This window comes from Desmodus rotundus, chromosome 12 (assembly GCF_022682495.2).
Source record: "Desmodus rotundus isolate HL8 chromosome 12, HLdesRot8A.1, whole genome shotgun sequence".
Taxonomy (NCBI): domain Eukaryota; kingdom Metazoa; phylum Chordata; class Mammalia; order Chiroptera; family Phyllostomidae; genus Desmodus; species Desmodus rotundus.
This window is the reverse complement of record NC_071398.1, coordinates 74,776,564-74,848,652: the sequence shown is the minus strand read 5'-3', so window position 1 is coordinate 74,848,652 and position 72,089 is coordinate 74,776,564. Positions and strand designations below refer to the sequence as shown.

At 38.9% G+C, this 72,089-nt stretch overlaps 1 protein-coding gene and 2 pseudogenes across 1 annotated transcript; 1 reads left to right on the top strand and 2 right to left on the bottom strand.

Annotated features, from left to right (window-relative positions):
- Positions 1 to 7: 7 nt before the first annotated feature.
- LOC112317827 (TIP41-like protein) lies at positions 8 to 1,078 on the bottom strand (annotated as a pseudogene).
- A 7,179-nt stretch (positions 1,079 to 8,257) lies between these two features.
- Positions 8,258 to 9,530, top strand: LOC112317808 (selenide, water dikinase 1 pseudogene; annotated as a pseudogene).
- Positions 9,531 to 14,688: 5,158 nt separating this feature from the next.
- Positions 14,689 to 53,083, bottom strand: CD84 (CD84 molecule). The gene is made up of 8 exons (XM_045182110.3): positions 52,955 to 53,083; positions 34,421 to 34,771; positions 22,766 to 23,017; positions 22,312 to 22,431; positions 21,665 to 21,697; positions 20,258 to 20,355; positions 19,259 to 19,321; positions 14,689 to 17,701 (listed from the first exon to the last, which is right to left on the bottom strand). Exons 1-8 carry the CDS (start codon positions 53,013 to 53,015, stop codon positions 17,636 to 17,638), a joined length of 1,044 nt encoding a protein of 347 aa, XP_045038045.2. The 5' UTR covers positions 53,016 to 53,083; the 3' UTR covers positions 14,689 to 17,635.
- Between the last annotated feature and the right edge of the window lie 19,006 nt (positions 53,084 to 72,089).

Below are 72,089 nucleotides of genomic sequence, written 5' to 3'. Positions count from 1 at the left end.
TCACATTCTATTGCATAGGTATATTTTCTTTTGAGTCTGTGAAGTTTTGATCAATTCTTTCTGGAAATATTAGCTTCTCACAAACTGCCCCCTTGATTGGTAAATATTGTGCTACTTTATTGGGTTCTGTGAACATGTGTTAAATTAGCCATTTTGCTCTCTTGTGATATGTATTCTCATAACATGTAGGTCTTGTCAGCCTCATGGTAAAGTCTTGTGTCATTCATTCTGATAAGAATTCCATCAATTCTCAAAACAACAACAACAACAACAACAACAACAACAAAACCCAACAACAAACTTTAACAGTAGGAAAAACCTGGAAGACATTACTGTAATTTTCACACTTAGACTTGAAACTCCACAATCATGAAGTTCATCCTCAAACAGGAGAACTTTTTCAAAGGACTTAATCTGTTCTCTGGCTTTCAATTTCTCTGTATGTATATGATCTGTTGTGGGTACAACCTTTAACTTGAGTGATTCTCCAAATAATGTTCCCTTATAATCTGTTGCATAGATCCAATCATATGGTTTAATAACCTCCTTCACCCCCCATCCTGCTTTCCTGCCACTCTTCTGCACAGGCTACTTTGAGCTTTCCTTGGTAGTTGTTTACACATATTAAAGCATCTGTAGCATTGAACTTGATCCTAAAGCCAGAACAGTGCTGGATTCTTAAAACATCATTTCTGAAATGATGTCTCCAAACATAATTTCGGGAGGGATGATATATGCCAGGGGTGTCAAGCTCATTTTCAATGGGGGCCACATCAGCCTTGCAGTTGCCTTCAAAGGGCCAGATATAATTTTAGGACTGTATAAATGTAACTACTCCTTATCTAGGGGCAAGGAGCTCGGCGCTGCCACCAGATAGAAACGAAATGCCGGCCAATAAAACAAGGTGGAAGGCCGGATTTGGCCTGTGGGCCTTGTGTTTGCCACCTGTGGTATATGCTCTTCATCAGCTAATTTCTCCACATCTGCTGACTTCATGACGTGGGTCTTGTTAGCTGTCAGCTTCCAGGGCCCAAAAGGAGGAGTCCTGGTGGCTGATCTGGAAGCCATGGATCATCATGGCCAGGCAGGCCTGCATGGGCTGCAGTTGCAGTGATAGTGGACACTGGTTCCCCGACCTAAGTGCAGCCCAGCCCCCCACCCCCTCGATTTTAATCCACTCACTTCCTGCTGCACAGCCTGATTCTTAATAGGCCAAGGACAGGCGGACAGGGTGGAGGGAGGGGGTTTGTAGAGAATGAACTAGACTAGGGTAGTGTGGCTGACAGGTAAAATGCCGTAGTTTAGGTAAGAGATGATGATGGCTTAGATTACTGTAGCTACTGGTGGATGAAAGAAGAAAAGCTGGATAGATTATAAAACTATTCAGAAGGTGTGTTAGGGGTTTTCGAGATCATTTTCAGGTTCAATGATTTGCTGGGAGGACTTAAAGGATTCAGCATATAATCATATTCATGGCTGTGATTTATTACAGTGAATAGATCCAAAGTAAATTCAGTAAAAGGGACTGGTATATGGAATGGTGTCCAGAAGAAATTAGGTATAAACTTCCCAGAATCTTCTCCCAGTGGAGTCACACAGGATGTGCTTAATTCCTCTAGCAACATGTCATGACAAACCAAGTGAAATGTTGTCTACTGGGAGGCTTGCCTAAGCCTAGAACTCCAAGGTTTTTATTAATGGTCAATAATTTAGGTATTCTGTCCATCATGTACCAAAATTTCAGAACCTCAGAAGGAAAGCAAGTGTTCAGTATATACCAAATTTTTCTAAAAACATTTTAAGTTCAGTGAACTACTCTTATCAGGGAATGGTATAACTCTCCCAAAATCCAAATTTCCAGACACCAGCCAAGGCCAACCTTATAAGCACACCTTTCAAAGGATAGCAGTCTTAGACCTACAGTGTTAACTGTCTTCTGTGTTTTCTAACTCTTAATTATGTTTTCTCACAGGAAGTTAATATTTTTCTTTTTTAAAGTATATTTTATTGATTATGCTAATACAGTTGTCCCATTATTTTCTCCCCTTTATTCACCTCTGTCCTGCATCCCCCCTCCCACCAGCATTTCCCCCACTTAGTTCATGTCCACGGGTTATACATTTAAGTTCTTCGGCTTCTCCATTTCCTATACTATTCTTAACCCGCCCCCCCCCCCGCCCCCGCAGTTTATTTTGTAACTACTCCTTCTCCCCCTTGCCCCTCCCTGCTGGTAACCCTTCATGTGAGCTCCATTTCTGTGATTCTGTTCCTGTTCTAGTTGTTTGCTTAGTTTTTGTTTTTAGGTTCAGTTCTTGATTGTTGTGAATTTGCTGTCATTTTACTGTTCATAGTTTTTGATCTTCTTCTTTTTCTTAGATAAGTCCCTTTAACATTTCATATAATAATGGCTCAGTGATGATGAACTCCTTTAATTTGACCTTACCTGGCAAGCACTTTATCTGCCCTTCCATTCTAAATGATAACTTTGCTGGGGAGAGTATTCTTGGATGTAGGTCCTTGCTTTTCATGACTTGGAATACTTCTTTCCAGCCCCTTCTTGCCTGCAAGGTTTCTTTTGAGAAATCAGCTGATAGTCTGATGGGAACTCCTTTGTAGGTAACTGTCTCCTCTTCTCTTGCTGCTTTTTAGATTCTCTCTTCGTCTTTAATCTTGGGTAACTTAATGATGATGTGCCTTTGTGTGTTCCTCTTTGGGTCCAACTTCTTTGGGACTTTCTGGGCTTCCTGGATTTTCTGAAAGTCTAGTTTCATCACCAGATTAGGGAAGTTTTCCTTCATTATTTGTTCTAATAAGTTTTCAATTTCTTGCTGCTGTTCTTCTCCTTCTGGCACCCCTATAATTTGGATATTGGAATGTTTCAGGTTGTACCAGCAGTTTGTAAGACTCTCTTCACTTTTTTGAATTTTTGTTTCTTCATTTGTTCTGGTTGGATGTTTATTTCTTCCTTTTGTTCCAAATCATTGATTTGAATCCTGGTTTCCTTCCTGTCACTGTTGGTTCCCTGAATATTTTGCTTTATTTTATTTTGGGTATATTTCATTTGTTTTTTTCACATTTCGATTAAGCTCAATCAGTTCTGTGAGCATTTTGATTACCAGGGCTTTAAATTCTCCATCAGATAGTTTGGCTATATCCTCATCGCTTAGCTCTCTTTCTGAGGTTTTGCTCTGTTGTTTCATTTTGTCCCTATCTTTTGTTTAGGGCCCCTGTTAAGTTGTAAGGGGGCGGGGCCTTAGGTATTCACCAGGGCAGAGTGACCCTCCTTGCTGTGCTGTGGCATGCCTGTGGGGGAGGGGCCAGAGAGGAAACAATGAAGCTCACCTGCTCATCTCTAGCACACTTTTCAGCGAACTCTCGAGTGAGACTGGGAGTTTCTCCCACCGGGACAACTGCCATAGTCCACAGCCACCTCTGAGTCTCAGTTTTCCCTTAAGTCAGCCCCTCCTGCTCAGCCTGTCACCTCAATGTGGTATCTCTCCATCCACTGCCTTACCAGGCTGGTCCTTCTGTTTAACTGTTTCTTAATTCCCTGGTTGTCAGAGTTCCATACAGTTTGATTTTCTGGCACTTCTGGTTGTTTATTGATTTTTAGATTGATTGTTATCCTCCTTTTGGTTGTGCAAGGAAGTGAAGGGTTTATACCTATGCCTGCATCTTGGCTGGAACTCTCCCTTTCTCCTTCTGGCACTACCATGATTCAGATGTTGGAATGTTTAAAGTTGTCCTGGAGGTTCCTAAGCCTCTCCTCATCTTTTTGAATTCTTGTTTATTCATTTTGTTCTGATTGAATGTTTATTTCTTCCTTCTGTTCCAAATGGTTGATCTCAGTCCGTTTTCTTCCCATCACTGTTGGTTCCCTGTATATTTTCTTTTATTTCACTTTTCATAGCCTTCACTCTTTCTTCTATTTTGCAACCATACTCAACAATTTCTATGAGCATCCATATTAGCAGTGTTTTGAACTGTGCATCTGATAGGTTGGCTATCTCTTTGTCACTTAGTTGTTTTTCTGGAGTTTTAATCTGTTTTTTCATTTGGGCCATATTTCTTTGTCTTAGCTCACCTGTTATGTTGTAAGGGTCAGAGCCTTAGGTATTCACCAGGGTGGGGCAACCCATGTTGCTGCATTGTGACACTGTATGTGGGGGAGGGGTCAGAGAGGGAACAGTGCTACTTGCTCAGCTCTCACACCACTTTCAGTCACTTCCCCTGCTACCCACAAGCAAATTGGACCCTTCTGGTGCTGATTCCCTGGAGGATGGTGTTGTATATCTTCTAAGACCCTGTGGGTCTCCCACAAACTCTCCTGTGAGGCTGGGAGTTTCTCCCCCCACAGATTTTTACCATCACAGGTTTTGAGGCTTTAGTTTCCCCACACTGGAACCCTGGGTTTCGTGGTCTGTCTCACTCCCGAGTTGTCCCTCCCAGTTTATCTGCACACTAATGTGGGTCAGCCAGCTGCCACCTTGCCCACTGGGTCCTTAGCTGCTGCCTTGCTGCACATCATTTCTGCCCCAGCTGCCTGTCTCCACCCCTCCTACCAGTCTAGATGAATGTTTCTTCTTTAATTCTTTGGTTGTTGGACTTCCATACAGTTCTGTTTTCTAGCAGTTCTGGTTATTTTTTGTTTTTAAATTGGTTGTTGTCCTTCTTTTGGTTTTGCAAGGAAGCAAAGGGTACCTACCTAAGCTTCCATCTTGGCCAGAAGCCAAAGTTAATATTTTTCTTCTGCATTTTCATCCATTTGGAAACTTATTAAGTTAATATACTTAGGAGTAAATAGCTTTGTTACTGAGACATGTGCCACAGATTTTTGCATTTCAGGTAAGCCAGTTAAAGTCTTCACAAACTATTGCATCTTCATTAAATAATCAAAATACTAAACATTGAGGACTTCCTCTGTAACTTGCATAGGATAAGGCACTCTGGATGTAAAAAGTGAGCCAAAGCAGACATGATCTGTGTCTCGATGGAGTTCATGTCTAGAGGGTAGAGGCACTAATCAAATAATCGCAGAAAAAATATTTAAAGACAAAATTTGAAAACTTCTATGAAGGAAAGAGGTAGTACAATAAGAATAAAATATAGAAAGGACATTTGAGCTTCACCCTGAGGGATGAATGGGTATTAATGGATGAAGTTGTGTATTGGAGGTAGTGAGAGAAAGGAGAAGGAGGTAATGCATTTCAGGCAGAAGGAACCTTGGAGGGCACTAGAAAAACACAACCACAAATTGTTTTTATCTTCTCAAGTAGTTCCTGTATTTGCTTACAGAGGAGCTCTGAAATTATTCAGGGTAGTGGTTCAACTTCAGTTCAACAAGAAAAGGTTGAAGAGATGTAGCTGGGGAGCTGGGAGCCCGAGCACATCTGCAAAGAGTTGCTCAGAGTAGATCTGGGGCTTCTTTGATAGGCAATGAGTAAAGGAAGTGGTTTCAGATCTAGATGCTTTCGTTTGCTATCTTATGTACCACCTCTTGGCAAGTCACTTCTCCTTCAGGGTTTCACAAAATATCCTGAGGCCCTGCACCCTCAGATATGAGGGAACCACAGCCTCATTCTCCTCCTCAGAAAGCCAGGTCCTTTTATCCCTTTCCCCCAGGTGGCTCTGTGAATGACCCAGACTCTCTAGTTCTCTAGACCTGAACTCTTGAAAGTGATTTCCAAGACTCTTTTTCTTTTCCCTATGTCTGAGTGCCAATCCCAGTTTAGTTCAACAAATATTTATTGAGCTACCCAGGCATTGGCTTTTGTGATCTGGTGCTGTGAGTGAAAAGATGAATAAGACAAGCTTTGGTCTGGAGAGAGACGGACCCCAAAGCATGTGATTTAAAGGACCCCATTTTCCTATCTCTAGGATGATCAAGGCAGAACTCCCTGCCCTACTTTTTGTCATATTCTCGTACTGTCTCTAGTTTCTTATTGTTTCTGGTTGGCCCCTCTGTTTTCAGCTTTTCCATCCTTTCTCAGGGTTCTAGTAATTTCTCCCATGTCAGACTTCCTTTTCCTCATTCTCTGCCTTCTTACCATCAATCCCTTGGTCTCTGGGTGTCTACTCAGGGTTTGAGTTTTCAGACTGCACAGAGCCCTTATCATGTTGTTAATAGAGCCTTTGCTGTTTTAGCTACTTACTTTATCTCTCTTTTTTAAAAGACACAAAAAGAATATTATATTATCAAAAAATTTTTTGTTTACTTGCTGAAATGGAGCCTGTAGTCTCAATCACTCACAAGGTAAAATTTATAGACAACACTTTGTTAATGGAAATTTATAGATGCATGAAATAAAAGATGACATCTAGGGAAGATAAGATACCTGTTATAAACATGGCATCTACATTCTGAGATTGATTTAGTGGCATTTCCTACTAGTGAGCACAATCTTCATGTTAATAATAATTAACTAATCCAATGAACTTTTTTTTTGAGGATCTGAGGTTCATTTAGACACTGTGGATACAAAGAAGAGGAAGAAAGTTTTCTGACCCCAAACAATTGATTGGCCAGTTGGGGAGACCATTAAGAATTACCACAGCTATATAATTAATAGACTAGCAATTTTCAATGGTTGTGCCATGGCACTCTGGTGTGCCACAAGAATTTTTAAAACATGCAATACTATTTAATCAAGGGCACTGACCTCTTTTTCGTTAGATTGTCAAATTAAAAAATGACAATAGCCAACAGTACAACAATAGCCATTCCATGTGAATGAATCAAAATTATACTTATTTTTTTGTCAGATTGGCAAAAAATATATTTTTTGGTGTGTCACAGAATTTTAGTAATTATTTTACATGTGCCATGAGATGAAAAAGGATGAAAATCACTGCCATAGGCTATGATAAATGCTACTATTATGTACTATGTACTAAATGCTGCAGGAGTATAAATAGAGAGCTATATATTCACCTTCGAGTGGGAGGTTTTAGAAGGCTACACAAAGAAGAGTTAGCTGGTCTGATCCTTGATGTATGAAAGAACCAGAAATGGAAGGGAGAGAAAGGCATTCTAGGCAGAGGACCTGACATATTCAAAGGCAAGAGAGTGGGGAAGGATTTGGTGGGTTCATAGGCCCATGGTATTTTCATGTGGCTGGAGCCTAGAAAGCAGGCAACACGGGAGCCTTGAAGATGTGACAGATCAGATTGCTAAGGAGTCTGATCCCACAGGAAAAAAAATCAGTACAAAAATTAATTGATAAAATCTGTGTTCTAAAAAGATTGCTCTTCATGTGAAAGCAGTCCAGGTAACATATGATAAAGAAATGACCTGAGAGAGTGGGCATTGAAAATTAGACAGATTGAAGAGATGTAGTTGAGAGGAGCCATATAAAGGAATTGGAATTAACAGGACCTAATAATTGATTAGATGTAGTGGACAGCTGGGGCAACATGAAGAAAGAAGGAGTCAAAAGTAAGAGTTTTTTGTATTAGGTAGCTGCTGGTTGGTGCAGCAGTGAGAAAGAGCAGTTTAGCACAGAGCCCCTAGAGCTGGAAGGTCAGCAGTTGAATTGGTTTTACTATGTACTTGAATGAGTTACTTAGCTTTTCTATGACTCAGTTTCTTAACTTGTAAAATGAAGTATGATTGCATTTACTTCTTAGGGTAGATGAGTTTCAATATTTTCATGAGCTTTAAATGAGTTAGTACATGTAAAACATGTACTGGTAATGGTACAAAGGGAACGCCCAATAAATGTTAGCTATTATGATTACTATGGTCATTAATTAATGCAGGAGAAGCAGGAGGAAACAATTTGGGGGGTCAAGAAAAGACCTGAGTTAAATTTTGGGCACTTTGAATTTAAGGTGACTTCTGACATTCATGCAGAAGTGACCCATAAACATTTGAAAATATAGGTAATAAATAAAATGGTTGAGATTATGTGTATTTAAGAATTTATCCGACAGATAATGTATGTAATTATATCACCACAATGAGACCTCATTAGTGTCTGTTGATCCTGAGCCCTGCACATGGCAGAGAGAGGAGACTTGGCTTCCGCAGGAGCCTACTGAGGCCAGATGCTTCCCTCTTGGCACCCACCAAGTGGCATTTCTTATTCAGGAGATGCTTAGAGGAGCCTGGCTAGCCCGGTGCATTGTGGGAGTGGCAGTGGTCCTTTTTTTGAGAGGCAGTGCAGGGCACAAATGAACAGATGGATCTCTAAAGTAACCAGACATTTAGGAGAGGGTGGGGAGGACCTCAGCAGTGAGGTGCGTGGCCCCAAGAACCATGTCTAGGGGGGAGTCCTTTAACCCAGAAAGTTATGAATTGGACAAGAGCTTTTGGGTAACCAGATTCACTTCACTGAAATGAACAGCACTGGCTGCAAAGTGCTCCAAGATATCCTGCAGAAATTGTTGGAATCCTTAAAAGAGAACCACTTCTAAGAAGGTGAGCAGTTTCTGGGAGCAGTTATGCCAAGACTTGGCATTGGGATGGATACTGATGTCACTCATTTGAGACATGGAGGTCATTTCTTGGTGCAAACCACAGATTACATTTATCCTATCATTGATGACCCTTCAATGATGGTCAGAATAGCATGAGTCAATGTCCTCTCAGTTCCCTCTAAGCAATGGTGGGGGGCAGGGGCAGAGTCACAGAATGTGACAATATACTGATACTCCTTGGAATCAGTAATAAAATGACCACCAGAGAAAGGAATTGTGATGTCCTTAATAATACAGGATTTTAAAGACGCAGCAGAGGAGGCAGGACTGGCTATAATCGGATATTTGGCAGGAATGTCTGCCAAACAGTGTAACCCCCCTGGATCGTTTGGGAGGAGTGGCTACAACTGTCTGCCAGCCCACTGAATTCATCATGCCAGATAAGGCAGTGCCTGGGGATGTGGTTGTGCTAAGCAAGCCCCTGGGGATACAGATAGCTGTGGCTAGATATTCCTGAAAAATTGAATAAAGTTAGATTAGTAGTCCATGAAGAAGATGTGTAGTCGGCATACCAGGAGGTGATGATAAATATGGCAAGACTCAACAGAACAGCTGCAGGACCCATGTACATTTTCAAGGCCCACAGTACCATGGGTATGATGGACTTTGGAATTCTGGGCCATGAGTAGAATCTGGCAGGAACGAAATGATCTTTGTGATTCACAGCACCTTTGTCTTGGCAAAGAAGGCTTGTGTGAGCAACACCTGTGGAAACATGTTTGGACTCATGCATGGGACCAGCCCTGAGACATCAGGAAGTCTTCTAATCTTTTTACTGCCTGAGCAAGTGGTTTGGTTCTGTGCACAGATGAAGTCCCCCTAATATGGTGAAGTTCACCAAGCATGGATTACTGGGATCATAGAGAAGGGCAACCATATAGCCAGATTCATAGACAAACACCGAATTATGGATGTCACACTACAGGTAGCCACTCAAAATCACCAAGTGAGTCCCACACTTGGTGCCACCCCTTAATCTAGACAGAAATAGCTATTCGGTTTTGCTTTCAAATAGATCTTCCTCTATTATTATTCCAATTAAAGACTATGAACAACAAAAATCTTATTGTGTCTATACATCTGGTGACCTGAGGTCAATTTGTGAATGGATGTAATTAATAAAATAAACTCCATTGCCTTTTTTTCTGTTACATCCACTGAAGATGCACCTAATCTTGAGTTAGCTTCCAGGTTGAGAATTATGTTATCCAATACTGTTGATACATTTTGAATCTATAGACACGATCTCTTGCCACATACACTCTTTTCAAAGGTGCTTTCATGTAACTGTCAAATCGCAGCTTGTGTCTTTTATTTAATGTAAGAGGTCTGTCCAGAAGGTATCCAGCCATGTAATATGAATAGAGACATTTATTGAGGAAGATGCAAGATACAAGAAACATTGTACATAGGACAATTACGCCTCAGTCCCATTCAAAGTAGACATCTTGGGACCTAACACGATTCTCCCAATGGCCATCAGCTGCCTGTCATATTTTCCTGAATCTCATTGACAGTCTGAAATCTCTTCCCTTTCAAAGGTGATTTTAGTTTTGGGGAAAGCCAGAAGTCACAGGATGCCAAATCTGGGCTGTAGGGGGCTGAGTCACCTGGGTGATTTGATGTTTCACCAAAAAAACTCTGCACAAGATGTGATGCATAAATGGGTGCTTTGTCATGATGAAGCTGCCAATCACCAGTTGTCCATAGCTGTGGCCTTCTGAATCATTAGAATAGCTTCTACAGAGTAATGCAAAATTCGATGCACATTCATTGCTCTACTCAGTCATCTTGAATGTGATGGCCACACAGTACACATGCTCACTGAATGGTGTATACCACCCCCACTGACTAGTCCAGTGAAGTTGTCATTGTTCATGCATGTGCATTCCAGTCCATTCTCCTTGGCTGCCAGGTTAAAGCAATGTTGCACAAACCATTCTCATTATAGTAACAATGGCTGGAGTTTTCCCAATAAATATACAGACCTTGTGTATTTATCATCAGCCTGATTTTTTAAAGTGTCTTGAATGGTATTCTGGAAAGGTAGAATTGGTAAATGACTCAATGGTATCCCAATAAGGAGAGGGTTACATGATTTCTTAGAGTATTTAATTTGTAAAGCCCAATCTTCTAATTCAAGAGCATCTCTTTGATCCAGGATGTTTCCCAATAGTGCATTCAGTTAAACAAGGCAACTGCTTAATTCTGCATGGAAAGCACTTGGAAGACAAAACAGAAATTTTATTTCTTTGTAGCCTTCCTAATATTTACAGTAATATCATCAATTATTTATTGATAGCAAAAAAGGATACTTTTTGCAATATAGTTAGATGTTCTATAGTACAACATGGAATTGCCTTCTGTAAGGGGTTTCATGTATAATATTCATTTACAATTTAATATGTAATTAACTACACAAATTATTTTAAAGTGAAATTAATAATAAAGACTATCCTGTGGATGGTAGTGCTTAATACATGTTATATTTTGTATGGTGATTTCAAGCCATTTGTTTTCTTAAAATCAGCAGTATTTCTGAACACTATTTTGTCTTTTGCACCAGCACTATTTTGTGCATCCTTTTTGTGATGTATTAAGAATCTGCATTGACAAAACTAAAGCTTGAACTTCAACTTGTTGTTAAAATAAATATTAACTTTTATTCTTGTATAAACAAATATTTTATTTTACTTTAATTTTTTAGATAAATATTTTCAAAAATCCTGCCCCAAGGATATGTTTATTGTTTTTAGAGAGAGGAAGGGAGAGAGAAAAAAACATTAGTGTGAGAGAGAAACATCGATTAGTTGCCTCTTGTATATGCCACAGCCAGTATGGTGTATGGGTTGATGCTCCAACTAACTGAGCCACCCAGCCAGGGCTGTTCTTGTATAATTAGATGCCCCCTTTAGTGTTATTTTAGAAGCATTGGGAAGATTTTGGGTAAAGTACAATTTATTGGGGAAAACTAGATTTTAGTTTTATAAAACTTTTTAAGTCTTTCATGGGATCTATATTTCCTTGAATTAGCTTTTGAAGTTTTAGAACAAATAGATGATCTAAACAAGTGTTTTCTGTGTTACTTAGAAACAGAGACTTCCTTATAATTTAACCTACTAAGTGATTGAGAGATTAAGCACAAGTGCACTGACCCCTCAAGTGTCTGCATAACAGAAAAAGCACCACACACTGCAAATTTCCGAATGTTTCCTGATAACAGGCACCAAAGCCTTTTATGAACCAATCAACTTCTTGCCAAAGAAAAATGCCACTAGGGAGAGAAAGCCCCGGGAAGAGGTTTTACTGTAAATACTCCCCCTCTTTGGAGCCCAAGGGCAGCCTGTCTGGCATTTGTCACTGGAACTGAAGCCATAAAGAGAGTATGTGGTACCTGAGAGGCTGCTACAGAACTGAAATTAATTGGACATTTTATAGATATTTGTACAGATATTGGCCCTCAAAAGCTACAAACCAGTGGTCTGCAAAATAAAATGTGTTGGTAACCTCTGAGTAAAATGGAAAAAAAAAAGACTAAGAAAGTCTTCATTTCTCACCTGCAAAGATATGGCCATTTTTGGGCCCCAGAGATGATGCTGCTGAAACCCAGAGTCTTGCATGGGGCTGTTCAGAACTGTCAGGGCAATCAGCCAGCAAGAGTGAATAACAGTCATCCAAAGAGTGGATATTGATTCTCAAAATAAATTTCTCAGAGTCTGCAAGTCTCTAGAGAATATACTAATCATTACTTTGCTTCCTCATGTCAGAACTTAATGACTTTTTACTAATAGTCCTTTTCCAAAATGTATTACTGCTTTAACGTGATTTGAATAACCACCAAATGCTCTTCCTCCTTGGATGGGGTCTCATTCAAATCCACATGCATGGAGCTATTATATAACCACTAAATTATGTAGCACAACTCCCCATTCTTACTTCTTTTCCCATTATTCTTGTGATATTAATTGTGGAAATTTACACTGTGTTTCTCTCATTTTGTAACAGCTCATCAGAAATTCTGTGTGAAACTAGCTCTGCCTAAAATGCAGACAGAGAGCTCTACCTAAGCTTCTTCAATGGATGTTTTCAACAGGAAAATTGGGTGGTTATCCAGACAACATAGAATTAATATATGAATATATTTACTTTTGAGCTGCTTTTAGTGTCTTTTAGAATATTATATGTATACATTCATTCCACAAATATTTGTGGTCCACCTAATATGTGTCAAACAAATACCAGGTATGTGCTATACCTGAAACAAAGTGCCAGGTGTTGGGAATCCACACAGGTAAAGGGAGGCAGCGTGGTCATGTGCAAGTGTATGGTTCTTGATGATAAGAATCTTGAGTTCAAATCCTACCTTCCTGAATTTGCTAAGGTATTTGTTTCTTCAGCCTTAATGTGAACTTGAAGAATTAATATCTACTTTACAGGGTTGTTGTGAATATTGACAATACTATATAAGGCATCTCATGTTAGGAGTTGGTATACAAAGTAAGCCTTCAATTAATTATTTGCAGGCTCCCTGTCCTTGAGAGCTCTCCATTACTATTATTATTATTCAGACATAGCCACTGTTCTTTCAGTCTAGTTGGGGAGACAGGTATAGCAGATGGTTAGACTATAGTGTGGTAAGTGAAATAATTGAAGGAACAGACATTGAGTTCGGGGGACTGAGAGTTAAAAGTTTGATATGTAACATTAATTTAGCATACTATCCAATACGTTTCTGTTGTAAGAACCTTACTTCATAAATTTATTTTAGTATCTTATGAGGGTTTCAGGCCTATAAGAACAGCTATTTACTATACAATGATCCAGGGCTTTACTACATGCAGGCATGTAACAAAATAGAAACTATTATTATCCCTATTTAATCCTTACAAAATATTGCCCCTATTTTACAGGTGGGCAAACTGAGGCACAGAGAGGTTAAAATAACTTGCCTAAGGTCACATGGCTAAGAAACCAGGATTCAAACCAGGCCCTTTAGCATCAGAGCCTACATTTGTGACCCTCATTATACTTCCCTCTATCGTTTCCTCTTCAAGCTTCGTTTTACAGCTAGTAGAGACTGAAACTAATTATTCTTGAGAAAGTCATACAAATCAAGGGAAATTCATGGAAAAGTCAAACAGAAGAAAAGCATTGAATCTGGCAATAAATATAGCCCAGCCATTTCTTTTCTCCAGGCAGAACCTAAGGAGTATTCTTTTTTGACAAAGCCTGGAGCAGTCAGACTCATTTCCTTTGTCCAGTTTCCAGGGATGGCCCAACCAAGCTCTTCTTTTGTCAGCTGGATAGTTTAGAGTGTTCTATAGATTTTTTTTTAAAATCACATTTTACATCATTTTCACTTTCTTTTTCTGAGGAGTATGAACTGCAGTGTTTTTCATTTTCTAAATCCCCTGGTAAAGTTCATGCATTCACTTTCCGGGCTTACTGATGCTTTCCACTAGAGGACTCTGCCTCTGAGATTTCAAGTACATTTTACAAAACCGGCACATCTTTGTTCTGATACAACATCTTGTTCCATTGAAAGAATAGTTTGATTTTATAGACCTGTTGGTCACAAATCTAGATTGGAAAGCTGTAAAGGGGGAAATAAGATCAAACTCATTTTATTTATTTATTTATTTTAATTTTATTAAATTTATTGGGGTGACATTGGTTAATAAAATTATATGGGTTTCAAGTGTACAACTTTATAATATATCATCTGTCTATTGCATTGTGTGTTTACCACCCAAGATCAAGTCTCTGTCCCATATATTTGTACACTCATTTTACAGAAGGAGAATCTAAGAACTGAGCCCTGGGGAATGGGGTGAGTAGCTTATATTTTCATAAATCAGAAGATTCATAGGAAAGAAAGAGTAAGAAACAAGACCATGGCAATCCTGAGTCCCCAAGGCCACTTTCAGAATTCCTGTGTACTGATTCTACCTCAGGTTCGTTTTCCTGGAAGACCTACAAAAGTCTTGTCTTTGATTCTTTTTTCTTTTTCTCTCTCTTTTTCTTTCTTTCCCTTTCCTTTTTCCTTCCTTCCTTTCTCTCTCTCTCTCTTTCATTCCTTCCTTCCCCCCCTCCCTTGCTTCCTTCTTTCCTTTTCTTTCTTTCCTCCCTCCCTCCCTCCCTCCCACCCTTCCTTCCTTCCTTCCTTCCTTCCTTCCTTCCTTCCTTCCTTCTTTCCTCCCCCCCCCCTCTCTCTTTTCACTGGGGCATGAGGACAGTAGGAATTTGAATGAGTGAACACACCAAGGAGAGGCAGGGGCAGTATAGAGAATGAAGAGATTCAAGAGGGAATCTCAATTCATATGAAGATGAATTCTTTTATTTTAGGAGAAACAACCTATTCAGTTCAAAGGGGAATTTTTCCCCTTTATCACCAAATCTCTTTATTTCATCCTTCATGCCGCTACCTGGCGTGACTGCCTTTCACCTCACCACACCTGGTTCATTGCTTCAGTCAACCTTTTTTTGGTCTAACTCTGAAAGTCTTCTCCCTCCAAAATGCCCTTACACTGGAAATAGCCTCTGCCATCTGCATCCTGAAATTTAATGTTTGCCATAATTTGATTTTACTGTGCTTACTGACTTTTCTCTATCAATACCTCCAATATGTATCTTCTCTTCAACAGTATTTATTGCTCACAAGCAGCATACAAAGCACTATGTTGCTTGGCAGTGAATGTAGAGGTAAATAAAATTATCACATTTTGTTTTCACCTCTTGATGATCATGAAGTCATGGATCTTGTCTTTAAGTAATGCAAATTGTAGAGGGAAACAAGAAATTGTATATACTGTAAGGCAGAATGGAATGGGTTATAGTGACAAAAGGACCAAAGGAGAGGTGAAGGAGTGCAAAAAGAGCCATAATTAATTTGATTAATGATACCAGGAAAAACTTCATAGAGGAGGTGGCATTTGAGCTGGGCATTAAAAGATGTGTTCATAGATAAGGAGTGGGGCACACATTCTAGCCAAGGCTATGCCACACATAGGCAAGGGACTGTGAACATGCATGATATATCTGGGGAGGTGCCCAAAAATGTACCATGCAGATCCAGGGCCCCGTTTTTCTTTTTTAGTTATTTATGCTTTCTTCCTGTGGATGCACTCTATCTTCTTCATCCTCTGCCGAGTCCCATCCATCCTGCAAAGACCAGGTTCAGCCCACCTGCCCCATATGGTCTTTTCTGACTGTGCTAGATTTTGCCACCCCTGGTAGTATGTGGTTCAGGATTTAACTGCAGTGTCTGTACTGGATTGGTTTCTCAGCAAGCCCAGGGCAGACATTATGCTCATTTCATACTTTGGGGGCCTTGCAGTCCCAACACAGTGCTAAAGGTAGTCAGGGCTAGATGGTTCACTAGGGCTAAAACCTTCATTCTGCCTAAATGTAGTTTATTTCTGCTGCCCAGCCTAGGGTTGTTTGTAGGCATTTAGGATTTAGCTCGTTATGTCTGTTAACACATAAGGGAAGAAATTCTTTAACTGCTCATTTGAATGTTCCTGTCAGTCATGGCAGGGGAGCAGGAGGAACACCTCAACTCATCTTGAACTCCATGACTCTCTGGGCAGAGCCTTGGTAACTGGGGTGAACCCAGTTTTGTAATCTGTAACATTATCACCCAAATTCCCTCTGGAGAATGATTTTGCTTCTTTCAAGGTCTCTTGATAGTTGAGTTACACTTAGTTCCCCTAAAGTGCCAGAAATATAGTTTGTTGATTCTTTTTGAGGAATGAAATACTGGGTATGGTTTCTTTTTGTTGCTGTGGCTGCTTGGATTGTGTATTAGTTTGGTTCTGTAGAGAAACAGAACTAATAGGAAATAGATATAGTAGGGAATTGCCTCATGTATTTATGGAGATTGAAAAGTCCCAAGATCTGTAGTCAGCAAGCTGGAGAGGTAATGGTATGCAGTTTCAGTTAGAGTCCAATGGCCTGAGAACCAGGGGAGTTAATGGTGTAAGTTCCAGTCCAAGTCCAAGTCTGAAGGCAGGAGAAGACTGATGTCCCAGATCAAAAACAGTCAGAGGGACACAAACACACACACACACACACACACACACACAGAGAATAAATTCTCTCTTACTCCATCCTTTTGTTCTGTTCAAGCTTTTGGTGGGTTTGGTGATGCCCACCCAGGAGGAAGAGGATTAATCTACTTAATTTATTCTACAAATTTAAATGTTAATCTCATCCAGAAATACCCTCAGACACACTTTAAATAATGTTTAATCAAATATCTGTGCACTCCATGACCCCGTCAAATTGACACATAAAATTAACCATCACAGAGTGATATGGAAGGAAAGCTTGGCCAGAACAAAAATCTCATGAGGCTTTTGAAGTAGAGACTGAAGAAAAATGGCCCAGCAATCTAGTCCCTACAAAAAGAGCATTTTCCAACCACCATTTGGGGAGTGTGTCTGCACTGTTGAGAGTCACAACTCTGATGGTTTCCCATGCCATATAGTCATATATGGTTGCACTGGTCCAGCCAGTTGTACTATGAACAAAGATTCCTGGGCAAGGGTCTAGTGGAGGCTGAATTGCAGCCCACATTCTATTCACCAAACCATGCAATTTGGTGAGGGGCTGCGTCTGCCTCAGGGAAGGAGGTCTTTTTCTAATTTGCCCAAGGTACTGTGTGGACTGGTAGAAGCCATGCTCCAGAGTATACTGAGTGTAAGCAGAGCATCCTTGGTGGTGTGCCATGTCATATTACAAGTGTGCAAAATACTCTATGTATGGAGTTGCTGGGAAGGGTCACTGACCACAGTCACCAGAAGCCTCTAGCCACAGGCAGCCTCTGGACATGAGCATTCTTGATTCTTTACTTCATTGTGCCATGAAAATATTTTCTGCATGTGTTGTGATATACAGAAGATTGGGAATCACTGTACCAGGGGACTTGTCTTATCATTCATCCAGAAGGCAGCCACTTCAGAAAGGACACATGTCCATTTGTCTATCTAGGCACAAGCTATCCCAGCAGCAGAAGGTTTTCTTTTTGCTTACATGTTGGGATGTGGTGACTTGCAATCGTCATGTGAAATCTGGGTAGAGAAAGTCTGAATCCAGCGCATCTGCCATTATCTATGGTTGTAGTTTAATTTCCATGGAGAGAATGCTGTCTGGTGGCCTAGATCACAAATTCATAGCTTGAAGTCCCAGGAGGTTTGCTGTCCTGAGCGCTGGTTTTTCCCATCTGTACTCAAGAGGGAGATGGAGGACATGTTAACTGAAAGCTGCTGCTGGGGATTTCCAGGTTTCCAGTGCTGGGGAAATCTGGAGTAGCAGGCAGGTTCTTGCCCTTTCCTGTCTTTTACCTCTGCTTCAGTCATCCCATTTGGAAGCCCTTGAGCCATCAACTTCACCCAGAAAAAAGCAGGAGGAAATGGGGGTACTGCATTGATTTTGATTATTGGCTTGAGGTAACATTTAGGCTCAAGCTGCATACCTTCTTTGTTCTTAGTTGAGCCCTAGTTCCTTCTGTACCCCAATAACTGTACCTTTATCTATACACAGTGGCGAGTCACCTCTCCTAGTATCTCATGTGCTCTGTTTTAGAACACTGTGGACAACCTTCCCACTGGCTTGAGGAGTCTTTGGTTTTACATTACATACTGACCAATGAATAATTGTCATTCAACTTGTCTAGAGGATTTACTTTGAGATGTCTCAATTCAGGACTCCTTTTCTGTTTCCTCCCGCTCTCCTTCAGATCTGGCTTAAACATTTGAGCACCCTGCCCTTCACTTCTTGATTCTCCCTCCTTCCTCTTTCTTTTTCCTTTTCTTCATTCCTCTCTCTTCCCCTTCTTTTCCTTCTCCCTCTTTCCCTTTTGTGATCACTGAAGGAAAAAAGTTCCTTCTGTCTCTTTCTCAGGGACACTTGGCTTACCTTTACAATTAAACTGTCCTATGCATTAAGTTCCTTTACAACCTTCCTACTTGTCTAGCTCATAGATGCCTTATAGAATCAGCTCTTAATTCTTGTTTATGGATTTATTTATATTCTAAGTTCCCAATATATCCTTTCACTATTTATCTATTATCATTATTTTCCCATTTCTCTAGACTCCTAGGTTCAAATTTATCTTTCATGATTAGCTTCCTGTGTATTAGTTCAGCTATTAAACAGGAACATTTACAAAACACTTCACACACCAAGAGACCCCAAAACTTTCTGATTGTAATGTAAATGAGGACCTTCAGGCAGTGACAACCCCTCAACAGACCCCCCAAGCTGAAAGTCCTGTTAAAGGGCAGGGTTTACTGTTCCTCAGGGACTGTGAGTATCACTAGACCACTACAAATGGTTGTGCAGGTTGCATCCTGTGAAGGTCAGCTGAGGGAGAAAATGGGAACTGAAATTCAGTCTGTGTTCTACTTACCAGTCTGTACACCTGTGTGGTCCCATAGAGAGGCACCTTTTTTCTTATTTTCACACTGTGAGCTAACAGTGGCTCTGGGTATTGTAGAGGCTGGAGTTTCTACACTGTGTTCAGGGGCCTTGGGGATCCTGCACTTAAAGTGTGGGATCAGCACCCAAAGGAGGCCAGCCTGTGGATAGCCATTGACTTTGGAATTAGTGCTCTGTGCATGTGTGGGAGTACCTTAGACCAAAGCCCTCAGCCATTAGTCCTGAGAAGTCTAGAGACAAGTCCCAAGGAAACCAGCTGGCCCCTAGTTGGATGAACAGTGTATAGCAGGATGATTGGAATAGACAGGACAACAGCAATAAAAAGTCAGAAAGGTTTTACCTTATCAGAGTACTGCATTATGGAATAAATTGTGTTTACGGGCATCTCCTTGGTGGGGAGCACCTGTAAAACACCCATCATCCCCTTAGTAAGAAAACCCAGGTACAATGTGATGAGTCCATCTTCCTACTTCTACTGCCCATTACCCCATCCCTCATCACATTTTCACTAGGTCGACTTCCTTCAAGTTCTCAGCTCTGTTTCCATCCAGCTTTGGAGAGGATCATGGTCAGGTGAGTGTGCAACAGAAGGGTGGAATTTGGGCAAAAACCTCAAGAGGAGGGGCCTGCATGGTTGAGAATGAGTTTTGCTCAGTCAGGGCTTTAGCTTTATGGACCCAGCTGCCCTATCAGTACAAGCACAGTGCTAGATTCACCAGACAGACCTCAGTTTCCACCCTCACTCTTTGTAGACTTCAGGGGATCAAGGTGGTGGAGGCACAGAAGAAAGTGATACCATGTAGAGTCCTGATTCAGAGTGGAGGTGAGGAAGGGGCAAGCAGGTAAAAGGCAGGTGGGAGGAGAGAGTGTAGGACAAGGTAACTCTGAGCCTGAGGAAAGTAAGCTTATGCTGCAGCCATACCAGGTAGTCCAGTTTAAGGTCACCTCTCTCAGTTTTATGCCCTTGGAGCTCCATTAGCAATCTGCTCACATGTCATTGGCTACATAACAGCCCTCACTTCACACCAGGGGCTCTCTTATAGTTTGTCTCCTGTAGAGGATGCTTCACTCCTAATCATGACTCTCATCTAACCTGCACCATGCACCTTTATGGAAGCTTAGGGCCTTAACCCTGGAGGCTGCCATGGGGTGACAATTGACCACATTCCTGTTGGCATAGAAAGAATCATGGCATCATTTCCCTGATATGGTATTTCCTGGTTGGACCTCCAGATTCTTGGTTATGGCTTCTGTCTGGGCAGAAGTCAGCAGGGGTCTGCTGCCTATGACTCCCTGTTTTGGGGGCACTGGTGAGGACCCCTGAGTTGTGTCAGCTCACCTTGGATGGGGGAATTTCATCGTAGATTCTGGATTCTGCTGGCTGGGCATCTCTTGAAACCATGACATATGTGTATATTGTGTTCTTTGAGACAGCATCTGTACCACAAATAAAGATAGAAACACATTATGTGAAAAGTAGATGACTTTTTAGAGACGGTCTATTCTAATGTTTTCTTTTTAAGTTGGAGAAATGAAGCCCTAAGAGGTTAAATGGCTCCCATCCTCTTGATATGGATGTTTGGCTGCTTGGACTGTCTCTCCCTCTTCTAGGGGTTGCATGTTTATGGGAGGCACCCAGCTCAAGCCTCACCCAAAGCTTAGCAGGAATTCTTTCATATTCTAGAGTCCACATTAGGCTTAAGATATTCTCAATCTTTGTGTGGGTAATCAAAGTAGGTCTTCTACCCATGATCTTCTTAGTGTTTCTGGCACTTGGCTTTGACTGCCTTGCATTGCTAGTTGATTTTTAATGGAGGGTCTTGGTTTTTCAACTGGATTGAATATCTCTAGTTATACACTGTGTTGGGTTCTTCTGGTGCACACCACCTCAATGTTAAGCACATAGCAGGTGCTCCACAAACATTTGTGGCTTGTTTGGTTGACTCACGCAGTCAAACATTTATTAAGCTCCCTTTATGTGCCAGGTTTTGTGTAAGGCTACAGAGAAGTAAAAACAAGAGAAATATGTCCCTACTTTTCATAATTTATGGACTGATAGAAGCATTCATCCCAGTGTACTGCTTTTCTTTGCTCCTAACATGGAATATTTTAGGGTCAAGTTGAAAAGACACAGTCAGAAGTTAGGGTCTTCATGTTCCAAGGCACTACATATCCACACACAATAGATCTGAGCTGAGCAATATCAGACAGACCCAACATTTCAGAGCTTAGTCTTGTCTAGCCCCTGCCTCAGACTTGATGAGTGAGCTAGACCACGTGCTCTCTCTTGTCTCACTTGTAGATGGAAAAAGTAGCCCCTCTTCCTTCCTAAGGGGCCATATGGAGTTGAAGACAGATGTCTCTTTGAGGAAACCTAAAGATCACCTGTGACCTGAGCAGGCTATGTGACTTATCATCATGAGGTCAACCCTGGGGCTATCAATTATAAGTATGGTAACTTACATTTACTGAGTATTTACTATGTACCAGTCACCAGGCCAAGTATTTTATATGTATAACTCCATTTAACCCATTTAATTAATACACACAGCAACTCTTTATTATGCATATTTTATAATTGAGAAAACTAAGTGTTACAATGATAAAATAACTGATAACTGATAAGGGGTCAAGCTGAGACCTTCACCTCAGACTGTCTGCAAAGCATAAACTCAGTCTTAACCCCTCTGCTGTGAATTCATCTTTCCCAATAGTCATCCAAGGAAACTTGTGACCAAGAACTTACCAGGTTTCTTATTGAAGATCTTCAAGTAGGGACCTGAGGAGTTAGACAAAAGGAGAATCAAGAACGTGGAAGCAGAGGGAGAGCCTCTCTACATCCAGACTTGTTATGATAATTTGTGGAAAGGGAAGATTTTGGGTGGACGTGGGGTTAGGAGGAATAGGAGGGTTGTAATGATTTCTTAGGATGCTAAGATCAGGTTTTCTGAATTGACAATAGCGCAAATACAGAAGGACCCAAGGGACCTAGAAGAATCTAATGACAACCATTAGAAAATTAGTACATGTTCCTCGATGTCTCTTAAGGTAATAGTCAAAATATTATGGAATTGAAAGTGACCCTGGAGACCCTCTAATCCAAACCTTATTTCACATGTGAGAACACTGAGCCAGAGAGGTAAAGACCCATGTTTAATTAAGCACAGGTTGCCAATGGCAATGCTAAACTTGAACCCAAGCTCTGGTGTTCCCATGAGCAGATTCTAAAGATCATTCAGAGTGATATTATACAGTCAGGGCTATCAGTTTGGGAGATAGTGAGGTGGTAGGTGGGGCAAGAATTGTAGATATGTTGATTCCATGGAAGAAAGGACCTCTCCACACCACTTGGATAAGAAGGAAGGTGCATTTCCACATTGGGAAAAATCTTACCTTGTCTCCTCTTGCACAAAAGGAACAAAAGCACTGAAGGTAGAGTGAGTATAAACAGAGAGAGGACAGTCAACCCACTCAGCAATCCAGCATGGTGAGTATTGAAGCCCATTGCGACATCTAGAAATGGAAGATGCCATGAGACAACTTTCAGGAAATAGGTCAATGATGCTTATTGGGCAGGCTTGTCCACATTCAAAGAGCATTATCAAAATTGGGTGCCCACCAAGGGAGTACCAAAGCTTCGAGGGAAACTGTACCTTCTGCTAAATTGGAGTTGGAAACTGAATCAGGGGACATTTTTCAGAAGGCTTTGGACTCATTTCTAAGGCTTCCTGGGAGGATATGCTCCTGGGACCAGGCCCAGCATAAGGAAGTCATATTACTCCAGAGAATGAGGCCCATCTTCTGATTGATTTCTGAGACCCCAAGAGAGATGAACAGAGCTGGTTACCTGCACAGAGCTGCTGGGCAGAGATAGAGTCAGAATTGTTGCTGACAGGGTTCCGTGCTGTACATGTGTAGGTCAGCTCTTGGTTGTTAGGAGTCTGGGAGATTTGAAGGACACTGCCCTCTTCCCCCAGGGGACTCCAACTGTATATCACATTTTTTTCTTCTTTTTCCACAGAGCATGTTAGTGTGACATTACAGGTACTGTTCACAGATGTCATTAAACTCTGAGTAATTTTTGGCTTCCCAAGCCTATCTATGGGGAGAAAACACATTAGCCAGTGGTAAACTGGAGCTGGCCTATACGAGTTTATGAGAGCCAACTGTTATATTTTTTAAAAAATCTTAAAGGTTTATTAAACACACTCATAAAGTAAAAGTGATATATAAAAACTTTTATAATAAAATAAGTCATATTTAAAACAAGCCTAATAAATACTCAAAACTCATCACTTGCAATTTTTGGACAATTTACCATTATCTATGCTCTAAAAGTTAATTATATCCATACATGTGTCTTTTGTAATGATGTACAAAGTCTTTCCAGTTCTGCATGTCTTAAAGTCATCTGTGACAACATGGATGGATCTTGATGGTATAATGCTAATAAGTCAAATAAAAAAGTACAATGCTAGTAAGTCAGATGGAAAAGGACAAAAACCGTATGACTTTACTAATATGTGGAATATAAAACAAAAAGTAAGCAACAAGGTATCAAAACAAAACAAAAATAAACACAGACACAAGAATCTGAATGGAGGTTACCAAAGGGGAAGGGCAGTATGGGGAGAGTGAAGGGGGTTCAAATATATTATAGATATATTGTGAGCACACAATACTGTACACACATATTGTATTGTAAAGATGTACATTTGGAATTTATATAATGTTATTAACCAATGTCACCTCAATAAATTTAATTTGAAAACCAACCATGGTGGGAGTATTTATACCACAGGAATTGGCAAATGCTATAAACTGGGGCTTGATTTACTGCCTTGTTGATTGTTGCTCTAGATTTAAGGAAGCAATGGAAGAAAGGTTACCAAAGCAGGTTAAACTTAAAATTGTGTACTGTCTGTAGCCATTACACTGCAAATAGCAGCAAAACAAAACAAAACAAAAACAAATAAATAAAAACAGACTAGAAATAATCTTCCAGTATTTCAAAACCACTATTCAATTCAGCAAAGAAGTTGTTTATGTCATTGACAAACAAGTGAGGTCCAATATACATGTCTTTATTGAATCACTTTTTCATATTAGTTAACTTAAATGAAAATATCAACCAATATTCATGTTGGTTCATTCATTGACTGCAACCATAGGTTGAATAAGGATATAAATGTTTAGCAAAAATCAGTGAAAGCATTCTGTGAGAACAAATGGCTATATGGAATTTACAATAAAACTATTGTATATTTTATTATCATTTATGAAATTGTGTGCCACATATCCTTTATGTGAATAAATTTATTATATGTATATTATGTGTACATGTATACACATACCACTGACAACGAGTTGAGACTTCCAGCCAAGATGGAGGCGTAGGTAGATACACTGTGCCTCCTTCCTCAACCAAAAGGAGGATAACAGCAAATTTAAAACCAAAAAACAACCAGGACTTCTAGAAAATTGAACTGTATGGAAGTCTAACAACCAAAGAATTAAAGAAGCAACATTCACCCAGACTGGTAGGAGGGGCAGAGAGGATTCCAGCAAGGCAGCAGCTGGAGAACTGGGACAGGCAAGGTGGCAGCTGGCAGACAGAGCAAGGGGGTGGTGGTGGAGTGGGAGGTCCCATATTTGTGTGTGGATAAACTGGAAGGAACAACTGGGAGTCAGACAGACCATGAGGGGAAATAAAGCCTCAAAACTTCTGACTGAAAAATCCTGTGGGGTTGCAGTGGCAGGAGAGACCCCCAGACTCACAGGAGAGTTCGTTGGTGAGACCCACAGGGTCATAGGACATATACCACCCCCCCTCTCTGGTAATCAGCACTAGAAGGGCCCTATTTGCTTTTGGGTAGTAGAGGAAGTGATTGAAAGCCGGCAGAGAGCTGAGCAAGCAGCATTGTTCCCTCCTGGACCCCTCCTCCGCATATAGCACCACAAGGCAGCAACATGGGTTGCCCCGCACTGGCAAATACCTAAAACTCTACCCCTTACTATGTAACAGGAGCGCCAAGACAAAAAAAAAAAAAGGCCCAAATGAAAGAACAGATCAAAGCAGCAGAAAAATACAACAAAGCAACGAAGAGATAGCCAACCTATCGAATTTACAGTTCAAAACACTGGTAATCAGGGTGCTCATAGAAATGGTTGAGTATGGTTGCAAAAGAGAGGAAAAAGTGAAAGCTATGAAAAGTGAAATAAAGGCAAATGTACAGGGAATCTACAGTTACAGGAAGGAAACTGGAACTCAAATCAATGGTTTGGAGCAGAAGGAAGAAATATACAGTCAGCCAGAACATAATGAAGAAACAAGAATTCAAAAAAAATGAGGAGAGGCTAGGAACCTCTGGCACAACTTTGAATGTTCCAACACGTGAATCATAAGGGTGCCAGAAGGAGAAGAGGAAGAGCAAGAAATTGAAAACTTATTTGAAAGAATAATGAAGGAGAACTTCCCCAATCTGGGAAAGGAAATAGACTTCCAGGAAGTTCAGGAAGCTCAGAGAGTCCCAAAGAATTTGGACCCAAGGAGGAACACACCAAGGCACATAATAATTATATTACCCAAGATTAAAGGTAAGGAGAGTATCTTAAAAAGCAGCAAAAGAAAAGGAAACATTTACGTACAAAGGAGTTCCTATCAGACTATCAGCTGATTTCTCAAAAAAAACCTTGAAGGCAAGAAGAGGCTGGAAAGAAGTATTCAGATCAGGTGCACCAAGAAAAAGAAATATGGCCCAAATTAAAGAACAGAGGAAAACCTCAGAAAGAGAACTAAGCAAGGAGGAGATTGCCAACCTATCTGATGGAGAATTTAAAGCCCTGGTAACTAAAATGCTCAGAGATCTGATTAAACTTGGTTGAAAAATGAAAAAACAAATGAAGGATACCCAAAGCGAAATAAAGCAAAATATTCTGGGAACCAACAGTGACAAGAAGGAAACCAGGAGTCAAAGCAACAATTTGGAACAAAAAGAAAAAATAAACATCCAACTGGAACAAAATGAAGAAACAAGAATTCAAAAAAGTGAAGAAAATCTTACAAAACTCTGGGACAACCTGAAACGTTCCAATATCAGAATCATAGGGGTATAAGTTCCTTCTTTCTCTCTGCTGCATAGAATTCCACTGTGTAAATATACCGTAGTTTTTGGATCCAATCATTTGCTGATGGGCACTTGGGTTGCTTCCAGTACTTGGCTATTGTAAATTGTGCTGCTATGAACATTGGGGTGCATAGGTTCTTTTGGATTGGTGTTTCAGGGTTCTTAGGGTATAATCCCAGCAGTGGAATGGCTGGGTCAAAAGGCACTTCCATTTTTAGTTTTCTGTGGAAATTCCATGCTGTTTTCCAAGTGGCCTCACCAGTCTGCATTTCCACAAACAATGTACTAGGGTTCCCTTTTCTCCACATCTTCTCCAACATTTGTTTGTGGATTTGTTTATGTTACCCTTTGTGACAGCATGGATGGAACTGGAGAGCATTATGCTAAGTGAAATAAGCCAGATGGTGAGGGACAAATACTATTTGATCTCACCTTTAACTGGAACATAAGAAATAGAAGAAAAAAGCAAACAAAACATAACCAGAGACATTGCAATTAAGAACAATCTAACTATAGCCAGAGGGGAGTGGGGAGGGGATAGTGGGGAGAGGGGTTTACAGGAGCTACTATACAGGACACATGGACAAAATCAAGGGGGAGGGTGGAGGTGGTGGAGGGAGGTGGGTTCGGCTGGGGTGGAGTGGAGGGATGGGGAGAAAATGCCGACAACTGTAACTGAATAAAAATAAATAAATAAATTTAAAATACATTAAAAAAATTTTTTTAAAGAATCATAGGAGTGACAGAAGGGAAAGAAAAACATCAAGAAATTGAAAACTTATTTCAACAAATAATGAAGGAAAACTTCCCCAATTTGGCGAAGGAAATAGAATTCCAAGAAGTCCAGGAAGCCCAGAGAGTCCCAAAGAAGTTGGACCCAAAGAGGAACACACCAAGGCACATCATCATTAAGTTACCCATGATTAAAGATAAAGAGAGAATCCTAAAAGAACCAAGAGGAAAGGAGACAGTTACCTACAGAGCACCCATAAGGCTATCAGCTGATTTCTCAAAAAAAACCTTGCAGGCAAGAAGGGGCTGGAAAGAAGTATTCAAAGTCATGAAAGGCAAGGACCTACATCCAAGATTACTCTATCCAGCAAAGCTATCATTTAGAATGGAATGGCAGATAAAGTGCTTCCCAGATAAGGTCAAATTAAAGGAGTTCATCATCACCAAGCCATTATTTTATGAAATGTTAAAGGGACTTACCTAAGAAAAAGAAGATAAAAAATAGGAACATAAAATGACAAACTCACAACTATCAACAAATGAACCTAAAAGAAAAGAAAAACAACAAAAACTAAGCAAACAACCAGAACAGTAACAGAATCAGAGAAATGGGCATCACACGGAGGGATTTTTGTTGGGAGGGGGAAAGGAGGAATAGGAGGGGAAAGGTAGAGGGAAGAAGAAGCATAATTAGTAGCATAAAATTGATGGAGAGAGATAAAAAATGGTATAGGAAACAGAGGACTCAAAGAATTTATATGTGCAACCCATGGACATGAACTAAGGGGGGGTATGCTGGAGGGTTGGGGGGGCAGAGTGGAGGGGATTAAAGGGGGAAAAATTTGGAAAACTGTAATAGCATAATTAGTTAAAACATACTTAAAAAATTGAGATATAATTTACATACCATAAAGACACCCAAAATGTATACAGTTCAATGGTTTTTAGTATATTTATACAATTGTGCAAAAGTCACTAGTATACCCACCCATTAGCAGTCACTGTCCCCCCTCAGCCCTCAGAAAGAACCACTCTTTCCCCATGGATTTGCCTGTTCTGGACATTTCGTATAATTGGAATCTTAAAAACAAAACTATTCAAAGTTGTGAAAGGCAAAGACCTACATCCAAGATTACTCTACCCAGCAAAGCTATCATTTAGAATAGAAGGGCAGATAAAGTGCTTTCCAGATAAGGTAAAGTTAAAGGAATGCATCATTACCAAGCCCTTATTATAGGAAATGTTAAAGGGACTTACTAAGAAAAAAGAAGATCAAAACTATGAACAGTAATGACAACAAACTCACAACCATCAACAAGTGAATCTAAAAACAAAAACAAACTAAGCAAACAACCAGAACAGGAACAGAATCACAGACATGGAGATCACATGGAGGCTGATCAGCAAGGAAGGGGGGGATGGGGATAAGGGTATAGGGAATAAATAGCATAAATGGTAGCCACAAAATAGGGGTAGGTTAAGAATACTACAGGAAATGTAGAAGCCAAAGAACTTATATGTACAACCCATGAACATGAACTAAGGAGAAGGGAATACAGGTGGGAGGATGTGTGCAGGGAAGAGGGGATAAAGGAGGGAAAATGGGACAACTGTTAGCATAATCAATAAAATACATTAAAAAAAGAGAACCAGTTGAACATTTTCAGCATACCACTGTGTGAAATAATCTTGAAAATATTTTTGGCTTTGTTTTCTCATGTATGTGTGTTTTCTCTAAGTTTGTTCTTTTGCTTTGTTTTAAAGTGCTTATGATGAAAAGTGAAAACCTGTTTAAAAGTTTATTTACAGAGGGGATTACAGGAACTACTATAAAGGACACATGGACAAAATCAAGGGGGAGGGTGGAGGTGGGGGAGGGAGGTGGGTTCAGCTGGGGTGGGGTGGAGGGATGGGGAGAAAAGGCATACAACTGTAATTGAATAACAATAAATTTTTTTTTTAAATGTGAAAAAGAGCAAAAAAAAAGTTTATTTACAAGAATGTTTTCACTAAAGTAACCAAAAGGTGAACTGTAAAAGTAGAGTTCCCAAAGAACAGTGATATTTAGGTTGAGGTAATAGGTAGATATGAAGCTGGCAGAAGGGAAAGATCTTTTACCAGGAGATAAAAAATGACCTAATTCAGAGTTAATAAGTTTAGTTCATTCTTGTCAAAGCTCCTTTGTTGGGATTTCTTCCTTCCATTATAGCTGTTTGAAAAAGGAAATAGAAGAATCAGAAGGAATCAGCATGTAACTTTCTAATTAATGTGGAGTTTATAAGGGCAATACATTGAGCAGGGTAAATATGTGTAGGAACCATTTGTCTGTACTTGTAAAGAAGGAGAATATGAGAAGTAAGGATCCATAAATATTTTTTATTTCATCTTAACCAAAATTTCTGGTCCTAAGAGTCTCTTAGAGGGATCTATTCCAAATTGGAATTAGTGATGACTTGGCAAGAAAAAATTCTAATCAATTTAGAGTGAAGACCTTGATTAGCTATAACAGCAATAGATACAGATATGTATATAGTTCAAAATAAACCAAATTGTGTGTGTGTGTCTGTGTTTCTTTAGAAACTTGATTTACAAGAATGTTTAAGTCTCTGCTTGGTATTTGCTTATTTATTTTATTTTATTTTATTTTTATTTTCTTATTGTTCAAGTACAGTTGTCTCCATTTTCCCCCCACCATTCCCCCTCACCCCAGCCATCTCCACCTCCCACCCCTGATCCTACCTGCCCCCCTTGGTTTTGTCCATGTGTCTTTTATAGATGTTCCTGAAAATCCTTCCCCCTTTTCCCACCATTATCCCCTCCCACCTTCCCCATCTGGTTATTGCCAGTTTGTTCTTAATTTCAATGTCTCTGGGTATTTTTACAAATACTTTTTTTTGTGGATGTCAAGGTGAGGAATAGAATTGAAAAATGGGATCCCATCTCATTTTTTTCTTAGCAGCAACAGAGAACTTACATGCACAGAGGTGTTGGGCAGAAAAGGTCAGAGTTGTGGCAGGCAGGCCTTCATTCTCTCAAGCCAAAGAGTATTAAAGCAACTGGAGACCTGGTTCAGAATCCACACTCCACTACACTCTAATTGTAGAATGGTGGAGAAGGCATGCAGTTTCAGTGAGATTTAGTTCCCTCAATTATAACATGAGGATACCAAAGTTCTCTTGCCAGGCTTGTGAAGATTAAATGAGCTATTATACATAAAGACCACTCTAATATCTGTCTATTATCTAAATATCTTTCTATCTATCATCTATCTATATCTATATCTATCTATCTATCTATCTATCATCTATCTACCTATCATCTATCATCTATCACCCATGGAAGAGACAAAATCAACTGGCAAAAGTGACTACCTCCGAGAAGGGAGAGTTGCATTTCACTGTAATATCTTTTGCTATGTTTGTGCATATATTGCCTAAATATGTATAATATTTATATATTTTAAAAAGTTGGGTGGTAGAATGCCAGGCACATAGTGCTCAATAAATGCCAATTTTCTTCTCTTTATCTTCTCAGCTAACTAACCATAAGGTACACATTTTGTTGTATGGACAGTACAGCTTTCTCTAAGACTTCCCTAATAGTAGTCTTCCCTAATTACAAATCATTACAACACCCCCCAGAGATTTAGTGGGTAAAACTAAATGTATAAAGGGGTGAAAACAAACATATTAAAATTGAATATCCTCTTTATTTTCTCCACAAAAATTCTTTAATGAGTCAAATATTTTCTAAGGTATACACATTTGGGTATGGTTCTTTGACTATGTCATTCATGCCCAATTCAGAGCCTTCTTCATCTAGGAAGTCCTTTATAAATACAATTTAAGAGGGACCTAAGGATTAAAAAATTAATAGTGACTACTAGTTATTGAGCATCTACTTTAAGAGCATGCACTGTACTAGGAGCTTAACTAACACTATCTCCTTTAACCCTACCTATTATAATCTACATTAAATAGATGCAGACATTAAGGCCCATAGAAGGTAAACAACTTGCTCAAGGTCACACAGCTGGCAAGAGGTCTAATTTCAACATTAATGTTCTTTCTACTATGGGCCTTCCATTCAGGTACAACCTGCTATATTAATAGAGCACTTAAACAATTTCCAGGTACTGTTTAGGACTTGGGACTATTATGATTCATTCATTCTTTCATTCAACAAATACTCCTGGAATACCTACTATGTGCTTGACAGTGTTTGTGTTGGGGATATAGTGATGAACTTCATATAAAGGGCCCTGCCTTTATGGAACTTGAATTTTAGTGGACTAACTATGTGCCTGAATTGTATCTATTGCCATATGGTTTTCTGAAGTTCTTCCACTGAGGCAGATGGATGGTAAAATCCTTGAGACATGGCTCAAATATATCTCTATGCTAAAAATTGGTGCTGCCCAATAGAAATAAAATATGAGTCACTTATATAAATTTTTTAAACTTATTATGTTTTTTGAGTCACATATAATTTAAAATTTTTCTCTTTTTATCATTCAAATTTTTCCTTATAGCTACATTAAAATAGTAAAAGTAGAGGTGATATTAATTTTAATAATGTATTTTATTTATCTGAATGTATCCAAAATGTTATTACTTTAATCTATAGCCAATATAAAATTATTAATGAGGTATTTTATAGAATTTTTTGGTGCTAAGTCTTTAAACTCTGATGTGTATTTTACACTTAAAGTACACCTCAATTTAAACACACTACATTTCAAATACTCAAGAGCCATATGTGTCTAGTGCCTACCATATTAGACTATGAAGTTTTAGATTACTGCTTCTCAAACTTTAGCACACATAGGAATAGTTCAGAAATTGTTAACACACAGATTGCTGGGCTTCGCCATCAAAGGTAAGTGGTGGTGCCTGAGAATTTGCATTTCCAACAAGTTCCCATGTGATGCTGATGCAGCCAGTGCACAGATCACAGTTTGAATAGCATTGCATAACACACCATGCACATCTCCCATGGAAGTGTAGAAGTTTTAATGAGGATGATGGTTTTAATATTTTACCTTTTACAAGCACTTTGTCATAGCCATTAGCAAAATTCAAATTAAAACCAAAATGAGATATTGCCACACTCCCATCAGAGTAACCAAAATAAAAAATAGTGATAACATTGAATGCTTCTGAGGATGTGAAGAAACTGGATTACTCATACATTGCTGGTGGGAATGTAAAATAGCTTGGCATTTCTTTAAAAACAAAAAATGATTCTTGTAAGTTCTGAGATCTGGAGAGAGCTATAAAACCATGAAAAGACATGGAGGTAACTTAAATGCATATTACTAAGTGGAAGAAGCCACGTTGAAAGGGCTATACCCTGTATGATTCCAACTACATGACATTCTAGAAAAGACAAAAACGGTGGAGACAGTGAAAGATCAGTGGTTTCCAGGGGTTAGGGGGAGGGAGGGGTACATAATCAGAGCACAGAGGATTTTTAGGGCAGTGAAACTTTACTGCATGATACTATAATGCTGAATACATATCATTATATATTTGCCAAAACCGATAGAATATACAACAACATCAAGAGTGAACCTAATGTAAATTATGGACTTTGAATGATAATGATGCATCAATGTACATTATCCATTGTAACATATGTATGACTCTGGTGGGGATGTTGACAATGCAGGAGGCTGTGAGTGAATGGAGGCAGGGTACATATGGGAACTCCTTGTACTTTCTACTCTCAATTTTTCTAAGAACCTTAAACTTCTCTATAAGATAGAATCTACTTAAAAGGGGGGAAAAGGTTCTAAGATGAATAGCAGTGATCATTATGCAACAAAGTGAATGTACTTAATACCACTAAACCGTACACTTAAAATGGTTAAAATATTAAATGTTATGCCATGTGTATTTTATTATAATAAATTTTTCAAAGAAAAATGGTTTTATCATATAATTTCATTCTTGGACATTTGTCTTAGAGAAACAAAAATTTATTTCAGGCAGAAACTTGTATACAAATATTCGTGGCAGCTTTTGACCTGGCTATTCCACTGGTGGGATTATACCTTAAGAATCCTGTAACATCAGTTCAAAAGAACCTATGCACCCCAATGTTCAGAGCAGCACAATTAACAATAGCCAAGTGCTGGCAGCAACCTAAGTGCCCATAAGTAAATGAATGGATCAAGAAACTGTGCTACATTTATGCAATGGAATACTACACAGCGGAAAGAAAGAAGGAGCTCCTACCTTTTGTGACAGCACAGATGGATCTGGAGAGCATTATGCTAAGTGAGATAAGCCAGGTGGCGAAAGACAAATACCATATGATCTCACCTATAGGTGAAATGTAATCAACAAAAAAACAAGCAAGGAAAATATAACCAGAGACATTGAAATAAAGAACAAACTGACATTAACCAGAGGGGAGTGGGGAGGCAATAACAGGGGAAGGAGAAAGGGAAGGTTTGTCAAGGAGCATGTATAAAGGACACATGAACAAAGTCAAAGTGGGGGCAAGATGGAGGGTGGGAGGTGGGGATGCATGGGGTGGGGGGAAGTGGTGGGGGGTAAATGGAGACAACTGTACTTGAATAACAAAAAAACCTCCTCCCCCAAATATTCATGGCAGCTTATTTGCAATAGCCCCAAACTGGAAACAACTGAAATATTTCTCAATAGGTGAATGGTTAAAGAAACTAGTACATCAATACCATGAAATGCTATCCTGCAATAAAAGATATAAACCACTGATACTTGAAATAATTAGGACTCTCACAGAAATTGCACTGAATGAGAAAAGCTATTGTCAAAAGCATGCAAACTGTCTGATTCCATCTATGTAAATGCTTGGGAAATAACATAATTATAAATGTGCACAATGGTTTAAGGAGTTTGAGAGGGGAAAGGGGGCAGTAATGGAGGACTATAGGGGATGAGGAACTCCTGGCTCTGGTACAGTTAAGTATCTTGATTGTGGTAGTAGTTAAATGAAGCTACATATGTGAATAAATTGCACAGAGTGACAGGCACATATACTCACACATAAATGAGTGCCTGTAAAACAGGTGAAATATAAGTAAGCTCTATTTGTTTTATTGATGTGAATTTCATGGTTTTGAAATTGTACTATAGTTATGTAAGATGTTATTGTTGGGAGAGACTGAGAGCAATGGGCACAGAAACTCCCTGTACATGTCTTTATACCTTTTTATGCACATGTAATTATTTCAAAATAAAAAGGTAAAAAAATACCTTGCATACTCTATCTCATTTGATTCTTACAATAACTATAGAAAGTGAGTGGTATGATGATTGACATTTTATAGAAAAGAAAAATAAGGCCACGGGACAAACTGCTAATGGAAAATTATGTAGCTAAAAGCAAGCAAAGCCACACCCCACTTGAAAAGTATTAATATAGTTATATAAGTATTTATAAGTACAACTAATGTAGTGAACCCAATAGTCAGAAATACAGCTGTTCTTTAATAGCAAGTTTGCAAAGTAAAAATAAAAGCAAGCCCTCCATTGTGTAAATATACCATAGTTTTTGGATCCACTCATTTGCTGATGGGCACTTAGGTTGCTTCCAGTACTTGGCTATTGTAAATTGTGCTGCTATGAGCATTCCTCTATCTTCCCACAACTTACGATAGACTTGAAGGCTGTAGCTCCTGGTGATGGTGCTCCTCATTTTAGAGGTCTTTATATTTATGTCAGCCTTGTAGATCCCTGCATCTTCCATCCTCAGATTGCTGATCTCCAGGTTGTAGCTCTGATGTGAAACATTTATTCGTTCATAATAATTTTCATGGGTCACAGTAACTTGAGGTGCTGCTCCTGAGTCTGATACTACTATGAGAGCAACAGAAGTTTTGGAATTCATCCAAGCAATGTTAGTAACTTGCTGTAATTCTTGAATACATAAAGGGAAAGTAACTGGTTCCCCCAGAGTCCCATTCACTGTGATGATGTCTGTGTTGCTTTCAACTGCTTCCAGACCTGAGGACATAAATAGAAAATTGTAGCCATTAGCTGTTGCATCTTTTAGAGTTCCCCATCTCCCTAGGCTTGTGTCTCCTTTAGGAGCTCTCATGAATGCAGATCATCCAGTTTCTGGAGGATGCCTTTTTTTTTGGCATTTTATTCTAGATATATTTAATATGTTATGATGGCTAAATTTTCTAAAGGATTCTCATTCAAAACTAAATTTTCTAGTGAATTTCCATGGACCAATTTCATTAAAAACACGTTTAATCTAGACTTACAAACTGAGATCTAGGAGGGACCTGAGAGATGAGGACCATAAGCTTCCACGAGTTCTCAGATATTAAATGTCTTTCTTCCCCAAAATCATATTGCCAAGTGGTGGAACAGCTAGGGCAAGAGACTGGGATGGCTACTCTGATCTTTGCACACTGTAAGTTACATTTATGCTTCTATTTCTGGAAGATACAGTGCTTTAAAATCTCTGGAGTCAATACTCCCAAGTCGATGACTTTGGGTGTTTTTTTATTTTAAGATTTTATTTATTTATGGGGTGGAGGGATGGGAGAAAAGGCATACAACTGTAATTGAATAACAATAAAAATTTTTGAAAAAGATTTTATTTATTTAGTTTTTAGAGAGGGGAAGGAAGGGAGAAAGAGAGGGAGTGAAATATTAATGTGTGGTTGCCTCTTGCATGCCCCCTACTCGAGATCTGGCCTGCAACCCAGGTATGTGCCCTCTACTGGGAATTGAACCAGTGACCCTTTGATTTGCAGTCTGGCACTCAACCACTGAGCCACACCAACCAGGGCATATGTATATATATTCTTTTTTGTTCACTGCTATATCTCCAGTCTCTGGAAGAGTACCTGACACATAGTGGGTGGTTAGTAAATATTTCTGGGATAAATTAATAAATAGATTTCACTTCTGCTTTGCTTAGAATCTCTTGGAACAACTTCTGAAGTAAAGTTCACTTATTCATTCATATATTTATGAATAAATTCACATATTTATTCAAGGTCAGATTTGTTCCAGATATTATGGCAGGTATTAAGTAACATAATCTATAATGCAAATGTTTGTTGAGCAGACTACCCTTTTAAGCATTAGAAAAGAAAAACAAGGCCAAGAGACAAATTGCTAATGGTAGATTACATAGCTAATGTAATCTTTTAAACATTGTGGAAGAGATTGGTGACACAATGCTAAATAAAAACAGATATAGTTTCTGCTTACAGAACATAATAGTTAAAGAAAGAGATCAATGTGGATCAGATACCACAAACGATTAGATACAAAATATATATTATGGTGATAGAGAGAGAATAGTGAGGGGGACTTGATCTATTCTGGCAATCCAGGAACACTTTATGGTAAAAGCTGGAAGAAGAATGTATTTAAAAATCTAAAATGAGAAAAAGAAATGAAAGTTTTATTTTCTTTCCTTTCATCATCTAAGGATGATACAATGATATAATACAAAATTTGTAAAATGAAAGACATTATAAGACGTTATCTTCTAATCTTCTTTCATTACTTTGTTATTCTCATTGAGCCCAATTTAGTGAGAAATAGTGTTTTTAGCCACCAGACAATATTCAAAATGTTTAATAACCAACAGACACAGGTACTGACCCATCAGTAAATGTATTGTACATAAACAATACAGGGGTATTCTGATGAGTACTGGCTACATGAAGCCCCAAAGAGCAGGACATAAGTTTTTCACATAAGTGGGTTCAGGCTGACCCTAACATTTATCCAGGGCTTGGCATAAAGAGAACAAGAATAGGGTCAGTCATTTAAAATACACATCATTTTGAAGTGTCAGAAAAGCAAAGGGATATTTTTAACCTGATGGTGCAAACTAAGGCTACTTTTGGCCTCCCACCCAGTAGTTCTTGAATGAGACCAGGGGCTGTAAATATAAACCTCTTTCATTTTGGATCAACCAAGATTTTCCCTGAGGAGCACTATTCCAGGGAAGGCCTGATGACTTAGTTGGGGTCTGATATGTAACAAGGACCTGGGGGGAGAAAAAGACTAAAGACCTTCCTCTACAAACATTTATTAAGTGCTAACTATGTGCCAGATGCTTATTAGGGACTCAAGGTTGAATAGGACATGGCTGCAGTCCTGGGGAAGACAGACATGTGCAAAAGTGAAAAATAATGCAATGTGATGCGTGGTAAGAGCACAAGGAACCCACCATTGGGGGACAGAGGAGAAACGAAGGTTGTCTTCAGTGGCAGGAGTCTAGTTTACCAAAGTCTGTTCTTTTGAACATTAATTCTCTCCAGGTACATTGTTCCACTGAGCTGATGAGGGGCATGTGAAGTGTCCTGGCCTGAATCCCTGAATGTCTCAGATATGGGTATGTGACTTGTGTAGTTGCACAGAGCCGTGAGCTTTGGAGACCCTGAACTTGATGTGATGATGCTGTGCCACCTTGAAATTTTTCATAATATTTGAACAAGAAGCCCCACATTTTAATGTGGTCCTAGGTTCTGCAAATTATACAGGTAGGTCCTGGTGCCAGATCTTCTAGATTTTCCATGAATGTTTAAGGCTTTTTTTTTTTTTGAAGTCAGGCCCCTAGTACCTGATTTCCATTCTGCTCTTTGTATTAACATCAGGTGTGAGCAGATGGGTGAGGTGTGCATGCCATACTCATAATTTTAGTGGGTTGTCTCATCAAACCCCAGGAAGTGTGTAGGCAGTTTGCTAAGGCGGTAACCTTCTTACTATTAGTGCAGTTGTACAACCACAAAATAGTTGTAGATGTGTGGTGTTGTTTTTCAAATTATGTCTTATCTTCCATAGCCAGTCATTCAGGAAGTGATGCTGGGTGTCAAAGAATAATGAGGCAGTGTAGGTGGCAGGCAGAAGAAGCTGGGGGAATCCTGCTGCTATTTGTGCTGCTGGTGTTGATGAGAATTCTGGGCTTGCTGAGAAATGGTACAGGGTTTGTACAGACATAGATAAAGATTCTGCCACCTTCAGATATTCTACCTGTGATGTGAGAGAGGCAGCTGCAATACTATAGCAGGTAGTGGAAAGATAGGAAGGCTAAAGGCGTGGGTGCTGGTACTCCTACTTATGAGCTGGGCAACCTTAATAAAATCACAAAACCTTTCTGAGTCTCAATTACTTCATTTATAGAATGAAAATAATAGCTATAAAATTTGCCCTGCCTAATTAGTGGTCAGCAAATCATATAATATGAGTGGAAAGGCTTCATTAACCATCAAGGCAAAAATACATGTTAATTATTTTTGAGACAGTAATTGCAGTAGGAATTCAAAGAAGGAAAAGATAACTTTGAACTATAGAAGTTAGAGAAAACTTATTGAAGAAAATAGAATTTGAGGGGGACCTTGAAGAGTAAGTACAATTTTACTGTATAGAAAGGGGAAAAACTGGGTGTTTCAGATCCTTGGGTTCTGAATAAAAGTTTAGAAGCAGAATGTGTAATGTAGTTTAAATGAATACAGATTGGAATAACAGTAGAGAGAAATAAGACTGTAGATATAAAGAGATATGGTTTAGATTTGGGAGAGCTTTGATTTTGATGTCTACACCACAAACATAGGGCAGCTATTAAAGTTTTTGAGGATGAAGATAAAAATGATGGTTTAGGATCATAATAATATAGTAATGTTGTATAGAAAAAATAAGAAAGAGAAGTGGGCTTGAGAGACCATTTCAGAGACTACTGTAACCATCTGAGCATTAACCAGGAGATGATAATGGGAATGGAAAGGAAGGGCTACATTTGCAAGATACCACAAAGAAAGGCAAGGAATAATGACATCTAATAGCATTCAATTGTTCAGCAATATATTTTGAGTGTCTACTTTATGTCAGTAGAAAACCAATTTGGTTTATTTGGGAAGGAAGTCAAAGGTAGAAGACAAGTTTATTGTTAGAAATATTGAATTTGTGGTGGACCATCTAAGTAAGAAGTTGGAAGAATGAAAATTAAGGAGAGAGAATTGTCTTAAAGTATTGTTTGGGAGGTGGCTGTGGTAGCCTCTTCTAGTTGTTTTCCAATATTTTTTTTCTCAGAGCTTCTTTTGTAGTAACAGAAGCCCTAATTTATAGCAGAGCATAGAGTCACTCAGTGATTATATTTCCCAGCTTTCTGCTAGCTAAGTTTGGTCATATGACTAAGTTCAGATCAATACAATGAAAGCGGTGGTGTTGTACATGACTTCTATGTCCAGAAGAAGGGGACCTTTGTTTTCTTTATCTCTCTCTTGCTTTCTGCAGGCTGAATACCATGGCAAATGGTTCTTAGACCTTTTGGATCAAGAAGAGGAAGGCAAGTACAGAGAATGGTGGAGCAGGAAGATTAAAAAAGTATGGGTTCCTCATGAATTTGTGTAGTCTACCAATGGAACTGCTGAATCTGGATTTTTTTTCTACATGAATGTGAATGAAGTAAACTTCTTTCATCTTTGTGCTATTTTCATTTTTGAGTCTCTGTCACTTGCTATCAAATTAAAATCCAAGTGGTTTAGGAATCTTCCACAGAGAGGAGGTGATTGAAGGAGAGGTGGGTCATTTAGGAAGAGTATGGCTGAAGTTCTAGGCAGAGCCTCATGAACAGTGTTCGCATATATATATATATATATATATATATATATATATATATATATATATCACACATATATATTTATACATAAATATATATATTTATTTATAAACTATATATAAAATATATACATACACACACACAGTCCAAGTGGCAAGAGAGGCACCAATAGTGGAGAGTAGTTGTAGCATGGAACCCAAGAGCAGAAAGAGTCTCAGAATGGGGTTGTTACTGATTTCTAAAGATTCAGAGTGTTTGGATTTGGAAGATGGCGGCAACATAGGTGGGAGCGGAAACCACTTCCACTCAGCGCCAGGGAAATACCTAGCTGATCTGAGGAGCAGAGCGAACAGCCAACAGTACTCCAGCATATACGAAGATTAGAGACCAAAGATAGAGGACATTGAAAGATCTGACGGTGCGACAACAAAACCTGGAGTGCTGAAAAGACTAGAGTTAGACCGTGTTAAACACATAAACGTCAGCTCAAGACCAGTGAGCACAGGAGAGTAAGGAGACAGCACCACCGAATCCCATTGGCATTCTACCATAGAAGTTCATATCATAAACCCAGGGATTCAGAACAAAGCAATTTAAGAAGCAGAGGCCAACAAGAAGAGCCTCACAAACAATGGGAAGACAAAGAAACAATTCCCAAATGAAAGGAAAGGAGGAAGTCTCAGAAAGAATGCTAACCGAAAAAGAGGCAAGTCAACTATCAGATACTGAGTTCAAAGCAATGGTCATCAGGAAGCTCACTGAGCTCTCTGAGCTCAAAGAGAACTACCAGAAACTACAAGGAAACTACAATGAACTCACTGCAAACTATATCAACATGAAAAAGGAAATAGAAAATATCAACAAGAGCCAAGAGGAAATGAAGAATACAATTTCTGAATTGAAGAACACAGTAGAAGGAATTAAAAGCAGACTTGATGAAGCAGAGGATCGGATCAGCGAGCTGGAGGATAAAGTAGAAAAAAACATCCAGAAGGAGCAAGAAAAGGAAAAGAGGCTCAGAAAGAATGAAGAGGCAATAAGGGAAGTGCAGGACAACATGAAACGTAACAATATCCGTATAATAGGAATACCAGAAGGAGAAGAAGAAGAGCAAGGGATAGAAAACCTGTTTGAAAAAGTAATGATGGAAAATTTCCCTAATCTGAGGAGAGAAAAAGTCACCCAAATCCAGGAATCACAGAGAGTCCCAAACAAGAGGAACCCAAAGAGACCCACTGCAAGACACATCATAATTAAAATGGCAAATTTCCAAGACAAAGAGAGGATCTTAAAGGCAGCAAGGGAGAAAAAGGAAGTAACATACAAGGGAGCCCCAATAAGGTTAGCAACTGACTTCTCAATGGAAACGCTCCAAGCCAGAAGAGAATGGCAAAAAATATTCCAAGTAATGAGAACCAGAGGCCTCCAACCAAGACTACTTTACCCAGCAAGGCTCTCAATCAAGATAGAAGACCAAATAAAGAGCTTCCCAGACAAAAGAAGTCTAAAAGAATACAGCTCCACCAAACCAGCTCTGCAAGAGATGCTAAAGGGACTGCTTTAAGGAAAGGAAGGAAAAGAGAAAGACAGAGGAACACAGGTAGGAAATAATGGCAATGAATAACTACCTATCGATAATAACCTTAAATGTAAATGGATTAAATGCTCCAATCAAAAGACATAGAACAGCTGAATGGATAAGAAAACATGACCCACACATATGCTGCCTACAAGAAACCCATCTCAGGACAAAAGACTTACACAGACTGAAAGTGAAGGGCTGGAAACAAATTTTCCAAGCAAACGGACAGGAAAAAAAAGCAGGGGTAGCAATACTCATATCAGACAAAATAGACTTCCAAAGAAGGGCCATAAAGAGAGACCCAGAAGGTCACTTCATAATACTCAAAGGAAGAATCCACCAAGAAGACATAAACATTATAAATATATATGCACCCAACATAGGAGCACCCAAATACATAAAGAAAATCTTGGAGGATTTCAAGAAAGATATTGACAGCAACACAATTATAGTAGGGGATTTTAACACCCCACTATCAAAAATGGACAGGTCTTCCAAACAAAAGATTAACAAAGATATTGTGTCACTTAACAATACCCTAGAGGAAATGGACTTAACTGATATATACAGAGCTTTTCATCCCAAAGAAGCAAAATACACATTCTTTTCAAGTGTCCATGGATCTTTTTCAAAGATAGACCACATGATAGGACACAAAGCAACCCTCAACAAATTCAAGAAAATTGAAATCATATCAAGCATCTTCTCTGACCACAAGGGTCTGAAACTAGAAACCAACCCCAAGGGTAAAAACCCAAAACACTCAAAATCATGGAGACTGAATAGCATGCTATTAAACAATGAATGGGTCAAGAACGAGATTAGGGAAGAAATCAAAAACTTCCTGGAAACAAATGAAAACGAACTCACAACAACCCAAAACCTATGGGACACAGCTAAGGCAGTCCTGAGAGGGAAGTTCATAGCAATACAGGCCTACCTTAAGAAGTTAGAAACAGTTCACACAAACAACCTAACCCTACGCCTACAAGAACTGGAGGAACAACAACAAAGACAGCCCAGAGCAAGCAGAAGGAAGGAAATAACCAAGATCAGAGCAGAACTAAATGACATAGAGACTAAAAGCACAATTGTAAGGATCAATGAATCCAGAAGCTGGTTCTTTGAAAAGATAAACAAAATCGACAAGCCTTTAAGTAGGCTTATCAAGAAGAAAAGAGAGAGGATCCAAATAAACAGAATTAGAAATGAAAGAGGAGAGATTACAACTGATACCACAGAAATACAAAGGATCGTAAGAAATTACTATGAAGACCTATATGCTAAGAAATTTGAAAACCTAGATGAAATGGACACATTTCTAGAAAAATATAATCTTCCAAAACTGACTGAAGAAGAAGCAGAAAACCTGAACAGACCAATATCAGCAAAGGAAATTGAAGCAGTCATCAAGAAACTCCCATCACACAAAAGCCCTGGACCAGATGGTTTCACAGGAGATTTCTACAAAGCATTTAAGGAAGAACTAACCCCTATCCTTCACAGACTATTCGAAAAAATCCAAACTGATGGAAGACTCCCAAACTCTTTTTATGAAGCCAACATCATCCTAATCCCAAAACCAGATAAAGACACAACGAAGAAAGAAAACTTCAGGCCAATATCGCTGATGAACATAGACGCTAAAATTCTCAACAAAATATTAGCAAACCGCATCCAGCAATATATTAAAAAGATCATCCACCATGACCAAGTGGGATTCATCCCAGGGATGCAAGGATGGTACAATATTCGCAAATCAATAAACATAATACATCACATCAACAACAGCAAAGACAAAAATCACATGATCATATCAATAGATGCGGAAAAAGCATTCGATAAGATACAGCACCCATTTCTGATAAAAACACTCAGCCAAGTGGGAATAAAGGGAGCAGTCCTCAACATAATTAAGGCCATATATGAGAGACCTACAGCCAGCATCACATTCAATGGACAAAAACTTAGAGCTTTCCCACTAAGATCAGGAACAAGACAAGGATGCCCTCTCTCACCACTCCTATTCAACATAGTATTGGAAGTCCTAGCCACAGCAATCAGACAAGAAAAAGCAATAAAAGGCATCCAAATTGGAAAGGAGGAAATGAAACTGTCACTGTTTGCAGACGACATGATAGTGTACATGGAAAACCCTATAGACTCCACTCAAAAACTACTCGACCTAATAAATGAATTTGGCAAAATAGCTGGATACAGAGTCAATACCCAGAAATCAAAGGCATTCCTGTACACCAACAACGAAACTGCAGAAACACAAATCAGGAAAAAAATCCCATTCGATATAGCAACAAGAAAAATAAAGTACCTAGGAATAAACCTAACCAAGGAGGTAAAAGACCTGTACTCAGAAAACTACACAACACTGAAGAAAGAAATTAAGGAAGATACAAACAAATGGAAGCATGTACCATGTTCATGGATTGGAAGAATTAACATCATCAAAATGGCCATACTACCCAAAGCAATTTATAGATTCAATGCAATCCCTATTAGAGTACCCATGACATATTTCACAGATATAGAACAAACATTGCAGAAATTCATATGGAACCATAAACGACCTCGAATAGCAGCAGCAATTTTGAGAAAGAAGGACAAAGCAGGAGGTATCACAATACCTGATATCAAACTGTATTACAAGGCAACGGTAATCAAAACAGCCTGGTACTGGCATAAAAACAGGCTCATAGACCAATGGAACAGAATAGAGAGCCCAGAAATAAACTCAAATCTATACGATCAATTAATATTTGACAAAGGAGGCAGGAGCATAAAATGGAGCAAAAACAGTCTCTTCAACAGATGGTGTTGGGAGATCTGGACAGCTACGTGCAAAAAAATGAAACTCGATCACCAACTTACGCCATACACGAAAATAAACTCAAGATGGATAAAAGACTTAAATATAAGCCGTAACACCATAAAAGTCCTTGAGGAAAACATTGGCAGGAAAATCTCAGACATTCCACGCAGCAACATCCTCACAGACACATCCCCTAAAGCAAGGGACATAAAGGAAAGAATAAACAAATGGGACCTCATCAAAATAAAAAGCTTCTGCATGGCTAAAGAAAACAGCACCAAATTACAAAGAGAACCAACAATATGGGAAAGCATATTTGCCAATGATACCTCAGACAAGGGCCTGATCTCCAAAATATATAAAGAACTCACAGGACTCCACTCCACTCCAGGAAGACAAACAACCCAATTAAAAAATGGGCAAAGGACTTGAACAGACACTTCTCCAAGGAAGACATACAGAAGGCCCAGAGACATATGAAAAGATGCTCAGCATCACTAGCCATCAGAGAGATGCAAATTAAAACCACAATGAGGTATCATCTCACACCAGTCAGAATGGCCAACATAAACAAATCCACAAACAAATGTTGGAGAGGATGCGGAGAAAAGGGAACCCTAGTGCACTGTTGGTGGGAATGCAGACTGGTGAGGCCACTGTGGAAAACAATATGGAATTTCCTCAGAAAACTAAAAATGGAACTGCCCTTTGACCCAGTAATTCCACTGCTGGGATTATACCCTAAGAACACTGAAACACCAATCCAAAAGAATCTGTGCACCCCAATGTTCATAGCAGCACAATTTACAATAGCCAAATACTGGAAGCAACCGAAGTGCCCATCAGCAAACGAGTGGATCCAAAAACTATGGTATATTTACACAATGGAATTCTACGCAGCAGAGAGAAAGAAGGAGCTTATACCCTTTGCAACAGCATGGATGAAACTGGAGAGCATTATGCTAAGTGAAATAAGCCAGGAAGTGAGGGACAAATACCATATGATCTCACCTTTAACTGGAACATAAGCAATAGAAGGAAAAAGCAAACAAAATATAACCAGAGACATTGAAGTTAAGAACAATGTAACAATAGCAAGGGCGGGGGTGGGGGGTGGGGGCGGGGACAGTGGGTAGAGGGGATTACAGGAACTACTATAAAGGACACATGAACAAATCCAAGGGGGAGGGTGGAGAGGGGGGAGGGAAGTGGGTTCACCTGGGGTGGGGTGAAGGGATGGGGGAAAAGGCATACAACTGTAATTAAATAACAATAAATAAATTTAAAAAAAAAAAAAAAAAAATCAGAATCCAGAAACAAGATTACTAGCAGAAAAGACAAAAAAAAAAAAAAAAAGATTCAGAGTGTTTAATTGAAATAAAGACTGAAAATTGCCCCTAGATTTGTTCCTTAGGAGATTATTGATGGGCTTTGAGGATAAAGTGCAAGTAAGATGATTCAACTGAAGGCCAGTGTATAAAGGAATGAGGAAACAATAGGTGGTAAAGTAGTGAAGAAGCTTGACAATGAAGAAAAGTTATAAAATAGAACAGTAGCAAGAAAGTAAAGTAAAATGAATTTAATGTGATTTTGTTTTAAAATAGAAGAGATTGGTGGGGAAGTGTTGGTAGGAAGGGAGAGCAGATAGAGATTTCCCTGGAGGGAGAGATTTGCTCTAGGTTAGTTGCTCTGACTCATTGGCTTTCCAAAGCTCTATGTTTCTCTCTCATAGTACTTGCCAAATTGTGTGGTAGTCATAAATCTGTGTATGTTTATAGGCACTGTGAGTGAGTCAAGTGCAGGGACCTTGTTTTCAAATCCCCTGTCCCAGCACAGTGCATGATACAAAGACCACTAATGCTTGTCATGGACCTAAAGATGGAAGGGATATGGTTTTCAATCAAAGGATGATCATGTCTTCATCTGACGTGGAAATGAAAGGATAGGGGTATTTTGAGGTGTTATTGGGGGTGGAGATGGAAAAACTGTCTCTTGGTAGGGTGAAGGGAACACAATTTTGAGCCAGGTTGAGTATCTGACATTTACTGAGTCTCTCATCTTACTTTACTAAAAGATAGGATATAATTATGCCTGTCTCATGGATTGTTGTGAGTGCATATAGAAGGCACTTAATATACAGTAAACATTTTGGAGTAGAGTGGGTACAATAGAAGACAGTCATGCTTGACAACCATCTCTTCAGTAATGTAGGAGGTGAGACTATTGGGTAAGAGTGAAGAGGCAAGGATAGGACTAATTAGGAAGTTAAAATATTAGGGGCACAGGCTTTGAATCTTGGCATATTTGAACCTAGCTGTGTATCCTGAAAAAAATATTGAAATTATCTGATCCTCAGGTTTCTTACCTCTAAAATGTGGATAATTATCAAATGTAATTGTGAAGGTAAGGCACTTAGCATAATACTTGTCACATACAAATGTTAGTTGCATTATTATTTTTATGAATGTAAAGTTTTTGAAAAAATGCTACTGTAAGGAACACCCTGGGGAGTCTATCCAAAATTTATTAAGGGGATGAAAAGACTGCTGAGCATTCTTGGAAATCCAGTGAAGAGGTCACCCACGTTTACAACATCTCCCAGTAAGTGTGGCTTTCTGACTGTCATATGCCAGACCACAGAAGGGAAGTGTAGGAGATAGACAGTACATCTCTAAGAAAAGCAAAGGCAAGCAAAGGCTGGAACCCTGGAGCATGGGCTTAAATGGAAAAATACATTCATTTTGAAGGGAGAATGACACCAGCTTGGACAGAGAATACTATAGACAGGCTATTCATTGGAGGTGGTCTTCCCTCCCTAGAAGGAAAGCTGGGCACCTTTACCAGCCCCATAAACACTTTTGTGTTTTTAGTAATTAAGTCCTGTTTCCCTGGATGAACCCATGTGTATGGGTGGATTTTAAAAATATCCAGCTTATGATAAAGTAACTGTCAAAAACCACTGGCTGGCAGAAGACCACAGAGATTATGAGAAAAAGAAAGGTATTTGAAAACAATTAGAAACTTATTCTGTGTTAGAAATATTGATGGGGTAAGGGGACTTTAATTGGCTAGAGGGAAATTCTTTAGAGTTGATTAAGAGAAACTTAAGAAGTGTGGGATGGAATCCAAAGAGATTTTGAAACACAAAATATTTATGACAATGAAGAGGGCATTTAGACCTAAAACTTCACAGTTTGCCTTAGATTCTATTAAAAACGAAGATGATGTACACTTGTGGGCATAGAGGACTCCCCAGTATATCATACTCTGTCAATATCTCCTAAGTCCTATTTGTTCTGGCCACTCCCTCTTCCACCTCAGCCCCTACTTTTCTTTCCTACCCTCACTCGAACCATACTGGCTTCCTCTTTCTTCAAAAAGGCCATGCACAGTTGCTGTTGCCTGAGAGATTTTGTACTTGCTGACCTCCTTTTCTACAACAACACTCTTTGTAGCACTCCATTACTGTGAAACTGCTCTGATGTCATCTTATCAGAGAGCTTTCCCGATTACCATGTTTAAAGCAGCAATTCCCTCCAATCACTGTCTACTACTTTGCCTCACTTTATTTTTCTTCATAGCAGTTATCACTATAAAAGTATTGTATGTGTATATCTATTGTCTTCCCTAGCCCCCACCTCCACTAGAATGTAATTACCATGAATGCAGAGTCTTTATCTGTTTTGGTCACTATTATTTCCCTAGCACTTAGTGGGTGATCATTAAATGTTTGTTAAGAGAATGAATAATTTTTGGCTACTGACCCAATTCCCCCTTTTCCAGCAATAAAAAACAGGGTAGAAAGACTCAGAACAAGAGAAAGAGTGAGGGCAAAAGAGAACTCTTGACTGGTTCCTGTGTTCTGGAGTGGAAGGTTCAGGGTATAAACTGATAAATAAGAAGGAGCAGTTGGCTAACTATAAGTTCTTTCCACCACAATACTCTCATGCTGTTTGCAAAAATTTTTTTTTTGCACAGATCCACAGGATGTGGCTTCAAAGAGTGGTTAGTAAAAGTGTCCTGAATGAGGCAACAAGATATATGTTCTAGTTAAGGCTCTGTTGCTGACTAGCTAAATGATACAAATAAGTCACTTACATACTAAGTTTCAAAATTCTAGTTGGTAAATGAAGTAAAAAATATATGCCCTACCACTTGAAGAGTTAGGATTAAATGAAATGAACATACTCTCAAATGTGTATACCAAGGGAGAAGAATCTAGAGACACCCAAAAGGGTATTGCCATGAGAAGCACCCTCTGTCTACTCCCATGTGAAGCACTATGACTTAGTAAGAAAGAGCCAGGCTGCCCAGAGTTTGAATCTTGGCTCTGTCAGGTACTAGCAATAAGACCTTGTGAAAGTTAGCTACTTCTCTGTGCCTCAGTTTTATCAGCTTTAATATGAAGCTAATAGAAGCACTTACCTCATAGAAATGTTGTGAAAGTTAAATGAGTTAATATTTGTAAACCTGTTAGAAAAGTGCCTGGAATATACTAGGCACTTTATATATTTGTTATAGGAAGTAAAAAGCACATTGTTACAGAGATTAAAATAATACTCCCAGGCAACTCTTAAGGGACAAAGAAGAGTTATGTTGGGAAGATGTTAGAGAAGGTAAACATGTAGCTGTTAATGAGAGTAGAAATGAGGAAGAGCATAATGTTGCTTAATAGTTACTTACCCCGCCCCCTTCCTTTTTAAAAGGATCCTTCAAGTAAGCATTTCTTGTTTTCTCTCTCTCTCTCTCTCTCTCTCTCTCTTTTGGCAGTAGCTAACCTCTCCTTCCTTTTCTCTCATCTACTATCTCCTAGATTAATGAATGATGGTGGAACCACCATAAACATTGCAGGTCTGGAAGGGCAATTTACCCTGATAGTTAGTTGTACCCTGTGGCACTCAAAAGAGAGTTGGTTATAACTGGCCATACCGAGTGAAGGGAAGTAGAGGAAAGAGGAAGCAACGGGTTGAGCAGCTAGTTTTGTGTCATTCTCCATGAGGCTGGAAAGTCCTTGGTTATGAGATTTTAAAAGTATTAAACTACCACTCCCATACAATAGTGTATTCTTCTGTATTTTACACTTTATATCATTTAAATTAAGATTTAGGTTGGCTTAAACCCACTGCTTCAAAACAAACATACCAACACACAACTTCTCAAAACAGAGATAAGTTCTTGGCCAACCATTGTTTTGTCCATTCCCCTCTCTTACCATATAATAAAAAATTGAGTATAGCAAAGAAAATATGGATACAAGCTCTACCAACATCAGTCACTCAACTGATTGCTTGTACCTCTTTCTTTTCCAGATTCCACATAGATGAACATAGTTACCCTCAAACTTGGAGATTCACACTTTTCTGAGGTTCAAGACAAGAAAAGTTTGACCCAGGAAATACTTGAGTAGCTGAAGTGGCCAGGGATGACTTTTGTGCTTCTATTGTGAACTCACTCCACCTGCTTTGTCAGTCACCATATTGATCTCCAGGGCTGTTTCAGCCCATCAGGCTGATGCAGTGGGTCTCTACCCACTCCTACTGAAGTCCTCTGTTATCACAAGGATGCAGCTTCCCAGTCTCTATTTGGAAACAGGATTTTTGATATTTAGCTTTCCCCATGCGGAATATATTTTTCCATTTCTATAACTGGGCTTCTGCCTCTGAGCCCTTCCTTAGTGTTTGTGGTAGCAGTCTGCTCAAATCTCTGTCTAGAACAGAGTCTTTATCGTCATCCTGAAGGACTTTGGACTAGTAGCAAATGGCTCTTACCAGGACTCTTCTCCAGGCACAAAAACTATCTTTAACCCCCCCAGGATGATGGTTGGTGCCAAGTTATCCATGGACAGATATCCAGATGGGCCCACTCACCTCTGCTGGAATGTTCCATGACTGTTCTTTCCATTTAACAAGACATCAAGACTTTGTTGATATTGAACCTTTGTTTGTTGTTAAGAAACAAAGTCAAGCCAACCCAAATCATATTGACGTGAATGATAGATGAACCATATCTAGATATGGTCATTTCCTTGGATATTCTGCCTTGTTGGCCTGCCTAAACTTTTGTTATTGGCAAAGGCCTGTCTATTAACCCCCACCCTCTCTATAGATGGATGTAGAAACGGGCTCAGTCTCTCACTGAATAATCCTGTCTTGCTGGGAATAAATCACCACTCTTTATTAACAAAATGTGAAAACAATCAATAGTAGGGACAATATTTTATTATTCACTTCAGCATCAAAGTGGGTAAAGTCAGTATTGCTCAGTGGTTAAGTCTAAAGACATTGGAGGTCAAATCCTGCTTCCTCCACTTTTTGGCTTAATGACTGCCAGAACTCTGTGCCTCAATGTTTTCACCTGTAAACTTCAATATTAATAGTACTCATCTAATAGGGTATTGTGAGATTTAAATAAAATAATAAATGTAGACTACTTAGAGTAACGTCAGACATGTAGTATTATTGATGTGGGAGGGGTTTAAAAAACTGAAACAAAAAAGGTGTAGAGAAAAAGAAGAATTAAAATTTCGTGAAAGAAAACACATAGAGAAAATGGACATGGAGCAACAGTGGTGGACTTGCCCGTCTTCTCCCTTTGAGGGTGGGTGGTTGGCTAGTAGGATACTTGAAGAGACAGTCAGAGTCACAGGGTTCACAAGTCATGACTAGTGAGTTGAGATTAGAACACAAGCCTGTGAGTCTTGGGTCTTAGAGAAAAAATTTCCAACATGGAAGAGTCATGAGTTTACACATTTAGACTTCTCTTATTTCAGTGATTTCAAGAGAAAATGGAAACTTCTAACTTCCTTTTCCATTGCTTCTCAGCTGCTTCAACTGCCCTGAGTTCCAAGAAAGAGCATAAAATCAGTTGATTCACAGTCCAGTGCTAAACATTTGCCAGAAACAGTAGCAGGAAGGATTCAGGTATAATTTTGTACTCAGGAATGTTTGTGGAATAACTTTTTTAAAAGTTTTTACAATAATTTATTTTTATTTTTTATTTTGATATGTATTTTTATATTAATTTTTTAAAAATAAATCATTTTGTGGACTCTGAGTTCTAGTTATTTGCCAAATTAAGCCAGCCAATATTTATTTCCATAACATTTACTTAATAATAGTCCTTGCACATAGTCAGATATTACCTCTGTTATAAGTAACCAAGAGTACATTTTTAGATGTGTCCTCTATTAATTCAATCAATCATTCAATAATCATTTTGTAACTTTTAAACAGCAAACAGATCCATTTAGCAAAGGCTAATGGTATGTGAAAATAATTCTGGTTCTACTTTTGTAAAAATAAGCCCCAGGCCTTGATTTCATGGGTTCCTGACAAAATGAATATCTTACTCTTGTTTTCTCCAGAACCCCAAACTCTACACCTGAGCTCACAACTGCCACCACTTTTTCTTCTGTTTATGCTTGGATCATCTCAAACGAGAAGTCTTGCCAAGGATCTCTGTACAATAAAGCCCTGGCTCTTCCTAATACTATATGAAAGCAAGTATGAAAAACAACAGCATTAGCTAATATTTGTTAAGCTCTTACTATATTCAGGTCCTGTGGCAAATTTTATACATGAATTACCATTTTGATTCTCAAAACAATTCTCTTGTACTAAGTATCAACTACTGGAATAAAAACGTTTCCCTATTTTGAAGTCAAAATAAGAGGTTGAGCTTATACAACTTTCCCAAAGTCACAAAACTAATGGATGAATGATTCACTGCTAGCTGATTTGACAATTTGATTTCAGGTTCATGAGATGAAGCAAGTGTATCATACAACTGCCTCTTATCTTACCATGTGTTAGCCCTTTGAAGAGCATCAAGGATTTAAAAACTTAATGAGTGAGGAGATCAGAAAGAGTATGGAGCCAAAAGAGCTATGTAGACTTGGGATTAGCGGAAACAGTCTATTTTCACCACTACCAGTTCTAGGTTGTGAAACTTCAGGTGAACTGTTTAAGCTGAGTCTTAATTTATACTTTTTTGCATAATAATATCTATCTTTCTTATTTCAATGGTTTTAGTAAAATTACATGTGAATTGTAGAACGCTTTGCAAATTAAGTGGTATACCAATGAGATTAGGGACATAACTAGATTTCTACTTAGTTTCTCTCCAACTCTTTCCCGCATCTACTTGCATTTTATACCTGCTGTGTAAAGGGTGACTAGCATAGGCTCCAAAAACTTGGCTTGCCTACTGGTTGCAATCTCCATAAAGCTCAAATTGAAAAAGCCACAATTTAAAATGGTCAAAGACACCAAAGAGACCGTAGTGTATTTATTCTACCTTTTAAAGGAAATCCTAGCTCACTAGATTCTCTATAGTCTAACTCATGTCAGGAATTTGATAGTGCAGTTTTAGAGCTGGTAAGGGATAATATAAGTAGATTTAAAATGACAAAAAGAGTCAGTTTTGATATAAACAAGGCAATTGTTTAGATTTAATTAAATAATATATGCAATACCAAAACCCACCTAGAGCTGTATTAGTGTTACATTGGATTTTTTTGTTTTTTGGTTTTTTTGGTGCAGAAACAATATTCATCTGTCCTTTATAGTTTACTGTTAAGCATAAGTAAGAAGAACAGAATTTTTAGTTCAAGTTCTTCATTTTTTTAATGTAACATATTTGTAAAATAGAAATAACCTCTTATTTAATTTAGAGAGTTTTTGGAAGATAGAAGCAGAATAATAGCTCTGAATGTGCTTTGAAAATAAAGGTAGTATCTAAAGTTTTTATAATGATAATTATAGTTATGCACCACTCCAATTTGATAAAGGAATGAAATTAAATTGGAAAGGGCATATCTCTGTCAAAAACTATATAACACATTATAATTTCAAAAAATTGCTTTTAAGTTATTCAAGATTTTGGATTATTTACTCTTTTTCTGATCAGGTCTGCCAATTACTGACTCGCCTGAGCAGAAGGGTTTTTCTCAGCTCTTTGGAGACTGGACACCGACAAAAGTTAGAAATTCAATTTCTAAAGCTGAGAAATATTTAGGTTTGGATCTTAAGTCTCTCCTCAGACAGTTGCATTCCTTTTGAGTCCCAGGGTGTTTATGTTAAAAGACATCAAAAGGGCATTACAATGTCTTCCTTAAGGGCAACTTCAAAAAGTTAAAAGGAAACTCCCAGGAAACTGGGAGGCCGATGAGCAAAGGTCAAAACTCACAGGTCTGCAGGCAAAGGAGAAAGATCCATAAGCAGTGCTGAGCCATCTTCTTCCAGGGCATAAACGCTGTGCCAAGAATGGCACTCTTCTAGCAGACAGTCAGTTGCACTTGAAAATTCTTGCTTTTTATAGCTGCATTTAAAAAAGGAAGTATGAGATAACTGATTTAGGAAACAATGGTATATGTAGTCTAAGCATTATGATGCTATTTTTCTTTATTATGGAATGTAAAATGCTTACCATTAATTAATTAATTAATTAATTAATTAATTAATATTTACTGAAGGCCTACTATGTGTCAGGGACTATTCTGGTCACTGGCAATATAAAGAGCAACAAAACAAATGATCTCTCCCCTTTTTGGAAAGACCAACAATTAAACAGGCAATTCCAATATAGTGTAATAAATGTTTCAATACCGAAAATATGGAGAATGGGGAGGGCGTCTAAACCAGGCTAGGAAAGTGTGGGGAAGGCTTTCTGAAGGAATTGACAACCAAGCTGAGAGAGATATGAAGAGTAAGTTAGCATTGTTAGGAAAAAGGTGGTGGGGATAGAGAATACAAAGAATGTGTTGATGTAATAGGAGCTTAATAAATGGTAATAACTGATATTATATAATTATAGTTATATTATGCTATATAATAAATAAAATTAAGGGCTTCTGGCCAAGATGGAGGTGTAGGTAAACAAACTGTGCCTCCTTGCACAACCAAAAGAAGGACAACAACAAGTTAAAAACAAAAAACAACCAGAACTGACAGAAAATTGAACTGTATGGAAGTCTGACAACCAAGTAGATAAAGAAGAAACATTCATCCACACCAGTAGAATGGGCAGAGACGGGCAGCCGGGGTGGAGAGGACTTGCAGCAAGGCGGCAGCTGGCAGACCCAGAGAGGTGGCAGATTGCAGAACAGGGCAGGCCAGGCTGCAGCTAGCAGACCCCACGGCCCCACATTCACGCATAGATAAACCAGGAGGAATGGCAGGGGAGAGAAGCAGACTGCACAACCCAGGGCTCCAGCACAGGAAAATAAAGCCTCAAACCTTTGATTGAAAACACCTGTGGGGGTTGGGGCGGCAGCAGGAGAGACTCCCAGCCTCACACGAGAGGTTGTTGGAGAGACCCACAGGGGCCTAGAGTGTACACAAGCCCACCTACTCGGGAACTAGCACCAGAGGAGCCCAATTTGATTGTGGGAAGCAGAGGGAGTGACTGAAACCCGGTGGAGAGTGGAGCGGGCGCCATTGCTCCCTCTCAGCCTCTCCCCCACGTAGAGACTCACAGCTTAGCGTCACAGCTCAGCAACCAGCGTTACCCCGCCCCAGTGAACACCTAAGGCTCCGCCCCTTGAAGTAACAGATGCGCCAAGACAAAAAAAAGAAAAAAAAAAAGGCCCAAATGACAGAACACTTCAAAGCTCCAGAAAAAATACAACTAAGTGAGGAAGAGATAGCCAACCTATCGGATGCACAGTTCAAAACACTGGTTATTAAGACGCTCACAGAATTGGTTGAATTTGTTCAAAAAGTAGATGAAAAAATGAAGCCTAAGCTAAGAGAAACAAAGGAAAATGTACAGGGAACCAATAGTGATGCGAAAGAAACTGGGACTCAAATCAATGGTGTGGACCAGAAGGAAGAAAGAAACATCCAACCAGAAAAGAATGAAGAAACAAGAATTCGGAAAAATGAGGAGAGGCTTAGGAACCTCCAGGAAATCTTGAAATGTTGCAACATCCGAATTACAGGGGTGCCAGAAGGAGAAGAGGAAGAACAAAAAATTGAAAACTTATTTGAACAAATAATGAAGGAGAACTTCGCTCATCTGGCAAAGGAAATAGACTTCCAGGAAGTCCAGGAAGCTCAGAGAGTCCCAAAGAAGCTGGACCCAAGGAGGAACACACCAAGGCACTGTAATTAATGCTCATAATTACATTACCCGAGATTAAAGAGAAGGAGAGAATCTTAGAAGCAGCAAGAGAAAAGGACACAGTTACATACAAAGGACTTCCCATAAGACTGTCAGCTGATTTCTCAAAAGAGACCTTACAGGCAAGAAGGGACTGGCAAGAAGTATTCCACATCATGAAAGGCAAGGGCCTACATCCAAGATTACTGTATCCAGCAAAGCTATCATTTAGAATGGAAGGGAAGATAGAGTGCTTCTCAGATAAGGTCAAGTTAAAGGAGTTCATCATCACCAAGCCATTATTATATGAAATGTTAAAGGGATTTACCTAAGAAAAAGAAGATAAAAAATAGGAACAGTAAAAATGACAGCAAACTCACAGTTATAAACAACCACACCTAAAACCAAAACAAAAGAAAACTAAGTGAACATCTAGAACAGAAACAGAACCACAGAAATGGAGATCACATGGAGGGTTATCAATAGGGGATTGGGAGGGGGAGAGAGGGAGGAAAGGTACAGAGAATAAATAGCATAAATGATAGGTGGAAAATAGGCAGGGGGAGGGTAAGAATAGTGTAGGAAATGTAGAAGCCAAAGAACTTATAAGTATGACCCATGGACATGAACTATAGGGGGGGAATGTGGGAGGGAGGGGGTGGGCAGGATGGATTTGAGTGAAGGGGTGGAAAAGGGACAACTGTAATAGCATAATCAATAAATATATATATAAAAAGAAAATAGACAGGGGGAGGTTAAGAATAGTATAGGAAATGTAGAAGCCAAAGAACTTATATGCATAACCCATGGACATGAACTATAGGCGGGGGATGTGGGAGGGAGGGGGTGGGCAGGATGGAGTGGAGTGAAGGGGGGGAATGGGGCAACTGTAATAGCATAATCAATAAATATATTAAAATAAATAAATTAATTAAATTAAATTAATAAAATATATCATAGAATTGTTTTATATAATAATGATATCCTATTTATGGATAAATTATGTAACAAAATTATATATATGTAAATTATGTTAAATTATGTATACATAATTATGTTATATAATTATATATATAATTAATGTAATTATATTATGATTGAGATCAGTGAAACACAGGACTGTTCTCTAGTAGAAGCCCTCCACTTGCCTGTTAGAAGATAACAGGGGCTTTGTATGTATGTAGGGTATCAGAGGTGATAATAACTATAAATATTTGAATCCAAAAGCCAAACAACATTTTTTATTGTTGACATTATTACAGATGTCTCCCATTGTTCCTCCCTTTGCCCTCCTCTGCCCAGTACAAACCCCTGCTTCCACAGTCAATCACCACATTGTTGTTCATGCCATGGGTCATTCATACCTGTTCTTTCTCTAATCCCTCCCCCTTCTTTCCACCATTCTCCCTCTCCCCTCTCAGCTCTGGTAGCTGTTAGTCTGTTTCATGTTCCCATGTCTCTGGCTCTATTTTCCTGGTTAGTTTATTTTGCTCATTAGGTTCCTCTTATAGGTGAGATCATATGGTATTTGTCTCTAGTTCCAACCATGCTGTAGCGAAAGGTAGGAATTCCTTCTTTATTTCTGTTCTGTAGTATTCCATTGTATAAATGTACCATGGTTTTTTAATTCATTCATCTACCGATGGGCACTTAGGCTATTTTTAGAACTGGGCTATTGTAAATACAGCTGCTATGAACATAGGGGTGCATAAGTTCTTTTGAATTTGTGTTTCAGGATTCTTAGGGTATATTACCAGCAGTGGAACTGCTGGGTCAAAAGGCAATTCCATTTTTAATTTTTTGAGGAAATTCCATACTGTTTTCCACAGTGACTACACCAGTCTGCATTCCCACCAACAGTGCTCTAGGGTTCCCTTTTCTCCACATCCTCACCATTATCTGTTGTTTGTTGATATACTCATGACAGCCATTATGACAGGTATGAGGTGATATCTCATTGTGGTTTTACTTTGCATCTCTCTGATGGCTAATGATGTTGGGCATTTTTTCATATGTTTATGGGCCATCTGTATGTCCTCCTTGGAGAAGTGTCTATTCAGGTCCTTTGCCTGTTTTATAATTGTATTGTTTGTCTTCTTGGTGTGGAGTCTTGTGAGTTCTTAATGTATTTCAGAGATCAAACCCTTGTCTGAGGTATCATTGGCAAATATATTTTCCTATATGGCTGTTTCCCTTTTCATTTTACTGATGTTTTCTTTAGCTGTCCAGGAGCTTTTTAATTCGAGGAAGTCACATTTGTTTATATTTTTCCTTTATTTTCCTTCCCCTAGGAGACTTATCGGCAAAAATATTGCTACAAGGAATATCTGAAATTTTATACCCTATGTTTTCCGCTAGGACTTTTATGGTATCATGACTTATATTTAAGTCTTTTATCCATTTTGAGTTTATTCTGATGTATGGTGTATGTTGGTGGTCTAGTTTCATTTTTCTTTGCACATATACCAGTCCAGTTCTCCCAACGCCATTTATTGAAGAGACTATCTTTATTCTATTGTATGCTCATGCACATTTTGTCAAATATTAATTGACTGTAGAGACATGGGTTTATTTCTGAGATCTCCATTCTGTTCCATTGATCTATGTCTGTTCTTATCCCAGTACCAGACTCTTTTGATTATAATGGCCTTGTAGTAGAGTTCAGGTATTGTGATCCCTCCAACTTTGTTCTTTTTTCTCAACATTGCTGAGGCTATTCAGGGTCTCCTTTGATTCCATATAAATTTTTGAAATATCTTTTCTAGATCTGTGAAATACACCATAGGTATTTTAATAGGAATTGCATTGACTCTATAGATTGCTTTGGGTAGTATGGACATTTTAATGATCTTAATTCATCCAATCCATGAACACAGTGTATGCTTCCATTTATTTGTATCTTCTTCAATTTCTTTCTTCAGTGTTCTATAGTTTTCTCTTTTTTTGACATTTTATTTTATTTTATTAAAAAATTTTTTATTGTTATTCAGTTACAATTGTCTGCATTTTTCTCCCCATCCCTCCACCCCACCCCAGCCAATCCCACCTCCCTCCCCCACCTCTACCCTCCCCCTTGATTTTGTCCTTGTGTCCTTTATAGTAGCTCCTGTAGACCCCTCTCCCCACTATCTCCTCCCCACTCCCCTCTGGCTATTGTTAGATTGTTTTTAATTTCAATGTCTCTGGTTATATTTTGTTTGCTTTTTTCTTTTGTTGATTTTGTTAAAAATTGTTGCTCAACTACAGTTGTCTCCATTCTCACTCCACCCCCCCCTTCCCACCCCACTGTGTTCTATAGTTTTCTGAGTATAGGTCTTTTATTGTCTTGGTTAAATTTAGCCCTAGGTACTTTATTTATTTATTTTTGTTGCTCTAATAAACAGGAGTTTTTTTCTTGGTTTCTCTTTCTGATAGCTCATTGTTGGTGTACAAAAATGCCATCAATTTTTTATCTTTATTGTATTTCTTTTTGTTACCAGTTAATCCCCTTATAGCCACTGGTTTCTGAATAGTGACTTTGTATCATATTATTTTGCCAAATTCACTTATTAGATCAAATAGTTTTTTGGTGGAGACTATAGGGTTTTCTGTGTACATTATCATGCCATCTGCAATAATGACAGTTTTATTTCTTTGTTGTTGTTGTTGTTTAATTTAGATGCCTTTTATTTCTTTTTCTTGTCTGATTTTGTGGCTGGGACTTTCCAGTACTATGTTGAATAAGAGTGATGAAAGCAGACACACTTGTCTTGTTCCCAATCTTATGGGAAAAGCTTTTAGTGTTTGCTCATTGATTATGATGTTGGCAATAGGTTTCTCATATATGGTCTTTATTAAATAAGGGTATGCTCCCTCTATTCCCACTTTACTGAGTGTTTTTATCATAAATGGGTGCTGGGTTTTATTGAATGCTTTCTCTGCATCTATTGATATGATCATGTGATTTTTTTTCTTTCATTTTGTTTATGTGGTGTATTGTGTTTATTGATTTGTGAATTTTTTTATCACCCTTGCATCCCTGGGATATTTCCCACTTGACCATGTTATATGATCTTTTAAATATATATTGCTAGATCCAGATTGCCAATACTTCGTTGAAGATTTTAGCATCTGTGCTCATCAGAGATATTGGCTGTAATTTTCTTTCTTTGTTGTGTCTTTACCTAATTTTGGAATTAGGATAATAGTGGTGTAATAAAAAGGATGATCAGGATAATAAAAAGAATTTGGGAGTCTTCCTTCTTCTTGAATTTTTGGAATAGTTTAAGAATGATAGGAGTTAGTTTATCTTTGAATGGTAAAATTCACCTGTGTAGCCACCCGGTCCAGGGCATTTGTGTGCTGAGAGTTTTTTTGATTACTGCTTCAATTTCACTAGTTGTTACCAGTCTATTCAGACTTTCTGCTTCTTCTTTATTCAGTTTTGGAAGTTTATGTTTCTAGAAATTTATCCATTTCACCCAGATTGTCCATTTTCTTGGCATATAGTTGTTCATAGTAATTTTTTACTATGAACAAATAAATAAAAATTTTAAAAAGAAGAAATAAAAAATATTTTTTATTTCTGTGGTATTGGTTTTAATTTCTCCTCTTTCATTTCTGATTTTATTTAGTTGGGTCTTCTTATTTTTTTTTTCTTGATGATTCTGGTTAAAGGTATGTCAATTTTCTTTATCTTTTCCAAGAACCAGCTCTGGATTCATTGATCCTTTTAATTGCTTTTTTAGCCTTTGTGTCATTTAATTCTGCTCTGATCCTGATTACTTACTTCCTTCTACTTGCTCTGGGCTTTGTTTGTTTGTTTTAGTTCCTCTACTTATTTTACATGTAGGATTAGGTTGTTTATTTGAGATTTTTATTTCTTCTTTAGGTAGGCATGTATTCCTATGAACTTCCCTCTCAGGAGTTCTTCACTGTGTGTCCCATAGGTTTGGGGTTGTTGTGTATTCATTTTCATTTGTTTCCAGATACTCTTGGATTTCTTCCTTGATCTCATTGTTAACTCATTCATTATTTAATAACATGTTTTTAAGTCTGCATGTAATTGAATTTTTTTCAGTTTTTTCCTAGCTTCAAGCCAATGTGATCTGAGAAGATGCCTGATATGATTTCAGTTTTCTTGACTTTGTTGAGTCTTGTTTTGTGTCCTATCATGTCATTTATCTTTGAAAATGATCCATAGGAATTTGAAAAAATGTATATTTGGCTTCTTTGTGGTGAAATGCTCCATAAATATTAATTAAATCCACTTGGTCTAGAGCGTCATCCAATACCACAGTATCCTTGTTGATTTTTTGTTTGGATGATCTACCCATTGTAGACAGTGGGGTATTAAAATCCTCTATGATGGCTATTGCTGTTGATCTCTTTCTTTAAGTCCTCCAATGTTTTTGTTATATATTTAGGTGATACTATGTTGGGTGAACATATGTTTACAAGGGTTATATTCTCATGTTGCACTGCTCCCTTAATTATTCTTTTTTCCTTTTTTAATTGATATCTGAATACAGTTGTCTCCATTTTCCCACCACCACTTTCCCATGCCCTACTCACACCCATCTCCTACCCTCCATCCCACCCCACCATGGCTCCATCCCACCCCACCGTGGCTCCATCCATGGGTCCCTCATTCACGTTCATTTACGTCCCTTTCCCTTCTTTCCTACGTTATTTCCTTCTCCCCTACCTTCTGGTAACTGTCAGTTTGTTGTCAATTTCAACATCTCTGGCTGAATATTTCTGGCTAGTTTGTTTTGTTGGTTAGGTTCCACTTATATGTGAGATCATGTGGTATTTGTCTTTCACCGCTTGGCTTACTTCACTTAGCCTAATACCTTCCAGTTCCACCCATGTTGTCCTGAAGGGAAGGAGGTCTGTCCTTCTTTTTGCTGTGTAGTATTCCATTGTGTAAATGTACCATAGTTTATTGATCCACTCATTTACCAATCAGCACCTATGCTGCGTCCAGTACTTGGCTATTATAAATTGTGCTGCTGTGAACATTGGGGTGCATAGGTTCTTTTGAATTAGTGTTTCAGGATTTTTAGGGTATAAACCCAGCAGTGGAATTGCTGGGTAAAAAGGCGATTCTATTTTTAGTTTCTTGAGGAAATTCCTTACTGTTTTCCACAGAGGCTGCACCAGTTTGCATTCCTACCAGCACTGCTCTATTCTCCATAACCCCATCAGCACTTATTGTTTGTCGATTTGCTTATGATGGCCATTCTGACCCGTGTGAAGTGATATCTCATTGTGGTTTTAATTTGCATCTATCTGATGGCTAGCGATGCTGAGCATCCTTTCATATTTCTCTGGGCCCTCTGTATGCCCTCCTTGGAGAAGTGTTTGTTCAGGTCCTTTGCCCATTTTTTAATTGGGTTGTTTGTCTTCCTGGTGTGGAGTTGTGTGAGTTCTTTGTATATTTTGAAGATGAAACCCTCGTCTGAGATATCATTGGCAATTATGTTTTCTCATACATTTCCCCTTTCATTTTGCTAATGTTTTCTTTAGTCATGCAGAAGCTTTTTATTTTGATGAAGTTCCGTTTGTTTATTCATTCCTTTATGTCCCTTGCTCTAGGGGACATATCGGTGAAAATATTGCTGCATGAAATCTCTGAGATCTTCCTGCCTATGTTCTCCTTTAGGACTTTTATGGTATCACAACTTATATTTAAGTCCTTTACCCATCTTGAGTTTATTTTTGTGTATGGTGTAAGTTGGTGCTTGAGTTTCATTTTTTTTGCATATAGCTGTCCAGATCTCCCAAGACCATTTGTTGAAGAGGATATTTTGATTCCATTTTATGCTGCTGCCCCTTTTGTTGAATATTAATTGACCATAGAGACTTGGGTTTATTTCTGAGCTGTCTGTTCTATTCCATTGATGTATGTGTCTGTCCTTATGCCAGTACCAAACTGTTTTGATTACCGTGGCCTTGTAATATAGTTTGATGACAGGTGATCTCACGTACTTTGTTCTTCTTTCTCAAAATTGCTGCAGCTTTTCAGGGTCGTTTATGGTTCCATATAAATTTCTGAAGGATTTGTTCTGTATCTGTGAAGTATATCATTGGTATTTTAGTAGGGATTGTGTTGAATCTATAAATTTCTTTGGGTAGTATAAACACTTTGATGATGTTAATTCTTCCAATCCATGAATATGGTATATGTTTCCATTTACTTGTGTCTTCCTTAATTTCTTTATTAAAAATGTGTTTTATTTATTATGCTATTACAGTTGCCCTATTTTCTGACCTTTATTTCCCTCCACTCTGCACACTGCCTCCCCACTGTATTCCTACCCTTTAGTGCATGTCCATGGGTCATACATATAAGTTCTTTTACTTCTACATTTCCTATACTGTTCTTAACCTCCCCCAGTGTATTTTCTACCTACCATTTTCTACTTATTCCCTGTATCTTTCCCCCCTGTCCCCTCTCACTCCCCCACTGAAAATCCTCCACGTGATCTCCATTTCTGTGATTTTGTTCCTGTTCCCCTTGTTTTCTTAGTTTGTTTTTGTTTTTGTATTTTTTTAGGTTCACTTGTTGATAGCTGTGTTTCTTGTCATTTTACTGATCATAGTTCTGATCTTCTTTTTCTTAGATAAGTCCCTTTAACATTTCCTATAATAAGGGCTTGGTGATGATGAACTCCTTTATCTTGACCTTATCTGGGAAGCACTTTATCTGCCCTTCCATTCTACATGATGGTTTCGTTGGATAGAGTAATTTTGGATGTAGGTCCTTGCCTTTCATGACTTGGAATACTTCTTTCCAGCCCCTTCTTCCCTCCAAGGTTTCTTTTGAGAAATCAGCTGATAGTCTAATGGGAACTCCCTTGTAGGTAACTGTTTCCTTTTCTCTTGATGTTTTTAAGAGTCTCTCCTTCTGTTTAATCTTGGCTAATGTAATTATGATGTGCCTTGGTGTGTACTTCCTTGGGTCCAACTTTTTTGGGACTCTCTGAGCTTCCTGGACTACCTGAAAGTCTATTTCCTTTGCTAGATTGGAGGTGTTCTCCTTCATTATTTGTTCAAATAAGTTTTCAATGTCTTGCTCTTCCTCTTCTCCTTCTGGAACCCTTATGATTTGGCTGTTGGAGTGTTTAAAGTTGTCCTAGAAGTTCCTAAACTTCTCAATTTTAAAAAATTCTTGTTTCTTCATTTTGTTCTGGTCTACTGTTTATATATTCCTTCTGCTCCAAACTGTTGATTTGAGTCCCAGTTTCCTTCCCATCACTGTGGTTCCCTGTACATTTTGCTTTATTTCACTTTTCATCACCTTAATTTTTTCTTCTATTTTGTGACCATACTCAACCAATTCTATGAGCATCCTGATTACAAGTGTTTTGAACTGTGCATGTGATAGGTTGGCAATGTCTTCATTGCTTTGTTGTATTTTCTGGTGCTTTGATCTGTTCTTTCATTTGGGCCTTTTTTTTTTTTTTTTGTCTTGTGTGCCTGTTATATAGCAAGGGGTGGAGCCTTAGGTGTTCACTGGGGCAGGGCAACCCACATCTATGTGTTGTGGCATTGTATGTAGGGGAGGGGTCCAAGAGGGAACAATGCCACTTTCTCAGCTCTCCACCAGCTTTCATTCACTTCCCCCCACTACCCACAAACAAATTGGGCCTTTCTGTTGCAGATTCCCAAGTGGGTGGGTTTGTGTATGTTCTAGTACTCTGTGGTCTCTCCAACAAACTCTCCTGTGAGGCTGGGAGTTTCTCCCACCACCTCAACGCTCACAGGTTTTTTCAGTCACAGGTTTTTGAGGCTTTATTTCCCCATGCTGGAACCCTAGGTTGCACAGTCTGTCTCACTCTCCAGCTGTTCCTCCTGGCTTATCTACATGCAAATGTGGGACTGCCCAGTTCCCAATCTTCCACCACCTTGCCACAAGTCCTCTCTGCCTGGCTGCCTGTCTCCACCCTTCCTACTGGTCTGGATGAATGTTTCTTCGTTAACTCCTTGGTTGTCAGACTTTCATACAGTTCAATTTTCTGTCAGTTCTGGTTGTTTTTTCTTTTTAAATTTGTTGTTGTCCTTTTGGTTGTGCAAGGAGGTACAGTGTGTCTACCTGCACCACCATCTTGGCCAGAAGTCTGGTCTGTGTCTTCCTTAATTTCTTTCTTCAGTGTTGTGTAGTTTTCTGAGTACAGGTCTTTTCCCTCCTTGGTTAGGTTTATTCCAAGGTATTTTATTTTTCTTCTTGCTATAGCCAATGGGTTTTTCTTCCTGATTTCTGTTTCTGGCGTTTCATTGCTGGTGTACAAAAATGCCTTTGATTTCTGTATACTGACTTTGTATCCCACTGAGTGCAAATTCACTTATTAGATCGAGTAGTTTTTTGGTGGATCTGTAGGGTTTTCTGTGTATACTGTCATGTCATCTGCAAACAATGACAGTTTTACTACCTCCTATCCAATTTGGATGCCTTTTATTTCTTTTTCTTGTCTGATTGCTGCGGCTAGGACTTCCAATACTATGTTGAATAAGAGTGGTGAAAGTGGACATCCTTGTCTTGTTCCTTATCTTAGTGGGAAAGTTTTTAGTTTATTCTCATTGAGTATGATGTTGGCTGTAAGTCTCTCATATATGGCCTTTATTATGTTGAGGAATACTCCCTCTATTCCCACTTTGCTGAGTGTTTTTATCATAAATGGGTGCAGTACCTTATCATATGCCTTTTCCCATCTATTGATATGCTCATGTGATTTTTATCTTTGCTTTTGTTTATGTGATGTATTACACTTATTGATTTGTGAATATCGTACCATCCTTGCATCCCTGGGATGAATCCTGCCTGGTCATGGTATATGATCTTTTTAATGCATTGCTGGATGCTGTTTGCCAATATTTTGTTGAGGATTTTAGAATCTATAGTCATCCGCGATATTAGCCTGTAGTTTTCTTTCTTTCTTGTGTCTTTATCTGGTTTGGGGATTAGGATGATGCTGGTCTCATCAAAAGAGTTTGGGAGTCTTCCCTCTTCTTGGATTTTTGGGAATAGTCTGTGAAGAACAGGGGTTAGCTCTTCCTTAAATATTTTGTAGAATTCTCCTGTGAAACCGTCTGGTCCAGGGCTTTTGTTTGTTGGTAGTTTTTTGATTACTTCAATTTCATCAGCTGTTATTTGTCTATTCAGGCTTTCTGCTTCTTTTTGATTCAGTTTTGGAAGGCTATATTTTTCTAGAAATTTGTCTATTTTACTTAGGTTTTCACATTACTTGGCATATAGTTCTTTGTAGTAATTTGTTACAATCCTTTGTGTTTATGTGGTGTCAGTTGTCTCTCCTCTTTCATTTTTAATTGTGTTTATTTGGGTCCTCTCTCTGTTTTTCTTGATGAGTCTGCTTAAAGGCTTGTCAATTTTGTTTAAGTTTTCAAAGAACCAGCTCCTGGATTCATTGATCCTTAGAATTGTGCTTTTAGTCTCTATGTCTGTTATTCTGCTCTGATCCTGGTTATTTCCTTCCTTCTACTTGCTCTGGGCTGTCTTTGTTGTTGTTCTTCAAGTTCTTGCAGGTGTAGGGTTACGTTGTTTATTTAAAATACTTATTATTATTATTATTTTTTTTTACAAAGGCCAGTATAGCTATAAACTTCCCTCTCAGGAATGCCTTTGCTGTGTCGCATAAATTTTGGATTGTTGTGAGTTCATTTTCACTTATTTCCAGGAACTTTTTGTTTTCTTCCTTAATCTCTTTCTTGATCCAGTCATTGTTTAATAACATGCTATTCAATCTCCATGAGTTTGTTTTTGAAATTTTTCCTTGATGTTGGTTTCTAGTTTCAGTCCCTTGTGCTGAGAGAAAATGCTTGTTATGATTTCAATTTTCTTGAATTTGTTGAGGCTTGTTTTGTGACCTATCATGTGGTGTATTTGCAAATGTTCCATGTGCATTTGAAAAGAATGTGTATTTTGCTTCTTTGAGGTGAAAGGCTCTGTAGATATCAGTTAAGTTCATTTCATCTAGGACATTGCTCAATGACTCAATATCCTTGTTGATATTTTGTTTGGAAGTTCTATCCATTTTTGACAGTGGGGTGTTGATATCACCTACTATAGTTGTGTTGATCTCAATATCTTTTTTGAAGTCCTCCAAGATTTTCTTTATGTATTTGGGTGCTTGTATGTTGGGTGCATATATATTTACAATGTTTATGTCTTGTCGATGGATTCTTCCCTTGAGTATTTTGAACTGTCCTTCTGGGCCTCTTTTTATGGTTCTTTCTTTGCAGTCTATTTTGTCTATGCTTGCTTTTTTTTTTTTTCCTGTCCATTTGCTTGGAATATTTGTTTCCAGCCCTTATGGACTGTCCTTCTGGGCCTCTTTTTGTGGTTCTTTTTTTGCAGTGTATTTTAGCTACCCTTGCTCTTTTTTTTTTTTTTCCTGTCCATTTGCTTGGAATATTTGTTTCCAGGCCTTCACTTTCAGTCTGTGTAGGTCTTTTGTTCTGAGGTAGGTCTCTTGTAGGCAACACATGTGTGGGTCATGCTTTCTTATCCATTGGGCTACTCTATATCTTTTGATTGGGGCATTTAATGCATTTACATTTAAGGTTATTATTGATAGGTATTTATTCATTGTCATTTTTTCATACCTGTGTTCTTCTCTCTCTCACTCTTTTCCTTTCTTTTCTTAAAGCAGTCCTTTTAGCACCTCTTACAGTGCTGGTTTGGTGGAGGTGTATTCTTTAGACTTCTTTTGTCTGGGAAGCTCCTTATTTTGCCTTCCATTCTAATTAAGAGCCTTGCTGGGTAGAGTAATCTTGGTTGTAGGCCTCTGGCTTTCATTATTTGGCATATTTCTTGCCATTCTCTTCTGGTTTGGAGTGTTTCCATTGACAAGTCAGCTGCTAGCCTCATCAGGGCTCCCTTGTATGTTACTTCCTTTTTCTCCCTTGCTGCTTTTAAGATCCTCTCTTTGTCTTGGAATTTTGCCATTTTAATTATGATGTATCTTGAAGTGGGCCTCTTTGGGGTCCTCTTGATTGGGACTCTCTGTGTTTTCCGAATTTGTGTGACTTTTTCTCTCATCAAATTAGGGAAGTTTTCCATTATTACTTCTTCAAACAGGTTTTCTATCCCTTGCTCTTCTTCTCCTTCTGGTATTCCTATTATACAGATATTGTTATGTTTCATGTTGTCTTGGAGCTCCCTTACCACCTGTTCATTCTTTCTGAATCTCTTTTCTTTGTCTTGCTCATTCTGGGGCTTTTTTTCTACCTTGTCTTCCAACTCACTGATTCAATCCTCTCCTTCAGCCAGCCAGTTTGTAATTCCTTCTAATGTGTCTTCTATTTCTGAGATTTTATTGTTCATTTCTTCCTGGATTTTGTTTATAGTTTCTATTTCTTTTTTCTATGCTGATGTAGTTTTCACTCAGTTCCTTGTATTTGTGTGTGAGCTCCTTGAGCATCTTTAAACCATTAATTTGAATTCTATATCAGATAGTTTGGTTACCTCCATCTCATTTAGCTCTTTTACTGGGGAGTCTTCCATTCCTTTGATTGCACATTCTTTTTTTTGTCTCCCCATTTTAGTGGACTCTTTTTGTTTGTTTCTGTGCTTCCTGATGTTTTGCTTTGTTAGCTGTCTTTGTATGGTGAACTTGTATGGTAGGAATTCTATGAGGTTCAGTGGTGTGGTCTCTGATCTCCTTTACTGGATGCTCTAGGTTTGCCCTTTCTTCTGTTTGTGTGGGCTCTCTTGTTGTACTTGGATTTGTACCTGTTGATGGTTCCTTTATTGGGTTTTTTTCTCCTCCAGCAGGTATACTGATGTTCGCAGTTCCCACCTATTCTTTTTTTTTAATTTTAATATTTTATTGTTATTCAATAACAGTTGTGTGCCTTTTCTCCCGATCCCTCCACCCCACCCAAGCTGAACCCCCTCCCTCCCCCACCTCCACCCTTGCTCTTGATTTTGTCCATGTGTCCTTTATAGTAGTTCCTGTAATCCCCTCTCCTCACTGTCCCCTCTCCACTCCCCCCTGCCCATTGTTAGACTGTTCTTAACTTCAATGTCTGTGGTTATATTTTGTTTGCTTTTTTCTTCTGTTGATTATGTTCCAGTTAAAGGTGCAATCATATGGTATTTGTCCCTCACTGCCTGGCTTATTTCACTTAGCATAATGCTCTCCAGATCCATCCATGCCATTGCAAAGGGTATAAGCTCCTTCTTTCTATCTGCTGTGTAGAATTCCATTGTGTAAATGGACCATAGTTTTTGGATCCACTCGTTTGCTGATGGGCACTTAGGTTGCTTTCAGTACTTGGCTATTGTAAATTGTGCTGCTATGAACATTGGGGTGCATAGGTTCTTTTGGATTGGTGTTTCAGGGTTCTTAGGGTATAATCCCAGCAGCGGAATTGCTGGGTCAAAGGGCAGCTCCATTTTTAGTTTTCTGCGGAAATTCCATACTGTTTTCCACAGTGGCCTCACCAGTCTGCATTTCCACCAACAGTGCACTAGGGTTCCCTTTTCTCCACATCTTCTCCAACCTTTGATTTGTTTCTGTTGGCCACTCTGACTGGTGTGAGATGGTACCTCTCTGTGGCTTTAATTTGCATCTCTCTGATGGCTAGTGATGCCGAGCATCTTTTCAGATGTCTCTGGGCCCTCTGTATGTCTTCCCTGGAGAAGTGTCTATTCAAGTCCTTTGCCCATTTTTTAATTGGGTTGTTTGTCTTCCTGGAGTGGAGTCATGTGAGATCTTTATATATTTCGGAGATCAGGCCCTTAACTGAGGTATCATTGGCAAATATGTTTTCTCACACTGTTGGTTCTCTTTGTATTTTAGTGCTGTTTTCTTTAGCCATGCAGAAGCTTTTTATTTTGATGAGGTCCCATTTGTTTATTCTTTCCTTTATGTCTCTTGGTTTAGGGGACATGTCTGTGAGGATGTTGCTGTGTGGAGTGTCTGAGATTTTCCTGCCAATGTTTTCCTCTAGGACTTTTTATGGTGTTATGACTTATATTGAAGTCTTTTATCCATCTTGAGTTTATTTTTGTGTATGGCATAAGTTGGTGATCGAGTTTCATTTTTTTGCATGTAGCTGTCCCACCTATTCTTGTATGTGATCAGTAGCAGGGGATAGGCAAAATGGATTAAGACAGCAGGAGAGTATTTTATGGGATTTAAAGTACCAGCAAGTAAAGAAGAGAGAGGAGATTCTTTGTATAAGTATAGTGTTAACTGTGATATTTCACCCAATTAGCCACTTTTTATAAAAGGTGAAAGAGAGATAAGTCTCTTGTTAGAGGGGATGTTGGTTGTGAGCTGAATCCAGAAAACAGCACTTGTGCAAGGTTAGATGATGAGATATAGTGAGATTAAAGTATAGAAAGTAGATGTAGAGTGAGAGAGTAAGAGTTAACCACAACAATAATAATGCTCAGGATTAAGTGAAGTGGTCTAAGATCATGGAGGGTTGCTGTGTAGTATGTACAATTGTACGGAACAACAATTACTTACAACAGTACTGCAACAACAATAATATGACAAGAATTATATGATTTGGATAACCAGAATAGAAAGTACTTGATCAAGAGTTGTGTGTGAGTACCAAGATGGAGGCGTAGGTAGACACACTGCGCCTCCTCCCACAGCCAGAACTGACACAGGATCGAACGGCAGGGAAGTGTGACACCAAGGAGATAAAAAAATGAACCTTCATCCAGACCGCTAGGAGAGGCGGAGACTGGGAGCCGGGGCAGAGAGGACTCCCGTTGCTGTGGCAGGACCGAGACTGGTGGAGTGTGGGATGAACAGGGCCGGCAGTCTGACCACTAGAGACCCTGCAGCCCTACATTCACGCACAGATAAACTGAGAGGGCCGGATTCAGAGTGGTGGAGAATGGGGCAGGCAGAGCGGCGGGTGGCACCCCATGGCCCCACATTCACTCATAGATAAACCCGGAGGAATGGCGGGGGAGTGAAGCAGACTGGGTAACCCAGGGCTCCAGCGCTGGGACATAAAGCCTCAAACCTCTGATTGAAAACACCTGTGGGGGTTGGGGCGGCAGCAGGAGAAACTCCTGGCCTCATAGGAGAGGTCGTTGGAGAGACCCACAGGGGCCTAGAGTGTGCACAAGCCCATCCACACGGGAACCAGCTCCAGAGGGGCCCAATTTGATTGTGGGTAGCGGAGGGAGTGACTGGAGTCTGGTGGAGAGTGGAGCAAGCGCCATTACTCCCTCCCAGCCCCTCCCCCTGTACAGCATCACAGCGCATCGAGCAGCATTACCCCGCCATGGGGAACACCTAAAGCTCCGCCCCTTATACGTAACAGGTGCGCCAACACACACAAAAAATGGCCCAAATGACAGAACACTTCAAAGTTCCAGAAATAATTCAACTAAGCAACCAAGAGATAGCCAACCTATCGGATGCACAGTTCAAAACGCTGGTAATAAGTACGCTCACAGAATTGGTTGAATTTGGTCGAACACTAGATGAAAAAATGAAGGCTATGCTAAGAGAGACAAAGGAAAATGTACAGGGAACCAATAGTGATGCGAAGGAACCTGGGACTCAAATCAACGGTGTGGACCAGAAGGAAGAAAGAAACATCCAACCAGAAAAGAATGAAGAAACAAGAATTCAGAAAAATGAGGAGAGGCTTAGGAACCTCCAGGACATCTTGAAACATTCCAACATCCGAATTATAGGGGTGCCAGAAGGAGAAGAGGAAGAACAAAAAATTGAAAACTTATTTGAACAAATAATGAAGGAGAACTTCCCTACTCTGGCAAAGGAAATAGACTTCCAGGAAGTCCAGGAAGTTCAGAGAGTCCCAAAGAAGCTGAACCCAAGGAGGAACACACCAAGGCACATCATAATTACATTACCCGAGATTAAAGAGAAGGAGAGAATCTTAGAAGCAGCAAGAGAAAAGAACACAGTTACCTACAAAGGACTTCCCATAAGACTGTCAGCTGATTTCTCAAAAGAGATCTTACAGGCAAGAAGGGGCTGGAAAGAAGTATTTGAAGTCATGAAAGGCAAGAACCTACATCCAAGATTACTGTATCCAGCAAAACCATCATGTAGAATGGAAGGGCAGATAAAGTGCTTCTCAGATAAGGTCAAGTTCAAGGAGTTCATCATCACCAAGCCATTATTCTATGAAATGTTAAAGGGATTTATCTAAGAAAAAGAAGATAAAAATATGAACAGTAAAAATGACAGCAAACTCACAGTTATTAACAACCACACCTAAAACCAAAACAAAAGCAAACTAGGCGAAGAACTAGAACAGGAACAGAACCATAGAGATGGAGATCACATGGAGGGTTGTTAATAGAGGAGTGAGAGGGGGAGGGGGGGAAAGGTACAGAGAATAACTAGCATACATGATAGGTGGAAAATAGACAGGGGGAGAGTAAGAATAGTATAGGAACTGTAGAAGCCAAAGAACTTATATGTATGACCCATGGACATGAATTATAGGGGGGCGGAATGTTGGAAGGAGGGTGTGGGCAGGATGGAGTTGAGTGAAGGGGGGAAAAGGGACAACTGTAATAGCATAATCAATAAATATATTTTAAAATATTAAATTTAGGAGAAACATGTTTGCAAATTAGGAAAAAAGAAAGATTTTAAAAGGTGATGCTACATCCTAATTATATATATAAAGAGTTGCGTGTTATTGGAGCATGGGTGAAGTAAAAGAAGGAAAATTAAAATATAATACAGAGAGAATAAGGAAAACCCATCAAGCAATGCAATTAAACAGGGAAATAAAATGCAGAAAACTAAACATAAGGAAGAGAAATTAAAAAATATTAATAAAATGAAAGTGGTAAAAAATAATTGCAAGGTAATAATACACATACACAACAAAATGACAGCTCTGTGGGATAGCAAAGTGACATTTGTCTCAGTTTCTAAGTTTTGGGGGTTTGTCTTGTGCTCCCCCTTTTCATCTGTCTCTTGACCCTTTGTAGCTCTGCTTGGAAGAAGAAAAAAAGGGGGGGCAGGAAGAGAGAGGATCCAAAAAGAAAAGGAAAAAAAAAAAGATAATAATAAGCCTCCTGCTGAATTTAAACCTGTTCAGCAAGTTCTGCTTGTTTTGATAGATGCCACAGAAGAGGGGGCTGGGCTTCACTTTTCTCCTTTCCTTTGGTTCTGAGAGGATAGGGACCAGTTTTGGGTCACACTATTCAGTTTCCTGGCCTCTGGCCCAGGTCTTCCATGAGCTGCCAGGTTCA

Excerpts from the sequence above, each read along its gene's own strand:
- CD84 (XM_045182110.3), bottom strand. The coding sequence starts at position 53,015 with ATGCCCTGGAAGAAGATGGCTCAGCACTGCTTATGGATCTTTCTCCTT. Across the intron at positions 22,432-22,765 it reads TGCCCAGCAGCTCTGTGCAG|ATGTCGCAATGGGCTTCAAT; the intron begins GTAACCAGCTCT and ends TTCCATTTCTAG. Across the intron at positions 20,356-21,664 it reads GATCTTCAATAAGAAACCTG|ATGCTGTCTCAAAGAACACA; the intron begins GTAAGTTCTTGG and ends TTTGTGGTACAG.